The sequence below is a fragment of the Salmo salar genome, chromosome ssa16 (genome assembly GCF_905237065.1).
Source record: "Salmo salar chromosome ssa16, Ssal_v3.1, whole genome shotgun sequence".
In the NCBI taxonomy this organism is placed as follows: domain Eukaryota; kingdom Metazoa; phylum Chordata; class Actinopteri; order Salmoniformes; family Salmonidae; genus Salmo; species Salmo salar.
Genome location: NC_059457.1, coordinates 87121721 through 87193809, shown reverse-complemented (window position 1 = coordinate 87193809; position 72089 = coordinate 87121721). Strand labels below are relative to the sequence as shown.

The 72089-nt window shown below is 41.4% G+C and overlaps 3 protein-coding genes across 10 annotated transcripts; 1 reads left to right on the top strand and 2 right to left on the bottom strand.

The window, feature by feature from the left end:
• Nucleotides 1–19174: 19174 nt before the first annotated feature.
• Nucleotides 19175–42397, top strand: LOC106592060 (zinc finger protein OZF). Of its 7 annotated transcripts, XR_006759615.1 has the most exons (6): nt 19176–19757; nt 21440–21672; nt 30707–30955; nt 36761–36844; nt 39074–39142; nt 42061–42397. XR_006759615.1 is itself a non-coding variant. In XM_045696769.1 (5 exons), coding segments are annotated over exons 2-5 (432 nt in total). In that variant the 5' UTR covers nt 19177–19757; nt 21440–21575; the 3' UTR covers nt 39076–39483. The 7 variants fall into 7 exon arrangements, 5 of the variants coding, with proteins under 5 accessions (XP_045552724.1, XP_045552725.1, XP_045552722.1 ...); XM_045696769.1 differs by lacking the exon at nt 42061–42397 and having other exon boundaries at nt 19177–19757; nt 39074–39483; XR_006759614.1 differs by having other exon boundaries at nt 19178–19757; nt 36761–39142.
• Nucleotides 42398–46806: 4409 nt separating this feature from the next.
• LOC106592466 (zinc finger protein 239) lies at nt 46807–58902 on the bottom strand. Of its 2 annotated transcripts, none has more exons than XM_014183818.2 (3): nt 58852–58902; nt 52346–52563; nt 46807–48283 (listed from the first exon to the last, which is right to left on the bottom strand). In XM_014183818.2, the coding sequence occupies exons 2-3, from the start codon at nt 52400–52402 to the stop codon at nt 47267–47269; spliced, it is 1074 nt and encodes a 357-aa protein (XP_014039293.1). In that variant the 5' UTR covers nt 52403–52563; nt 58852–58902; the 3' UTR covers nt 46807–47266. The 2 variants fall into 2 exon arrangements, with proteins under 2 accessions (XP_014039293.1, XP_014039292.1); XM_014183817.2 differs by lacking the exon at nt 58852–58902 and adding an exon at nt 56924–57026 and having other exon boundaries at nt 46810–48283.
• A 7277-nt stretch (nt 58903–66179) lies between these two features.
• Nucleotides 66180–68711, bottom strand: LOC106592416 (gastrula zinc finger protein xLCGF3.1-like). The gene is made up of 2 exons (XM_014183754.2): nt 68696–68711; nt 66180–67876 (listed from the first exon to the last, which is right to left on the bottom strand). The coding sequence occupies exons 1-2, from the start codon at nt 68709–68711 to the stop codon at nt 66810–66812; spliced, it is 1083 nt and encodes a 360-aa protein (XP_014039229.2). The 3' UTR covers nt 66180–66809.
• Between the last annotated feature and the right edge of the window lie 3378 nt (nt 68712–72089).

Sequence of the window (72089 nt, the reverse complement as noted above, 5' to 3'; positions counted from 1 at the left end):
GAAGTCAGAAGATTACATACACCTTAGCCAAATACATTTAAACTCAGTTTTTCACAATTCCTGATATTTAATCCAAGTAAAAATTCCCAGTCTTAGGTCAGTTAGGATCACCACTTTATTTTAAGAAAGTAAAATGTCAGAATAATAGTAGAGTGATTTATTTCACCTTTTATTTCTTTCATCACATTCCCAGTGGGTCAGAAGTTTACATACACTCAATTAGTATTTGGTAGCACTGCCTTTAAATTGTTTAACTTGGGTCAAATGTTTCGGGTAGCCTTCCACAAGCTTCCCACAATAAGTTGGGTGAATTTTGGCCCATTCCTCCTGACAGAGCTGGTGTAACTGAGTCAGGTTTGTAGGCCTCCTTGCTTGCACACCCTTTTTCAGTTTTGCCCACACATTTTCTAAGTGATTGAGGTCAGGGCTTTGTGATGGCCTCTCCAATACCTTGACTTTGTTGTCCTTAAGCCATTTTGCCACAACTTTGGAAGTATGCTTGGGGTCATTGTCCATTTGGAAGACCCATTTGCAACCAAGCTTTAACTTCCTGACTGATGTCTTGAGATGTTGCTTCAATATATCCACATCATTTTCCTGCCTCATGATGTCATCTATTTTGTGAAGTGCACCAGTCCCTCCTGCAGCAAATCACCCCCACAACATGATGCTGCCACTGCCGTGCTTCATGGTTGGGATGGTGTTTTTTGGCTTGCAAGCCTCCCTTTTTCCTCCAAACATAATGATGGTCATTATTGACAAACAGTTCTATTTTTGTTTCATCAGACCAGAGGACATTTCTCCAAGAAGTACGATCTTTGTCCCCATGTGCAGTTGCAAACCGTAGTCTGGCTTTTTTTATGGCGGTTTGTTTTGGAGCAGTGGCTTCTTCCTTGCTGAGCAGCCTTTCAGGTTATGTCGATATGGGACTCGTTATAGATATAGATACTTTTGTACCTGTTTCCTCCAGCATCTTCACAAGGTCTTTTGCTATTGTTGTGGGATTGATTTACACTTTTCGCACTAAAGTACGTTCATCTCTAGGAGACAGAACGCGTCTGCTTCCTGAGCGGAATGGCGGCTGCGCGGTCCCATGGTGTTTATACTTGCGTACTATTGTTTGTACAGATAAACGTGGCTGAGTTCTTTTGATTTTCCCATGATGTCAAGCAAAGAGGCACTGAGTTTGAAGGTAGGCCTTGAATTACATCCACAGGTATGCCTCCAATTGATTCAAATGATGTCAATTAGCCTATCAGAATCTTCTAAAGCCATGACATAATTTTCTGGAATTTTCCAAGCCTTTTAAAGGCACAGTCAACTTAGTGTATGTAAACTTATGACCCACTGAAATTGTGATACAGTGAAATAATCTGTCTGTAAACAATTATTGGAAAAATGACTTGTCATGCACAAAGTAGGTGGCCTAACCGACTTGCCAAAACTATATTTTGTTAACAACAAATTTGTGGAGTGGTTGAAAAACGAGTTTTAATGACTCCAACCTAAGTGTATGTAAACTTCCGACTTCAACTGTATATCTCCCTCACTAACTTTAAGCATCAGCTGTCAGAGCAGCTTACCGATCACTGTACCTGTACACAGCCAATCTGTAAATAGCCCACCCAACTACCTCATTCCCATATTGTTATTTATTTTTGCTCTTTTGCACCCCAGTATCTCTACTTGCACATCATCATCTGCACATCTATCACTCCAGTGTTAATGCTAATTTGTAATTATTTCACTACTATGGCCTATTTATTGCATTACCTCCCTATACGTACTACATTTGCACACACTGTATATAGATTTTTCTATTGTGTTATTGACTGTACGTTTGTTTATCCCATGTGTAACTCTGTGTTGTTTGTGTCGCACTGCTTTGCTTTATCTTAACCAGGTCGCAGTTGTAAATGAGAACTTGTTATCAACTGGCCTACTTGATTAAATAATGGTGAAATAAATAAAATAAAATTGGATGCGATCCGCCAACCCAATACCGAAGAAGTGTTAGACTTTAGTAAAATATTTATATTTTCTTTTTTTAAAGTGTCCTTTCATTGTATATTATTAGATACAGATGAGAACATGATATCATGGTTTGTTATAGTTTTTAAGTTGATATTTTAACCTTAACCATTTTACTTGTAAATGTAATGGGATAGGGCCATCCCAAGGATCCCGGATTGCAAGTAAAGGGGAACGGGAAGTTCCGGGAATGCACGCACAGTTCTTCAGAATAAGGAGTGTCCGTTTCAAATGTATTACTACAGGTATATAACTAATAGCACGGTATATAACTAATAGCACTTTCTAATATCGAAAGAACATGTGAAAACATACTAGCTAAACAAATCTGAAAAGGAATTATCACGTTTGGTAAATATGTTGTGTTATTTGTGTTTTTAAATCCGAGTGAACGTGATAACTATTTTACAAGTTACATAGCTAGAGACTTTGGGTCTGTCGTGAATGTACATCATTTCCTCAAGGTTATGTCATAAATAATCAATTTATTTGAGTTCGTTTTGCATGTTATTGGTTTTGTGTAAAATGGTGGCGCCCACTCAGTCTGCGTCAACGGACTAAAGTGCAGGCAGTGACCGCAGTGACCAAGTTGGATATTCGACGGATATTCACGCTTTCAAACCACTTGAGCCACAGACTCCAAACAAGTGTCATGATGTTGGAAAAATTGCGCACAACATTGCACAGGTCTAATTTTCACGATTTGGACATTAATTCACTTTACAAAGCTAATAAACATGTCTAAATGTGAGCAGCATTTTGTATTCCTAGTTGAATTAGTTAAGGAGCGTAAACAAACTACAAACTTTTTTTTCTACTATAGAATTTCAATAGCTCCTTGGTCATGTGACCTACTGACTTCAAACAAGGTTCAGAATGTACACTCAGTGGGCCTACACGTTGCACACCCTTTAGTTTGTCCATTTTCATCTCTTATGTTTTTACATGACAGCCTCTTGGACCTAGACTTGGTGCTCTGGTACCACTTGCCGAGGGGTAGCAGAGAGAAAAGTCTATGACTAGGGTGGCTGGAGTCTTTGACCATTTTTAGAGCCTGCCTCTGACACTGCCTGGTATAGAGGTCCAGGATGGCAGGAAGCTTGGCCCCAGTGATGTACTGGGTCGTTGTTCGCACTACCTTCTAGAGTGCCTTGCGGTCGGAGACTGAGCAGTTGCCGACCAGGCAGTGATGTAACCAGTCAGGATGCTCTTGATGGTGCAGCTGTAGAACCTTTTGAGTATCTGAGGACCCATGCCAAATCTTTTCAGTCTCCTGGGGGGGAATAGGTTTTGTCGTGCCATCTTCACGACTGTCTTGGTGTGCTTGGACCATGTTAGTTTGTTGGTGATGTGGACACCAAGGAACTTGAAGCTCTCAACCTACTCCACTGCAGCCCTGTCGATGAGAATTGGGGGGTGCTCGGTCCTCTTTTGCCTGTAGTCCACAATCATCTCCTTTGTATTGATCACGTTAAGGGAGAGGTTGTTGTCCTGGCACAACATGGCCAGGTCTCTGACCTCCTCCCTAAAGGTTGTCTCGTCGTTGTCGGTGACCTACCACAGTTGTGTCATTGGCAAACTTAATGATGGTGTTGGAGTCGTGCCTGGCCGTGCAGTCATGAGTGAACAGGGAGTACAGGAGGGGACTAAGCAGGCACCCCTGAGGGGCCCCTGTGTTGAGGATCAGCGTGATGGATGTGTTGTTACCTACCCTTATCACCTGGGGGCGGCCCGTCAGGAAGTCCAGGATCCAGTTGCAAAGGGAGGTGTTTAGTCCCAGGGTCCTTAGCTTATTGATGAGCTTTGAGGGCACTTTGGTGTTGAATGGTGAGATGTGGTCAATTAATAGCATTCTCACGTAGGTGTTCCTTTTGTCCAGGTGGGAAAGGGCAGTGTGGAGTGCAATAGAGATTGCATCATCTGTTGGGGTGGTATGCAAATTGGAGTGGGTCTAGGGTTTCTGGGATGATGGTGTTGATGTGAGCCATCTGTAGTCTGTAATGGTTTGCAAGCCCTGCCACATCTGACGAGCGTCGGATCCGGTGTAGTACGATTCGATCTTAGTCCTGTATTGATGCATTGCCTGTTTGATGGTTCATCGGAGGGCACATCAGGATTTCTTAAAAACTTCCGGGTTAGTGTGAAAGCAGCAGCTCGAGCCTTCATTTAGCTCATTGCAGATGTTGCCTGTAATCCATGGCTTCTGTTTGGGGTATGTAAGTACGGTCACTGTGAGGACGACGTCGTCGATGCACTTATTGATGATGCCAATGACTGATGTGGTGTACTCCTCAATGCCATCGGAAGAATCCCGAAACATATTCCAGTCTGTGCTAGCAAAACAGTCCTGTAGCTTAGCATCTAAACATCACAAATCTGAGGTAAAAAGGATGTGTATTTCCATTAAATGTTATAGGGTGAAAATGCTAGCTTGTGTAAGGTAGTAATAGTAGCACAAAATGTACACATTGTGGAAATTAATGCAAAATAGAATAGTTCAATTACAAAATAATTCAACATGCCAATTTAAAATGATAGCATATGTTGCCCACTCAAACTATTGCAACAATGACATCTATTTCTCACTCATTTAACTATTGAGAGTTTAAAATGCTCTCAAACACAGTTTATGGAGGCTTTAGAGCACCTGGTTAGAGTCTGTGCAGCAGGATGAACCTTACTAACACAATAGGAGAGGTTGTGGTAGACGTGAGCTATCACATATTCCAGTCTGTGCTAGCAAAACAGTCCTGTAGCTTAGCATCTGATTCATCTGACCACTTTTTTTATTGATGTAGTCACTGGTGCTTCCTGCTTTCATTTTTGCTTTTAAGCAGGAATTAAGAGGATAGAATTATGGTCAGATTTGCCAAATAGAGGGCGAGGGAGAGCTTTGCTTGCATCTCTGTGTGTGGAGTAAAGGTGGTCCAGAGTTTATTTTCCTTTGGTTGCACATTTAACATGCTGATAGAAAACGTCACAGTATGTCCTTTTGAGTTTTGAATCAGAGTCTTTACCCGACAATCATGTTAGGATATATCAATTATCCTGTTAGAAGACTTGTTTCCGAGGTGATCAGGAGGATTATGATATGGAGTTACGTTGGGATGCCACCAGGCCGCTAGCAAAGCTGGGAGAAGAGTATTGGGACGAGGAGTATTGGGACAGGGACACAGGGAGGAGGAGGGAGAAGAGGGGTATTGGACGGGGCCACAGTGTCTCCCGACCCCACCTGTCTCAGTCTCCAGTATTTATGCTGCAATAGTTTATGTGTCGGGGGGCTAGGATCAGTCTGTTATATCTGGAGTATTTCTCCTGTCTTGTGTGAATTTAAGTATGCTATCTCTAATTCTCTCAGAGGACCTGAGTCCAAGGACCATGCCTCTTGACTACCTGTCCTGATGACTCCTTGCTGTCCCCCATCCACCTGGTCGTGCTGCTGCTCCAGTTTCAACTGTTCTGGATGCGGCTATGGAACCCTGACCTGTTCACCGGACGTGCTACCTTGTCCCTGACCTGCTGTTTTCAACTCTCTATACTCTGAATGATCAGCTATGAAAAGCCAACTGACATTTACTCCTGAGGTGCTGACCTGTTGCAGCCTCTACTAAAACTGTGATTTATTATTATTTGACCCTGCTGGTCGTCTATGAACATTTTAACATCTTGGCCATGTTCTGTAATAATCTCCACCCGGAACAGCCAGAAGAGGACTGGCCACCCCTCATAGCCTGGTTCCTATCTAGATTTCTTCCTAGGTTTCGGCCTTTCTAGGGAGTTTTTCCTAGCCACCATGCTTCTACAGTACACCTGCATTGTTTGCTGTTTGGGGTTTTAGGCTGGGTTTCTGTACAGCACTTTGTGACATCAGCTGATGTAAGAAGGGCTTTATCAATACATTGATTGATTATTGGGACAGGGCCACAGAAAGGTGGATTTCAGAGGAGGAGGGAGAAGAGGAGTATTGGGACAGGGCCACAGAAAGGTGGATTTCAGAGGAGGAGGGAGTGGAGGAGTGTCACAGTCTGTCCTTTTGAGTTTTGAATCAGTCTTTACCCGACAATCATGTTAGGATATATCAGTTATCCTGTTGGAGCTTTTGTAATGAATCCACTTCAGTGTTTCAGGTGACACACTTATGGTCATGTCACAGCAGAGTGCAGGAGGGAGATTCCAAGATGTGGGAAGTGTGCAGGAGGGCATCAGACAGGGGATCGTGTAGTTTCGGTGGATAAAGTTGTGTGTGTGTCAACCAATTCCACTGAGCAAATGTCAGGTCTTGTGAAAATTCTGTTCAAATTCCAGCGCCTGTTTACTGTGAGCACAGAGGCTGTACTCACTTTAAGTTAGTTTTAACCATGTCCAAGTAGGCTACTGTGACTATTTGATCATAATATAGGCCTACCAGAGTGGCATACTATCAAAAACAATGGAGAATATGCATCCCATAACATTTTAACATGGATATAGCTGTTCTATCATTCAGCCTACAGTAGCAGCCAATGAGTGGTATTCAATGTAGGCCTACATTTTATGAGACTTTGGGAACAAAAAAACATGTAGGGCTTGACATGAATCTGTTCATCCACTTGTCCTTCAGACAAGGTGACAAAAAAATGTCTTGTTTGATGCAAGAAACAACTTTCAAAAATAAATTCCTTATTATTCCCATACCATTATTACAGAATATCAGACAAATTATGCTACCCACTAGCTTATTCAAGACCTTCTCAAAATAAATAATTTCTCCAGACCAGGCCTCCACTCCATGGCCAATAGGTTTTACCATCCAATTCCTCTACTGAAAGTGAACTACACCACGTGGTTAACTTTTACTATTGATACCGACAGAATAAGAACAAGTCTTTGATATTAATTATTAGTCTGCAGCTAAGTAAATTATATCATCGAACGCGAAGACCAACGAAACATCCATTCTATGACGACATTAATGAATGTCGCTTTGAAAGATCCATTCTAACCGAGAGAGAGAGAGAGAGACAAAACTCTCCACAGAACGACGCTCCAACAAGGATCTCGACGACACATGAGCGTAAATATATATTGATTGCAATTGTTCCCGAATGAGCGAGCCTTCAATTGTCAATTGTTAATATTAATGAACTCTGTGTACCTTCTCAGCTGACCGTTTATGACCCATTGTCTAACAGACCAGCCATGCCTGTTAGCCATTAGCGCACATTACTATACCAATCCTTTGTGACGATAATTACTGTTTGTATGTTTTCTGTGAATTATTTAGTGTAGTAAATAAATGATTTTAAGACAATTGATGTATGGATGATTTTAGTAAAGACTGGGTTCGTGCAGATACAACAATTTACTACGTTTGGAATGAGACTGGACTCGAGGTAAAATACACCATTTAAACCAGAAGATAATCGGCCTATACTATAATAGAATATTATAATACAGGAAAGTTATATTAGGAAAATTATAGCTTTGTAATCTGAATATTCTCCTTGGTGCCCCGATCTCCTAGTTAATTACAATTAAACGATTAATCAGTTTAATCGCGTGATAATAATTACAGGGAGTTAATTGATAAACATGTCTTCAGTTTAATGGTACCCCAAAGACACAACATATATGGAGCCCCCGTGCGAGGAATCTAAGATAGAATTGGACTTTGCTGTGAAATTCTATATATCAATTGTGCAAACAGAATTGTACAAACAGCCTGCTATCTAAACAAAGTGATTGTGCATTTTCCATTGAGAGAAGCTATTTAGAGTAGCTCCGGTCTTGTGTCGATAGCAGTGAGGGATAAATTCCAGTTTTAGTCCGTTAGGCCAAACGGTACTATTTCTGTCGGTCAATATTAACTTCTAGAGTAAGGTTAGAAATTAGAAGTTAACTGTCCGGTAACCGAGCTGAATAATTTGCCTACCGCACTAAGACAGAGTGGGCAGACCGTATGCGTATCTGTATTTAAGTACCGTGTCGCTCCGGTCAGCATAAACGCTAGCAGAATATGCTGAATGGGGTTAAGGTGAGACGTCACTAGAAAACCCACCCTTCCATAGTGAAAGGATCCTATTTTGGTGCTTGGAAGGATAATCCTGAACCAAGTAGCAATAGCTTAGCATTACGGGTAAGCTAACAGAGAGGGAACATTTTACCCTCCACCGTACCACGTTTAAAATTCCTCCGTAGCGCGACGGAAGTCCGACCTTTGTACTTCCGTTTAATTTCAGCATTTTGCACCCTGGTGGTGAAGAATTGCCAGTACATCTCTAGGGGAAATTCAAACGTGGAGCACGGTAACATATCCAGACAATCGCAATTGACTGGATATGACGTCTCATTCAATTTAACTAACAAGTGAAATTGCCAGATTTACCTTTTCAAGTGGAGCTTTTAAATAATATCCAAAATTGATTGGGCGTCTACAATGAGACATGATTAACTTTTTCCAAACTTAACTTAGATGAAGCAATGCTCTCAGGTTAATTGAAAGTTAATTCCCAGATAGCCTATACAGGTTTGATATATCATAAATAGATTAATCAGTAAAATCTGCTTTAGCAAAGCACAGTCAGTAAAACCCCTTTACTGACGCTCAGCCCCAGGGAGGAGCGTACCCTAGTGGTGAAGGGTCCCAACATTTGACCTACGGTTTACACTTATGATATCCAATCAATGGAGATTGTATGGATTATCGTCTCATTCAATTTAATAAGTTAAATTGTCGAACATACCTTTCTAGGTTCTTCCAATTAAATGAGACAACTTAAACTTTGCATATTAACCTGGATGAAGCAACCTCTCAGGTAATTCAAGTTTAATACCCAGATAGCCTACCCAGGTAGGACTAATCATTGGCATTGATTAATTCAATTTGCTTTTGCAAATTCATTCACGTCCAACTTCCACAGTACTGTACAGTACTGATGGTTCATTAACGTCTATAAATAGATTAAAATCGTCTTTGCAGCTCCCCACACCCCACATTCCAAAATTTTGGAAAATTAGGAAAAACATTTTTTCCTTTGAAATGTTCTAATAATGTGCAAGCTATCAGAGGGGGTGGTTCCCACTCGCCCGCTAATTAGTGAACCTCCACCCGTAAATGGATTGATCTCTGACCTTAGCAGCGATAACAACCCTAATTATGCCATTAGTGGAAAAGCAGACAACAATGTTTTCCAAAATCAACCATCGGGCGCAGGCCTCGTAAAGGTTCTCTCCAGTCTAGCTCTGATGTCTTGCCATCCGAGATTTCCATCTGTCCAATACCGCAGTGCACAGCTGAAGCACGTGCAGGTAACGGTAGACATAAAGGGACAGGTGGAGAGAACCGGGAAACCAATGACCAATGCAGACAAGGGAAAAATTCTGCTAGCTATGGAACTGCGTTCGAAAACTGAACAATTAAATGTAATTGCAAAAACGTATGACAATGAACAAGCACAAGCTCTTCAACAAAATCGTTTTCTACAGGAACAAAATCATATGCTACAGGAACAACTTGATTTAGCCAAAACTAAATACAATGATGTCCACGCCAAACTAGATAAATCTGAAGAGTTATCTACAAACAGGAGCGCTCAACTTGACAACATGCATGCTGTTTTGTTGAATGTTACTCAAAATAACACGGTTCTCCTCAAAGCAATGCAGACCAAAGACGATTAGTTAATGAACACAATGACAAAGTTGGATGATAAATCAGCAGAACTTATTGAAGTCGCTGACCAAATGAATGATGAGAGAACTCAGGTGATGAGGATGGAAATATTGATTTCTAAGCAAGCAGAGGAAATCTCATCACTGAATCTCTCGCTCCGTACTCAAGACCTCTATCTGCAAACCATGACAGATAAGTTTGAGACCGAAAGGAGCAGGTGTGACACTCACGTGTCCAAAATCAGTACTCTAAGCGCTCAAGTGGACTCTGCAATGCAGCAGAATTCCACCCTTAGGTACCATCTGGAGGAAATCCAGAATGGTCACGCTCTACAGCGCGACTACCCATCCAAGCAACCGGAGCCCTGTACTCACAGGAGTGAAGACAATAGGTTTCAGACCTTGCCTCCCTCATGTGTCCCTCAGTCTTCTCCTCTTGGCCCTTCGGCACTGAGTAATATGGCGCCTCTTGGCCAACAACAACAAGGCTTGGCTTCTTCTCTTGGCCTTTCGGCCCCAATTTCTCCACAGGATGAAGCCAACCCTCTCCGCCCGCTTGGCGCGGAATACCTTGACAAACTCGTCAAGAATTTCCCCACCTTTGACCCCGTTCCAGGTCAGCCAAACGATACTGAGACGTTCCTAGCTGACATAGAGGACACGTTGGATGGCTACCCGAACGCTACGGGTTCTGACAGGGTTTACCTGTTGAAGCGAACGTCGAATAGACACGTGACGAGGTTCATTCGCCTACAACAGCAACACGTGCTAAATGACTATGCTAAACTTGCCACAGCTTTGATATTAGAATTCAGTGGTTCTGCGACTCGCAAACACGATAGCTCACTGGCTAACACCGTCAAACAAGCTCGGAACAAACACCCACAAGCTTACTATCATAGGCTTCGTTCAGCTTACTTTGGCCTACTCACAGAAACAGGAATGGAAGAGCTGTTACCATTCAAACAAATGTTTCTGTCGAACATGTATCCCGCCTTCATTACCTACTTGGGCCCTGCCGCCCACGTTGGCTTGCCTATCTTACAACTCAGAGAGCTTGCAAGCACAGCTTTTGAGGCATCAAAAGTTCACAACGCTAAGAGCCCTGACCATTCGGTTTTGAAGTTTGACCAGGAGCACTCACTCCAGTTAGAGGGTACATTATCAGGTATTGGAGCGTCGAGAGATGACGCACAACAACAGTTTCTACCACGAAACCATGATTCCAATAACCTCCGCGGTCGAAATAACTGTAAAGTACGTAGCCATCAACATGACTACCGCTACAATCGACCCGTTCGCTACGTTCCTGCACCCAACCCACAAAAAGTGTCAGAGCACAAGGGTAACAAAGGGTTGAAGGACGATCAAAACGTAGACCAATGTTCTCCAGAAGTCCCACTACGGGAAGAACTTAAGCGAGAACAATTTGAGAAAAGGGTAAAAGATAAGTCACAAGGACTAGACGGGGAATTACTGGACACCAGGTCCGCAGGAATTAACACCCATAGCAAGGCCGTTAAAGTTCAAATTTCTCCCGATCTCATTCAAGACCCTATCCAGGGCCCGCTTGATCAAGAAACAAGCCCCCGGGCTCTGTCTATAGACTCTGATACAAAAGTTGCGAAGATAAAGGTCAAACGCTTCGTTAAAGCCAAGCCCACTAAAAATTGGAAAAGTCAATCTGCTTCCATCTTGAACAGACATGGCACATCACGTCGTTGCGAACGACCACTCCACTTTGTGGGGAATATGTCCACTAACCACGAATCTAAACGGCCATACCTGGAAACAGTCCTGGAGGACTGCTTAGCTTGTCATGCGCTAATTGATTCGGGTGCGACAATATCACTCATCTCTCAAACATTGTTTGATGATCTCAAAAGGGCTTTGAAGCCAACTAAACGTTGGTTAAAAGTGGAACGATGCGACACTAAACTTCGAGGGGTCACTCAGACTACCTCGCCTCTCACATTGAGAGTCATGCTGAAACTACACTTTCAGGACGTATCGCTCGTTCACCCTGTGTATGTTACCAGCCTCGAAACTGTAACCCTGCTACTTGGAGCAGACTTGATGGATCGGTTACTCCCATTGATGGATTGGAAAACCAACCAGGTATGGTCACAGGCCGCAGTGCCTTCTCCACTGACCACACCGTCTTCCCCTAACGCTAGCTGCAATGCAGTCCTTCACGAGGGGTATCTGTCGAAAGCACCCCTTGGGAAAAAGACGTTTAGAAACCTCTTGGTACAGAATCCGATCCACGGAGATAGTACGATATCTCGACACATTCCATAAATTGACCATTCTTTTCATGATTTTGAGCCAGCTGTCTCTGTGAATAAGCAACTTCCCTCCTCCTTGCAGTCGTGCAATACGATAGTTGAGATGAACTTCTCTTGCCCTTTGGACACTTCCACAAGCACTGCGGCCGTCCCAGCAAGAAAAACATTGATGCGCAGAGTATACTCTGTTTCCGATGATACACCTTCCGCTTTGTTGGGGACTGTCACCCCTTACAATGACAGTAATGGCGTCAGTCCAGCAACTGACCCGATGACTCCCACTGGTGAAACACTTTGCGATATCACAGACCGATATCCTCGTCTCAGTTCGCAGGTAATGAAGAGGTTGCCACACGCGGACGCGGTGGTGACTGACATGCCTCGACAGCCACTGAGCGTTTTGAAGCACAAACACCAGGAGATTTGGTTGAAAGGTTACAGCCACTCTCATAAAAACGCGGCCGCTGACAACTCGTACGTAGGGTCCGATCTTCTCGTTTGCGCATCGGACACCAACACCACCCGCTGGTGGGGGGGTCCCGAGGCACAAAGGGGGGGAATAGTAGCCCAGACCCATGATGAGCCTCATCGAGGCCGGTGGGGGGGTCAAGACTACGGACAACACCGTACGAGGCCGCCAGAGCATAAATCAAATCTAGTTGTAAACTCTCCTATGAGAACAGTGAGGAGCAGACAGGCCCCTAGACGGGGATTATTTTAGAAGACATCTAAGATAGTACTGAGGTGTACCACACTGGTCGTAAAGGAAGTCCAGTGGACTTGTCCACCTCCAAAACAAATGGCATCAGTAATCATTCTTTGCCATGTGTAGGTTCAACTACAATACAACTAGTAAAATGCTCCAATCATGTGTTCCGGTAGATAATATTTCAGAATAAATCGGTAGGATAACTGGTCACCTTGAGTACCATTACCAATACTAGCAACAGTCAGTCCAGCTACAATCAGTAAGAAGGTTAGAGATTTAACCAATCAAATTACCATTGACAACAGCGACATAGGAGTCACTCAGAGTGCAACACGTGGAGGGGAATCTCCAGTGCACTCTTCCAATGGTTAACACACATGTCACTAATAAATAGCACCCTCCATTCAGGAGGAAAATTATTAGAAGTCATGAACCATGATCACACCACGTATGACTGGTCCAATACTTAAAGAGTACTTCCGTCGTGAGATTAGCTCCTCCGTGGATAACATAGCTATGAAATAGACTTCATACCTACCGCCACTACAATAGTGGAAGACACCGTGACTTTTAGAAAAACTACTACAGACTCCCTTGACACCAATTCTGACTGACCTCCAGGCATTGACCTGAAAATTACCTCATTCTGAACAAGTTGTAATCTGCCCGGATACTTGGTTTTCTTCCCTTGACATGCGCGCTTGTGTAAGCATAAGCGCACATGCACAACGGAACATCCAATTAGGATTTATGCTAGGACCACTTAAGGGCCAAAGCAATATACCAGCCTTAGTAAAGTTGAACATTTACTTCTAGACCTTTGACTCTACAGCACTCACCAGTTTTCTTCCCAGAAGTCCATAGGTCATACCTGTAGACTGCCCAAAACTAGTGCATTACAGCTGTAGACTTATCATATAGTTATCAACTTAGGATAGCGCCTAAGCAACACACCAAGTAGGAAAACCCTAGATATGGCATTAGAGACAATGCCATGATAATAATTTTGCCAGAACATTGGACGTATATAGAATACAGTCCAATTAGATGATTTTTTTTGTGTGAGAACTATATTTTGTATATTTTTGTTTTGATTATGCTTTCATTCCTTTTCGGTTCAGTTCCTTTGACACATAGGAAGTGATAGAGCCATAAACAAAGTCCCCATACAACCATCACTTAGTGCCACAACGCCGCTCATTGGGGAATGAATGTAATTATATATATTTCATGAGTGTGTGTGCGTTGTTAACATCTGCCTAAGTTACTGCCCAGATCTTCCAGTCTGGACGACGGGTCCAGAACGGCGACCCCAAATCCGGACACCCACTGCCTATCCTTGTGGCGGCATGCCCGCTGTCAGAGAGCCTACCAAGTTAAACCACCAGAGGGGGGGACCGCAACGGCGATCACCAACCAGGACATCCCCTGGCCCTTCCTGGGGTACTTTACAGCTTCCAGGGAACCTACCAAGGTACACCACTAGAGGAGACCGCAACGGCGATCACCAACCGGACATCAACTGCCCATCCTTGTGGTGGACGGCTCCGCTTTCAGAGAGCCTACCAAGTTCAACCACCAGAGAGGACTGCAACGATGATCTACCAATGGGACATCACGTGGTGATGGTTATGTTGATTTGTAACTTGCAGGATAAACAAGATCCAAACCACCGGGGGGGTATGTCATGACATTGGCCTCTTTTGGTACAGGGAGGACAGTTGACCCCCTCCCCTTTGTACCATTTCCCAACCTACCTTCCCCCCCACCCAGTCCCTGTGTGAAGGAGTGGTAAAATTCCAGGAGAGTCTCTGGCCACATGGCTCATAGAGAGACACAGGAAATTCTTCCAACTCACAGAATTGGGGAGCCAAGCGACATTTGTGTTCTGGAGAAGGTATGGAAGATTGGTGAAGAATCCAGCTACGAACTGGTCCGCTTGGTACAATTTTGTGATACTCAGAAGAGACAATATAGCCATATTACCATAAAACTGTTTATATAATAGCCTCAGCTTGAGACTTGCATCATAATGGTTGTATATAATGTATTAATAAGGATAAAGCTTTTATAATACATTGAGATGCTATGTACTGATGTTAATGTGATAGAATTGTATTTCTGTAACCAAGTCTAACTCAGTCATAGGCACGCCCCCAGGGACACATACAGGACCAGGCGTCATTTGACAAGCCTGTTCAAGGGTCACTATAAAACCCACCCTGATTTACATTTCTCCAGACCAGGCCTCCACTCCATGGCCAATAGGTTTTACCATCCAATTCCTCTACTGAAAGTGAACTACACCACGTGGTTAACTTTTACTATTGATACCGACAGAATAAGAACAAGTCTTTGATATTAATTATTAGTCTGCAGCTAAGTAAATTATATCATCGAACGCGAAGACCAACGAAACATCCATTCTATGACGACATTAATGAATGTCGCTTTGAAAGATCCATTCTAACCGAGAGAGAGAGAGAGAGAGACAAAACTCTCCACAGAACGACGCTCCAACAAGGATCTCGACGACACATGAGCGTAAATATATATTGATTGCAATTGTTCCCGAATGAGCGAGCCTTCAATTGTCAATTGTTAATATTAATGAACTCTGTGTACCTTCTCAGCTGACCGTTTATGACCCATTGTCTAACAGACCAGCCATGCCTGTTAGCCATTAGCGCACATTACTATACCAATCCTTTGTGACGATAATTACTGTTTGTATGTTTTCTGTTAATTACTTAGTGTAGTAAATAAATGATTTTAAGACAATTGATGTATGGATGATTTTAGTAAAGACTGGGTTCGTGCAGATACAACAATTTACGACGTTTGGAATGAGACTGGACTCGAGGTAAAATACACCATTTAAACCATAAGATAATCGGCCTATACTATAATAGAATATAATATTATAATACAGGAAAGTTATATTAGGAAAATTATAGCTTTGTAATCTGAATATTCTCCTTGGTGCCCCGATCTCCTAGTTAATTACAATTAAACGATTAATCAGTTTAATCGCGTGATAATAATTAGAGGGAGTTAATTGATAAACATGTCTTCAGTTTAATGGTACCCCAAAGACACGACAGTACATACGTGGCTACATGCAGCTCCTGCTTTGATTTCAAAACAACCGCATCAACTCACGACCCTTCATGCTGTAAACACAGTCCAGTTCAAACTAAATGGCACAGATCAATATATGGCATATATCTATTTGCATATAGGCCTACTGCAGCTCTGATTGGTTATGCCGCACCGGTCTGCGTTGAGTACGGGCTGAGTTGTGCATGTCAACGCAATAGAATCTTACTCTGATGCGTTCTGCCTACAACAAAGTATCTTGCATAGTTAGTTTTGCATACTAAGTCTTGCGTAGTTCATTTTATTTCGCTATGTTATATTGAAAGTGGCTATTGTGTTGATTCGATCAAAATTGCCACAGTAAAGGGAAAAGTTGATAGTGTTAAATAACAAGGAAAACTCTAGAAAGTTGAGTGAAGTTCAATCTCTGCCTCTCTCCGTGGGCTGATACTTCTGTGCTGCAGTCCTGGGGGAGCTGCGCGTCAGTCTCGGAGCTACTGCGTGCCCACGTGCAGTTTAGAGGGAACATTGGTGTCAACTGTAGGGGTGCCCATGTTGCTGGGGATTGGAAATGTCCGGTGCGAGGGAGGCAGGTTGAGATGTTCAGTCACATTGTGCAGCATTTGGTGGATGCCAGGTGCAGAGAGAGGCTCAGAGATATAGAATCAGTCATGATGTATCATATGCAAGGGCTGTAAGACAGATTGGTGGAACTACATTGCAGACTGATGGAGCTTCCATGGTTGGTCCCGTAGTAAGAGGACCTACTGTCAGACTGATGGAGCTTCCATGGTTGGTCCCGTAGTAAGAGGACCTACTGTCAGACTGATGGAGCTTCCATGGTTGGTCCTGTAGTAAGAGGACCTACTGTCAGACTGATGGAGCTTCCATGGTTGGTCCTGTAGTAAGAGGACCTACTGTCAGACTGATGGAGCTTCCATGGTTGGTCCTGTACTAAGTGGACCTAATGTCAAGGCTGGTGCTTCTGCTGGTCCCAACCTATTGCACATACAAAAGTGGGATTTGATGTTATTCCCTAAATACTACTCTCTCGCTTTATGTTTTAGCACAGCCCTATGTTCCCCTATAACTCTGTTTAAATATCCATAATTGTAATATATGTACGAGGGATCTTAGACCAACACTTACAAACCCTCCAGTGTATGAGTTTCATAGTATTTACTGGAACAGAAGCAGGCACACCCGGTGGCTCTCCAGGAACAGGGTTGGTGGCCAATGCCCTACATACCATGACAGGTCAGGAAAGCCTGATCCCTAGTATGGGCAGACCTACTATATTTAATAGCACAAATAGAGTATCTTGTTATTGTGGTGTTGATCTGGGCCTGAACTCAGAGCCCAGGGTCTTGGTTCATTGGCACAAATCCCTGAAAACCCCAATAAACACCTAGTAGATCTTATTGTGTAGATCTGGAAGTATTGGATAGGTGTAAACAATATGCTTGTAGCTCCATCTGGAACTCTGATAGGCCAGGTGGGATTAAGGAAATGTCCTGTTGTGTTGTTTTTTGTATTTGAAATTGGTATTGGTACACACTGTTGTTGGGTTACTAGCTACAGTAGCTAGGTCTCAAAACGAGCTTGCTGGAGCTCTGATCTTTACTCTGCAAGACACTACTTATCTCTGCAATATAGATACAGACAATTAGCTAGGTATACATGCAGGTAAATATAATACATATAACTATTTGCCTTGTTAACACATTAAATATGCACTATCTATCTCTATATATATCTATATATATCTATACATCTATCTATCCCCATTTCTGATGATCCATTGATGTCATCCATGATGTCTTACTAATACAATGTGTTACTATTTTATTTTATATCTATTTGTTAATTTTCTTATTTTTTAACTGCATTGTTGGGAAGGGTTGGTAAGTAAGCATTTCATGGTAAAGTATACGGTTGTTGTATAAGGCGCGTGTGACAAATACAATTTGATTTGATTTGACGGCCGTGTCGCAAGATAAATGCAAAAACTTAAGAAAAATCGTTAGAGCCAATGAGAGTAGAGGTACTGAGTTCGGTTTCACAAACACTTGTCCATATATGGTATTGCTTTGGCAGCCATATTGGATTTTCTATCGAGTGATGTCCCTGCAACCTGGAAACGTTATACCTCCTATCCGGGGTTGCCATGTCCGCAGTTTTCTTGTAGTCTACTTGGGAAACGATGTCGGGTGAAAATGAATTGGTTGCGGGTTTTTGGGCTACTTCGTAATTGCACCGCAGCCGCCATAGCATTTTACTTTAAAATATTTATTTCACTGTGACCTGCTGCTGACTATTAGGCAGTGAGGCAGTCTGTTGCTGAGCGAGTGAGTGGTGGGGAGTGGGAGGGCCAGAGGCCGATGTGTGTGTGGTTTGAGACTGAGCGCTGCAGCAGGCAGCTGAGTAACGTGAGCGATGCCTTGATAGCATCATCTGGATATGTGTGCAACAAAAGTTAAACATTCACCTTCTGCTACCATTTCTGTCAAACCGTTTACGCATACAGTTTCACTCACTCGTTCGATACGTTCAATGTATGCACCACACATAACGCACTACAACTGCCTCTGCAACGCAATGCTGCAAGGGAAACAAAGCGTTCCATTGGAAACGAATTGTACTTCTGGTGTACCAAAATGCAATTTCACTGTCGGTGTGATGGAGGCGTGAGAGGAGACAGAACGACACGCACGAAAACCATATAAAGCAAAGGGTTATAAGCATGCTCAGTTCATGGATCTCGAGCAGGACATTTTAAATAGAGGTTATGGAACTCCCTCGCGTGCTTCTGTTACGGAAAAGTCCACAATGAAACTGACATTAAATGTGGAGAATGATACATATGTTGGCCATTAAGTAGCCTATTAATTTGTATGCCTATGTAAGCTACTGTAGCCTACCATTTCATACAATAAACACTTCCGTTTATTGTTCTTGTAGTCTTGTGTTATTATGCAATTATTAATGACCATGTTTAGTTAATGAAATGGGAAGTTATCAATTGTGATCATGGTCACAGTTCTATCTATCAGCTGTTGCTAGAAGCATTAGATTGAAGGTAATAGTCAGTCAGATTAGGCTACAGGTAAATATATAAATTATTAATATATGAATCAGTGATTGAAATTCAAAACCCATCTAGTTTATTCCAGGAGGCTATTGGGCAACATAACCATTTCTTACGTAACAATCGCCTCGCTATTCATGTTAACTAAATGCTCTGTCAATTTGAACTAAGCAAGCTGCTAAATCATTCATCTTTTATCTTGCCTAGGCTACTGTAGGCTATCTGGCTATATACTACTTGCATCTAGCTAACCAAACCATGGCAAAGTTGAATTACAATCATAAACGCAGATTTTAGTCACTAGGCCTAGCCTATGCCTATTTGAAATGACAAGTCAATAGCCTAACATTCGTTTTTTAAAGTTCGTCCAAGTGTTTCTTGCACAGAGATTTCGAGATCCTCTGTCCAACTTTCATTCCTCAAACTCTTCTGTTGGATTGATCAATAGTTATGCACATGCACATAAGGGATTTATTTACAATCATAGCAGTTAAATCTATATCCAATGACTGAAAATGATCTGGCGAGTTTAATAAGAACGAATTGTTTTTTGTCTTGGGACATATTCAAATTCCTTTATTATTCATGTTAGCTTGCAATAATGATTATTTTGATGGAAAACCAAATGTAACTTCTTACGTCGATATTCCTTCTTAATTCGCTCCATAACGTTATGGAAAAGGCGATAACTATGGCAAAATGTGTCAACTCCTCTCTTGCGGCTGAAAAAAAAAATCGGCAAATTTTCAGGCCTTGTGGACGGGTTTTGATAATAGGGCTAGACATTTTTAATACACCTGGCAACCCTGATCGCATTCTTCAGAATAAAGAAACGCCATAACTGTGATGTCAAGAGGATAACTTTTGTGTCCGTTTCTCTTCATTACTAAAGGTATGTGATAGCAAGTTTAAACAGTCTAATATCGAAAGAACGTCATAACATGCAAGATAACAAATCCGTCCGGTATTATGAGTTATTGTTTGTGTCAAACCCAGTGAGTGAAAAACGTGATTAAAAACTATTTTACAAGTCACATAGACTTGGGGGACTTCTGAGTGAATGTACATCATTTCGACAAGGTCATTTCATAAAGAATCAATTTGCGATTTTTTTGTTCATTTTACATGTTATTGGTTTTGTGTAATATGAAGGTCCTGAGCTGGTAAAATGGCGGCGTCCACTCTGTCTGCGGAGGAGCCCCTCGACTTCTTTTGGATGTCTATTTTGGGTGTCTTTTTTGGTGCGGTCCGGCGGGCTGGATTTCAACATCCACGGACCGGCCCAATCTTATCCAATTATAGACGTTTATGTTTTACAATTTCAGCCAACCCTTGGCTTGGCCCAAACATTTGACCGGACCGAATTCATGCAGCTTTAAGGAGAGGGGTCCAGCTGCAACGTCATCTCTCAGAGCAGTCGGCCCTGTGCGGGTCTCTGTGCTGCCTGCCGATAGGTCGTCTATCGGTGCAGTGCATCTCTCAGGAAAAGTGGGGGTTTCGAAAGGTGCCACTCAATACTTCGTTTGGGTTATCAGACTTTAGTCATGATCTGCAGAAATGACAGTAAGGAATTTCAGATATGCAACAAAAAAAAACTCACTGAACTGTATCTTTGAACTTTACCTACCTAACCATAGTTAAGTTGTTCGTAAATGTAAATGCTAGCTAACGTTAGCTACCTTATAACAAGCATTTATTTTACTATGTATTATTTGTTATTGAATATTTTAACCCCCACTTCTCCTGATATTGATCCTTTGGAAACCCCCTTCTTCTCCTTTGTATCATTCCTTTGGAAACCCCCACTTGTCCTTATATAGTTCATTTGGAAACGCCCCCTTCTCCATATATAGTTCCTTTGGAAACGCCCACTTATCCTGAGAGATGCACTGCACTGAGATGACATATCAGTAGGTGGCAGGCAGCATAGAGACTCTGAGAGATGATGTCACAGCTGGACCCTACTGGCTTTAGGGTTTGTTTGTAAATTCACTCTAGAGTGCGCTCTGGGCGTTGGTAAATTCAGAGGATTGTCAGATTGTCTGCATTTCGCTCAGTGCAGGCAGTAATGGGGCAGCAGTAGAGACTGACAATTTCACGGTCACACTACAGTTTTGAAGCTGAATGTAATGATTATCAGTTTTCTACATGTGCACTAATATTCAGACACATTCAGTTGTTTCCGTCTTTATAAATGTTACTATCGTGTGAACGGGAAATACAATACATTTTTGTAAGTGTTAATACGTCAGAGACATGGTTGTTCAGGAAAATAGTTCATAATACTGCCTTAAACAAACTGCAACCTAAATGGTTTTGAGTCATTTATGGATTTATGTGAATTGAGGAAATCTACTATAGGTTAAGAGTACTTACGTTGTGTCATTTAAAGTGGGCACTTTGGGTCTAATGGGAATGAACGTTGAGTTGTCAGTGCTTAGCTACCTGATCTATTGAAATTAGATCATTGAATTTGAAAAATATAATATATTTTTAGAGAATAAAGAAAGCGCCAGAACTGTCAAGGCAATAACCTTTGTGTCCGTTTGTCTTTATTACTACTGGCTGACTCAGATTAAGTCTGAGACCGGTAACATCAACAGTGAGGACAAACCCAGCCTGCCTCTCTCCTTCCACACTGAGTCCAAACCTACAGTCACTGGGTCCTGATTGTGACAGTGGAGCCCAGTTTGCACTGCAGGATCCAGAGATGGCATCAGTGAAGCTGGAAGACTGCAGTCAAACACTGGAGCTGAATGTCAACATTAAAGATGAAGAGGAGGAGATTGGTAAATCTCTTAATCATGGTAAGAGCATGCTCTTTCTTTTCTGTAATTCTGACATCACACATCCCTGCCAAATTCCAGACTGCACAGCAGTGGTTGTTTTGTACATTTTTACACTTACATTTTAGTCATTTAGCAGACGCTGTTATCCAGAGCTGTCACGTCCTGGCCAGTATAAGGTTAATTGTTTTTGTAGTTTGGTCAGGACGTGGCAGAGGGTATTTGTTTTATGTGGTTCGGGGTGGTGTGTTTGTGTAAAGGGTGTTTGATTTAGTATTTCCGGGTTTTTGGTTGATGGTCTATGTGTTTGTATTCTATGGTTAGTCTGGTGTGTGTGTTTCTATGTTTGGTTAATTGGGGTTGGGACTCAGAACTAGCATACCCCCCGCAAACTTCCGGCGAATTCACTAAGAATTTACTAAATTACTCACGATAAACGTTCACAAAAAGCATAACAATTATTTTAAGAATTATAGATACAGAACTCCTCTATGCCCTCGATATGTCCGATTTTAAAATAGCTTTTTGGTGAAAGCACATTTTGCAATATTCTAAGTACATAGCCCAGGCATCACAGGGCTAGCTATTTAGACACCCGGCAAGTTTAGCACTCACCAATATCAGGTTTACTATTATAAAAGTTTGATTACCTTTTGTTGTCTTCGTCAGAATGCACTCCCAGGGACTGCTACTTCAATAACAAATGTTGGTTTGGTCCAAAATAATCCATCGTTATATCCGAATAGCGGCGTTTTGTTCGTGCGTCCCAGACACTATCTGAAATGGTAAATCAGGGTCGCGCGCATGGCGCAATTCGTGACAACAAAAATCTAAATATTCCATTACCGTACTTCGAAGTATGTCAACCGCTGTTTAAAATCCATTTTTATGCCATTTTTCTCATAAAAAAGCGATAATATTCCGACCGGGAATCTCCTTTTAGCTAAACAGAGGAAAGTAAACAAAGCTTTCGGTCGACGCGGGCACGAGCCTGAGTCTCACAGTACTGTAACCAGCCACTACCCAAACGCGCTACTTTTTTTCAGCCAGAGCCTGCAAAGCCACGATTCAGCTTTTTACCGCCTTCTGAGACCCTATGGCAGCCGTAGGAAGTGTCACGGGACAGCTAAGATCCTCACTCTTCAATAAACAGAGACAAGAAGAACGACACCTTGTCAGACAGGCCACTTCCTGCCTGAAACCTTGTCAGGTTTTTGCCTGCCAAATGAGTTCTGTTATACTCACAGACACCATTCAAACAGTTTTAGAAACTTTAGGGTGTTTTCTATCCATATGTAATAAGTATATGCATATTCTAGTTACTGGGTAGGAGTGGTAACCAGATTAAATCGGGTACGTTTTTTATCCAGCCGTGAAAATACTGCCCCCTAGCCATAACAGGTTAAATAAAGGTGAAATAAAATAAATAAATAAAAGTTCCCTTGCAACAATTTAGCTTTTGCAACGAGACCATTAAATATATTTAAGACAATGGTAGAAGAGAGTGTAGTTCTGTTCAGTTTGGACTTCAGTTTATCGCTAACCTTATCGCAGGGACTTTGAAGCACTAACTTACATCATCTGCATGCTGCTCTTGGAATAAATTGATGATAGCAAAGATTCCATCTTTGACGAGGCCACAAATGGAATAGGTACTAGCTAGCTTAATAGTTAATATTTGCGCGCTAGCTCTGCATATTCAGCTAGTGTGTGTGCGCGATTGACTGGATTAACCTCACTTCAGTTACGTTCATTGAGTGCCTTTCAGACAGTAGATACGACCCCTCTGTTACCTTGCCAACTAAGGAACTGGCAGTGGATCAAACCATTGTGAGGCAAAGGGTGGGGGGGTCGCAATCTTTTGAAACTTAAAAACGCGCTATTAAGTGTCTATAATCAGCACAATTGCTTTCATTGCGTATTATTAATATTACTTAAATTACATAGTTATGTTTCAGTGATATATTGGGGGGGACAAATCATATTTTTCCAAGGATGGGGGGGTCGTGTCCCCCCGTCCCCCCCGGGATTTCCGCCCCTGGTCTCAGTTGTTGAATCTTGTTATGTTCATACAAATATTTACACATGTTAAGTTTGCTGAAAATAAACGCAGTTGACAGTGAGAGGACGTTTCTATTTTTGCTGGGTTTACATTGTTCCTCAAAGAAGTTATCAGCAAAGTCAGTGCTAGTGGGAAAAGACGTGTAATTGTTTGGGGGAGGATAAGACTGTCTTATTTAAGAAGCTCTTTGAAGAGGTAGGGTTTCAGACGGTGCTACTGGAAACGGCATATATAGATGACATTTGTCTAAAGATTCTCTAAACATTTTATCCATTCGACGGGTGGATTTTTATTTAGCTAAACTTTCTTTATTGTGACAAATTATGATGGAAAGTGTTTTCAAATAAATGATTGACGAATGTCGCTGTGTAACTATAAATCTCCACCACATATTTAATTTTAAATGCCTACTGCTTACATTTTTTTTCAGCTATAACAATAATGTTTCTTTGCAGGACAAGGATTGTCCTGACTTTCAAGAATGCCTGAATTGCTTCACCTTACTTTTCTGGCAAGTTTCACACTCCAATTATTTCAGATCTACAGGACTGCAAGTTTCACCATGGCACTGACTGTGGCAATTTTGTATTTAACTGAAGCGAAGGATATACTGCTCTTCCTGGACCAGGCCCAAATCACCGTCATTCGTAAGAAGAGAAGACTCTGCTACAGAGGTCGGCGAGCTGGATGCCTGGGGAAACTGCGTCCACGAGTGGATAATTGGCCTCTACCCTCCGTTCTTCTGGCAAACATGCAATCACTGGAGAATAAACTGGATGAGCTCCGTTTGACACCATTCTATCAACGGGATATACAGTACCAGTCAAAAGTTTGGGGCCTCCTGGGTGGTGCAGTGGTCTAAGGCACTACACTGCAGTGCTAGCTGTGCCACTAGATATTCTGGGTTCAAGTCCAGGCTCAGTCGCAGGACGGTGCACAATTGGCGGTGCACAATAGGCCCAGCATCGTCCGGGTTAGGGGAGGGTTTGGTTGGCAGGGATGTCCTTGTCCCATCACGCACTAGCGACTCCTGTGGCGGGCCGGGCACAGTGCACGCTGACAGTGTTTCCTCCGACACATTGGTGCAGCTGGCTTCCAGGGTTAAGTGGGCATTGTGTCAAGAAGCAGTGCGGCTTGGTTGGGTTGTGTTTCGGGATAGACGGCTCTAGACATTCGCCTCTACCGAGTTCGTACGGGAGTGGCAAAGTTGAGACAAGACTGTAACTAGCAATTGGATACCAGGAAATTGGGGAGAAAACAGCGTAAAAAGGAGAGGTTTCGACGTTTTAGAACACCTACTCATTCAAGTTTTTTTCTTTATTTTTACTATTTTCTACATTGTAGAATAAAAGTGAAAACATAAACTATGAAATAACACATATGGAATCATGTAGCAACCAAAAGTTACTACAACCAAAGTGTAAAACAAATCAAAATATATTTGAGATTCTTCAAAGTAGCCAACCTTTGCCTTGATGACTGCCAAGAGTGTGCAAAGCTTTCTCTCAACCAGCTTCATGAGTGTCACGTTGGTATAAAGGGATCAGGAGACAGGCGCAGGAATGTGTAATAGGGTTTTTTATTTATCCAAATTACTGCGTGCCATGTAAAGGCACGGAGACGAAGACCAAACAAACACATATACAAAACACAGGGTTGAGACCCAAACAAAAGAGTGAGGAGTACCTCGAATGAATAGACGGTGCGAGACCCATAACATACACGCACAATGATACCACACGGGACGAGACCCGTAATCATCTGCACAATACAAGTGGCACGAAAGCCAAAACAACAAGGCACAACGGACATTGGAACAATAATCGACAAGACAATGGTGAACAAAGGGCACACTTATACAATTACTCATCGGGGAGAATATGGGAACCACGTGAGCGTAATGACACAGTTCAGTTCCTAGAGGCCAGTGACGTAGACCTCCGAAACTGGTGCACGGAATGAGCAACAGTACCGGAGGGATCCGTGACAATGAGGTAGTCACCTGGAATGCATTTCAATTAACAGGTGTGCCTTCTTAAAAGTGAATTTGTGGAATTTCTTTCCTTCTTAATGTGTTTGAGCCAATCAGTTGTGTTGTGACAAAGTAGGGGTGGTATACAGAAGATAGCCCTATTTGGTAAAAGACCAAGTCCATATTATGGCAAGAACAGCTCAAATAAGCAAAGAGAAACGACAGTCCATCATTACTTTAAGACATGGTCAGTCATTCTGGAAAATTTCAAGAACTTAAAGTTTCTTCAAACTGTCTCTCATGAGGACCGCCACAGGAAAGGAAGACCTAGAGTTACCTCTGCTGCAGAGGATAAGTTCATCAGAGTTACCAGCCTAAGAAATTGCTGCCCAAATAAATGCTCCACAAAGTTCAAGTAACAGACACATCTCAACATCAACTGTTCAGAGGAGACTTCGTGAATCAGGCCTTCATGGTCGAATTGCTGCAAAGAAGCCACTACTAAAGGACACCAATAAGAAGAAGAGACTTGCTTGGGCCAAGAAACACAAGCAATGGACATTAGACCGGTGGAAATCTGTCCTTTGGTCTGATGAGTCCAAATTTGAGAGTTTTAGGTTCCAACCGCCGTGTCTTTGTGAGACGCAGAGTAGATGAATAGATGATCTCCGCATGAAGCATGGAGGAGGAGGTGTGACGGTGCGTTGCTGGTGACACTGTCAGTGATTTTATTTAGAATTCAAGGCACACCTAACCAGCATGGCTACCACAGCATTCTGCAGAGATTTGGAAAATAGGTGTGCCCAAACTTTTGACTGTACTGTAAAAAAAATGTATATTCTATGTTTCACTGGGTTGTGGCTTAACAAGGACATGGATAATATTTTTCGTAGCTGTCTATTTACCACCACAAAGCGGTGAGCTGTATAAGGCCATAAGCAAACAAGAAAATGCTCACTCCTAGTGGCCGGAAACTTTAATGCAGGAAAGCTGAAATCCATTTTGTCCTATTTCTACCAGCATGTCACAGATGCAAAAAAAAAACGAATCTAGATCACCTTTACTCCACACACAGAGACACGTACAATGCTCTCCCTCACCCTCCATTTGGCAAATCTGACCATAATTCTATCCTCCTGATTCCTGCTTAAAGCAAAAACTCAAACAGGACGTACCAGTGACGCACTCAATACGGAAGAGGTCCAACGTAGCGGATGCTAAGCTACAGGACTGTTCTGCTAGCACAGACTGGAATATGTTCCGGCATTGAGTAGTATACCACATCAGTCACCGGCTTCACTAATAAGTGCATCAACGACATCGTCCCCACAGTGACCGTACGTACATATCCCAACCAGAAGCCGTGGATTACAGGCAACATCTGCACTGAGCTAAAGGCTGGAGCTGCTGCTTCAAGGAGCAGGACACTAATCCGGACGCTTATAAGAAATCCCGCTACGCCCTATGATGAACCATCAAGCAGGCAAAGCGTCAATACAGGACTGAGATCAAATCCTACTACACCAGCTCTGACAGTCGTCAGGTTGTGGCAGGGCTTACAAACTATCACAGATTACAAACGGAAACCTAGCAGCGAGCTGCCCAGTGACGCGAGCCTACCAGTTGAGCTAAATGCCTTTTATGCACGCTTCGAGGCAAGCAACACCGAATCATGCATGAGAGCACCAGCTGTTCCAGCCGATGTGAGTAAGACCTTAACATTCACAGGGCTGCAGGGCCAGACGGATTACCAGGACGCGTATTCAGATCATGTGCTGACCAGCTGGAAAGTGTCTTCACTGACATTTTCAACCTCTCCCTAACCCAATCTGTAATACTTAGATGTTTCAAGCAGACCACCAAGGTAACCTGCCTAAATGACTACTGACCCGTAGCACTCACATCTGTAGCCATGAAATGCTTTGCAAGGCTGGTTATGGCTTACATCAACACTATCATCCTAGGACCCACTCTAAATAGCATACCGCCCCAACAGATCCACAGACAACACAATCTGTATTGCACTCCACACTACCCTTTCCCACCTTGACAAAAGGAACACATACGTGAGAATGCTGATCATTGACTACAGCTCAGCGTTCAACAACATAGTGGCCACTAAGCGTATCACTAAGCTAAGGACCCTGGAACTGAACACCTCCCTCTGCAACTGGATCCTGGACTTCCTGACGGCCCGCCCCCAGGTGGTGAGGGTAGGCAATAACAACTCCGCCATGCTGACCCCTCTGGGATCCATGCTTAGTCCCCTCCTGTACTCCCTGTTCAACCAAGACTGCGTGGCCATTAAGTTTGCCGACAACACGACAGTGGAATGCCTGATCACCGACGATGATAAGACAGCTTGTAGGGAAGATGTTAGAGACCTGGCAGTGTGGTGCAAGACAAAGGAGCTGATCGTGGACTACAGGAAAAAGAGGGCCGAGCACACCTCCATTCACATCGATGGGGCTGTAGTAGAGAAGGTCGAGAGCTTCAAGTTCCTCAGTATCAACATCACCTTTCATGGTCTAGGCACACCAATAGTCGTGAGGAGGGCACAACAACGCCTATTCCCCTTCAGGAGGGTTAAAAGATTTGGCATGAGTCCTCAGATCCTCAAAATGTTCTACAGCTGCACCATCGAGAGCATCCTGACTGATTGCATCACTGCTTGGTATGGCAACTGCTTGGCATCCGACTTCAAGGCGCTACAGAGGGTAGTGCGTATGGCCCAGTACCGCACTGGGGCCGAGCTCCCTGCCATCCAGGACCTCTATACCAGGCGGTGTCAGAGGAAGGCCCTAAAAATTGTAAAAGACTCCAGCCACCAAAGTCATAGACTGTTCTCTCTGCTCCCGCACGGCAAGCGGTACCGGAGCACCAAGTCTGAGACCAAAACGCTCCTTAACCTCTCTTGGGTAGGGGGCAGTATTTTCACAGCCGGACGAAAAACGTACCCAGATTAAACGGCCTACTACTCGGTCCCAGGAACTAGAATATGCATAGTATTAGTAGATTTGGATAGAAAACACTCGGAAGTTTCTAAAACTGTTTGAATGATGTCTGTGAGTATAACAGAACTCATATGGCAGGCAAAAACCTGAGAAAAATCTAACCAGGAAGTGGGAAATCTGGTGCTTGTAGTCCTTTCAAGTCATTGCCTATCGAACACACAGTGACTTAGGGTTCATTTTGCACTTCCTAAGGCTTCCACTAGATGTCAACAGTCTTTAGAAAGTTGTTTGAGGCGTCTATGGTGAACAGAGAGCGAACAGAGGAAGTTGGAAGTTGTTGACTCAGGAAAGCACATGAGTTCATTGGCGCGCCCTCACGTGAGGGGTAGCTGTGTTCCAAAACGTTTTTCAAGACACTGGAATCGTCCGGTTGGAATATTATTGAAGTTCTAAGTTAAAAAGGCCCTAAAGATTGATGCTATACAACTTTTGACATGTTTGAACGAACGTAAATATAACTTTTTTTGACTTTGTCGTGACATTATGGCCGAGCTTCCTACACTTGGAGTAGCTTACTGAACGCGCAAACAACAAGGAGCTATTTGGACATAAATTATGGACTTTATTGAACAAAACAACATGTATTGTGGACCTGGGATTCCTGGAAGTGCCTTCTAATGAAGATCATCAAAGGTAAGTGAATATTTCTAATGCTATTTATGATTTTAGATGACTCCAAAATGGCGGGTATCTGTATTGCTTGATGTCTTTTTCTGAGCACAGCACAAGCTTTTTTGAAATCTGTCACAGCGGTTGTATAAAGGAGGTGTTCATCTATAATTCTTTGAATAACAGTTTAATATGTTATCAACGTTTATGATGAGTATTTTTGTAAATTGTTGTGCTGATTCACCGGCAGTATTGGAGGCAAAATATTTTCTGAACATCATGCGACAATGTAATATGCTGTTTTTGGATATAAATATGAACTTGATCGAACAAAAAATGCATGTATTGTGTAACATGATGTCCTAGGAGTGTCATCTGATGAAAATCGTCAAAGGTTAGTGCATAATTTTAGCTGGTTTTCTGGTTTTTGTGACGCCTGTCCTTGCTAGGAAAATGGCTGTGTGGTTTTTCTTGTTTAGGCTCTGTACTAACATAATCTAACTTTATGCTTTCGCCGTAAAGCCTTTTTGAAATCGCACAATGTGGTTACATTAAGGAGACGTGTATCTTTAAAATTGTGTAAAATAGTCATATGTTTGAGAACTTTGAATTATGACATTTTGTGGTTTTGTGGTTTTGAATTTGGCGCTCTGATTTTTCACTGGCTGTTGAATAGTTTGAACCGTGGGTGGGATGGTCGTGTCCCACCTCCCCAAGAGAGGTTAACAGTTTCTACCCCCAAGCCATAAGACTACTGAACAGGTAATCAAATGGCTACCTGGACTATTTGCATTGACCCCCTTATTTTATTCTTATCTATTATTATGTTTTGCACTGACTCAGGCTCGATGTACACTCACTCGACTCTAACCACACACACCACTAAAACACACAAAACACACACATATTGACGTGACACACAAATACATTCACATTCCTTCACGCTCTGAATACTTATGTAAATATGGTATTTCTGTTTTTTATTTTTAATACATTTGCAAGAATGTCTAAAAACCTGTTTTCGCTTTGTCATTATGGGGTATTGTGATGTCATGGGGTATTGTGTGTAGATTGATGAGGAAAATAATACATTTTATCCATTTTAGAGTAAAGCTGTAACGTAACAAAATATGGAAAAAGTCAAGGGGTCTGAGTACTTTCGAAATGCACTGTATGTGAATTCAGGAAATCTACTATATAGGTTAAGTGCACTTACGTTGTTCAATTTAAAGTATGCACTTTGTGTCTAATGGGAATGAATTTTTGTCAATGCTTAGCTACTTGATCTATTGAAATTAGATAATTGAACAGGAAAAAACATAATATTTTACAGAATAAGAAAGTGCCAGAACTGTCAAGACAATCATTTTTTGTGTCCGTTTGTCTTTATTACTTCAGGCCGACTCAGGTCAAGTCTGAGGCCGGTAACATCAACAGTGAGGACAAACCCAGCCTGCCTCTCTCCTTCCACACTGAGTCCAAACCTACAGTCACTGGGTCCAGATTGTGACAGTGGAGCCCAGTTTGCACTGCAGGATCCAGAGATGGCATCAGTGAAGCTGGAAGACTGCAGTCAAACACAGGAGCTGAATGTCAACATTAAAGATGAAGAAGAGGAGGAGGAGATTGGTAAATCTGTTAATCATGGTAAAAGCAGGTTCAATCTATTCTGTCATTCTGACATCACACATCCTTGCCAAATGCCAGACTGCACAGCCATGGTTGTTTTGTAAATTTTTACACTTACATTTGAGTCATTTAGCTCGGGTTGGGATGTAGGATTTGAGCATAGCCTGAACGTAGGGAGGGGCAGTTCCCTTTGTTTCTCTGTTGGCAAGTACCATGGTCATGTAGTGGATGCGAGCTTCGACTGGAAGCCAGTGGAATGTACGGAGGAGCAGGGTGTGACATGGGGGAACTTGGAAAGATTGAACACCAGACAGGCTGCAGTGTTCTGGATAAGTTGCTAGACAAAGTGACTAGGCGTAATAGTGCCTGAAATAATGTGATTTGTCTCGTATGAGACATGCTGTTGCTAGGCCTATGGGGCGGCAGGTAGCCTAGTGGTTAGAGCATTGAACTTGTAACCGAAAGGTTGCAAGATCGAATCCCCGAGCTGACAAGGTAAAAATCTGTCGTTCTGCCCCTGAACAAGGCAGTTAACCCACTGTTCCTAGGCCGTCATTGAAAATAAGAATTTGTTCTTCACTGACTTGCCTAGTTAAATAAAGGTATAAAAAAATGTTAAATAATATTAAAATGAGCTGAGGCTCACTAGAGTTAACAATTATTTGTGGGAACTGCGAACTACTTAACCTAAACATCCCCCAAAACTACATGGATGGGAAGCATGTGTGATAAAACCTGTACTCAGAAGCCGACTGTCTAACTCATGAAACTTTGAGATCAGGCACTGTTGCAGCATGACCATAGAAACTGTAGGACCACCCGTGAAAAGGCACTTGAGTAAAAGTATTATGAAAAAGTGAGCGCTAACCAAGGACAGATGGCAGAGGGTTAAATAATGAACATAATTAGGGAAATCAAAAACAGTTGTACACAATAAGACAAAACCAAACGAACAGTGAAACATCGATCTGTGGTAACTAGTAAGCCGGCGACGTCGACCGCCGAACGCCGCCCGAACAAGGAGAGGGGCCGACTTCGGCGGGAGTGGTGACACCGTCATTGTAAATAAGAATTTGTTCTTAACTGAGTTGCCTAGTTAAATAAAGAAAAAAAAGAAAAGGATGGTATTGGAGCGAGAGCTGCATGCGTAGCCTATTGTGTGGCAAACAGGTGCTGTGAGATTACAATATTATATTTCTGACCGTTTGGAACAGTTGTAAACGACACTAAATAAATAATGTGTTCTAACGGAAAATGATTGTAAAGCCTTTATTACAGCATAGCACACATTAAAACCTTTATTACAGCATAGCACACATTACAACCTTTATTACAGCATAGCACACATTAAAACCTTTATTACAGCATAGCACACATTAAAACCTTTATTACAGCATAGCACACATTAAAACCTTTATTACAGCATAGCACACAGTAAAACCTTTATTACAGCATAGCACACAGTAAAACCTTTATTACAGCATAGCGCACATTAAAACCTTTTACAGAATAGCACAAAAAACTGCTCAAATTGGGAAATTGCTTTATCTGACATGTTGCAATTGCGTGAGGCTTGGTGCTCACAGAATCAATAGGCTATCAAACAAACTCAAACAGGCAACAGAAGCAGGATCTATCTTCTTTCTGTAGATACAGTGCATTCGGAAAGTATTCAGACCCCTTGACATTTTCCACATATGGTTAACGTACATCCTTATTCTAAAGTTGATAAAATAGTTTCCCCCCCCCCACTTTTCTCATGTAATGACAATGCGAAAACAGATTTTTAGAAATGTTTGCAAATGTATTCGAATAAAAAAAACTGAAGGACACCTAAGTGGCCAGCAGTCTAAGGCACTGCATCACAGTACTTGAGGCGTCACTACAGACCCGGGTTCGAACCAAGGCTGTGTCACAACCGGCCGTGACCGGGAGCCCCATAGAGCGGCGCACAATTGGCCCAGCGTCGCCCGGGGTAGGGGAGGGTTTTGCCTCTCATGAGCCCTTTGGGGGAGTTGCAACGATGAGAGAAGATCATAGTTAGTTATGATGAAATTGGGAAGACATTTTTTTTTTTTATAAAACACTGAAATACTGCATTTACATAAGTATTCAGACCATTACTCAGTTCTTTGTTGAAGCACCTTTGGCAGTGATTACAGACACGAGTCTTCTTGGGTATGACGCTACAAGCTTGGCACACCTATATTTGGGGAGTTTCTCCCATTCTTCTCTACAGATTCCCTCAAGATCTGTCAGGTTGTTTGGGGAGCGTCGCTGCACAGCTATTTTCAGGTCTCTCCATTGGTGTTCAATCAGGTTCAAGTCTGGGCTCTGGCTGGGCCACTCAAGGACATTCAGAGACTTGTCTCGAAGCCACTCCTGCATTATCTTGGCTGTGTGCTTAGGGTCGTTGTCTTGTTGGAAGCTAAATCTTTGCCACAGTCTGAAGTCCTGAGCGCTCTGGAGAAGGTTTTCATCAAGGATCTCTCTGTACTTTGCTCCGTTCATCTTTCCCTCGATCCTGACTAGTGTCCCTGCCGCTGAAAAACATCCCCACAGGATGATGTTGCCACCATGCTTCACTGTACGGATGGTGCCATGTTTCCTCCAGAAGTGACGCTTGGCATTCAGGCCAAAGAGTTCAACCTTAGTTTCTTCAGACCAGATAATCTTGTTTCTCATGGTCTGAGTCCTTAGGTGCCTTTTGGCAATCTCCAAGCGGGCTGTCATGTGCCTTTTACTGAAGAGTGGCTTCTGTCTGGCCACTCTACCATAAAGGCCTGATTGGTGGACTGCTGCAGAGATTGTTGTCCTTCTGGAAGGTACTCCCATCTCCACAGAGGAACTCTAGAGCTCTGTCAGAGTGACCATCGGGTTCTTAGTCACCTCCCTGACCAAAGCCCTTCTCCCCCGATTGCTCAGTTTGGCCGGACGGCTATCTACAAGAAGAGTCTTGGTGGTTCCAAACTTCTTAAACTTCTTAGGGCTAGGCCCCTTTTTTCTCAATTTCCACCTGAATAACGTGCCCAAAGTAAACTGCCTGTTGCTCAGGCCCTGATGCCAGGATATGCATATAATTGGTACCATTGGAAAGAGAACACTTTGAAGTTTGTGAAAATGTAAAAATAATGTAGGAGAAAATCCAAAGAAAAACCAACGGGAATGTTTTGTTTTTGAGAGGCTATCCTCTAAGAATGGCAAGTATAAGGTCATATTGAACATTAGCTCCCTGGATGCAATTCCTATGGCTTCCACGGGTGTCAGCAGTCTATGTTCAAGGTTTCAGGCTTGTAACTTCAAAAACGAATAAGAAACATCAGTTTTAAAACAGGGACACAGTCTTAGAAATTTGTGTTTGCGCGCCATGAAGACAGGACGCACCTGCTAAAGTCGGTTTCCTATTGAACATACTTCTTTCCGTAAGAAATATTATAGTTTGATTACATTTTAGGGTATCTGAGGAGTAAATATAAACGTATTTTGACTTGTTGAAACAAAGTTTAGGGGTAGATTTTCGGATTCCTTTCTCTGCATGTTGAACGAGTGGATTACTCAAATCGATTGCGCCAACTAAACTGACTTTTTGGGAAATAAAGAAGGATTTTTTTCTAACAAAACAACACTACATGTTATAGCTGGGACCCTTTGGATGACAAATCAGAGGAAGATTTTCAAAAAGGTAAGTGAGTATTTAATCGCTATTTGTGAATTTATGAAACCTGTGCCGGTGGAAAAATATTTTGATGTGGGGCGCCGTCCTCAAACAATCGCATGGCATGTTTTCGCTGTAATAGCTACTGTAAATCGGACAGTGCAGTTAGATTAACATGAATTTAAGCTTTCACCCGATATAAGACACTTATATTTACGTAAATGTTTAATATCCATAATTTTTATGATTATTTATTTGAATTGCGTGCCCTCCAGTTTCACCGGAAGTTGTCCCACTAGCGGGACGCCAAGGGACCTTAAATGCTGCAGACATGTTTTAGTGACCTTCTCCAGATCTGTGCCTCGACACAATCCTGTCTCCGAGCTCTACGGACAATTCCTTTGACCTCATGGCTTGTTTTTTAGTTTTTTTTTAAAAAATTTGAAGGTGTGCTTAATGTTTCATACACTCAGTAAATATGGATGATTTCTAAAACCAGGCACATTTAACAGTTAGGCTATTGATTACAGACCTATTTAAGTTGGTTTCCACACTCTTCAAAAATATTGTTTCAGAATCACAGACAGTGACCGCTATCTAACGTGAGAGAAAGCGCATGTTATAAAATAATGTAATTTTTATTAGTGTTGCACCATTGTTCTTACATAATATAACCATATACAATTTCAGTAGCACATGTCTTAGTGATGGACTGTGCCATCCCTATGGCCTCTGCAATGGATTAGTCCACCGAGACAGGAGCCAATCAGACGGGTGTCTTGTGTGCCATGAAAAAATGAATCTATTTGCGACTGTTCGACTGCTACTATACACATCATGTATGGTTCACACTCTCCTTCGTCCCCTGGAACTTTCCAGTGCTTGTAGCACTCTATGCCATATGGCCTCAAATTGTACTGTTCTGTTTTTCTCATTACACCCTTTCAATATTTTAAATATTACATTTGATTCATCCACTGTCGAGGAGATGGAGGATTCTTTTCAAAACCATTAACGAGAAAAGTATGGTCTACCCCATTGGGTAGCTCACTGCACCCCCATATACCATGTCTTGAAATATGCAGATAGACGGATTCAAAGTAAATTTACATTGTAAAACTTCTGCCAACTTTCTAAATGTATTGCACTACAAGAAGGCATGGATTATTGAGTCATCGTTAGTTTTACACTTAAGACATGGGGAGCAGCCTTTGGTGGGCCTGGGAGGGCATTGGCCCACCCACTTGGAAGCTAGGGCCAAAAAAATCTTAATGAGTTTTTCCCCACAAAAGGGCTGTATTACAGACCGAAATACTCCTCAGTTTCATTAGCTGTCCGGGTGGCTGGTCTCAGACGATCCCACATGTGAAGAAGCCGGATGTGGAGGTCCTGGGCTGGCGTGGTTACATGTGGTCTGCGGTTGTGAGGCCGATTGGACATACGGGCCAAATTCTCTAAAATGATGTTCGAGGTGGCTTATGATAGAGAAATCAACATTAAATTCTCTGGCAACAGCTCTGGTGGACATTCCTGCAGTCAGCATGCCAATTGCACGCTCCCTCAAAACTCGAAACGTCTGTGGTGATGTTGTGACAAAACTGCACATTTTAGTGGCATTTTGTCCCCAGCAGAAGGTGCACCTGTGTAATGATCATGTTGTTTAATCAGCTTCTTGATATGTCACGCCTGTCAGGTGGATGGATTATTTTGTCAATGGAGAAATGCTCACTAACAGGGATGTAAACATTTTTGAGAAATAAGCTTTTTGTGAGTATGAAACATTACTGAGATCTTTTATTTCAGCTCATGAAACCTTTCGACCAACACTTTACATGTTGCATTTATATAGACCATAAGCCTGACTGTTACCCACTTTTAGAATAGATGTATTCCCCGTTTGTATTGTACAGCCTACTGATGAGTTCATATGTTACCGGTACAGCCAGAAGAGGACTGGCCACCCCTCAGAGCCTGGTTCCTCCTTTCTAGGGAGTTTTTCCAAGCCAATGTGCTTCAACATCTGCATTGCTTGCTCTTTGGGGTTTTAAGCTGGATATATTTTAAAGCACTTTGTGAAAACTGCAGATGTAAAAAGGGCTTCATAATATAAATTTGAATGACATGTATATCACACCAACTGACTTGTTCTTCTGATGTTCTTCACACAGGAGACCATGTTGAGACATTCTCTACATCCAGAGAGCAACAGCAGGAAGATCACAGAGCTAAGAGGTCTCACCACTGCCCAAATTGTGAGGAGATTTTCCCATTTCTATCAAATCTAAAAATACACCTAAAAATACACACAGACCAGAATCTGTATTCCTGCACAGATTGTGAGAAGAGATTCACAACATCACAGGCTCTGACAGCTCATCAGAAAGTGCACACTGGAGAGAAGCCATACTTCTGCTTTGTCTGTGGGGAAAGTTTCTCTCAACAGGGCCACTTAAAAACACACCATCGAATACACACAGGAGAGAAGCCATACTCCTGCTTTGACTGTGGGGAGAGTTTCTCTCAACAGGGCCACCTAAAAACCCACCAACGAATACACACAGGAGAGAAGCCATACTCCTGCTCTGACTGTGGAAAGAGTTTCTCTCAACTGGGCAGCTTAAAAACACACCAACGTATACACACAGGAGAGAAGCCTTACTCCTGCTCTTACTGTGGGGAGTGTTTCTCTCAACTGGGCAACTTAAAAACACACGAACGTATACACACAGGAGAGAAGCCTTTCTCCTGCACTGACTGTGGGAAGAGCTTCACAACATCACAAGCTCTGACAGTTCATCAGAGAGTGCACACTGGAGAGAAGCCTTACTACTGCTCTGAATGTGGAAAGAGTTTCTCCCAATTGGATATGTTAAAATGTCACCAACGAATACATACAGGAGAGAAGCCTTACTCCTGCTCTGACTGTGGAAAAAGTTTCTCTCAACTGGGCAACTTAGAAGCACACCAACGTATACACACAGGAGAGAAGCCTTACTCCTGCTCTGACTGTGGGAAGTGCTTCACAACATCAGCTGAGCTAAAAGTTCATAAAAGATCACACACAGGAGAGAAGCCTTACACCTGTTCAGACTGTGGAAAGAGTTTCTCCCGATTGGATATGTTAAAATGTCATCAGCGAATACATACAGGAGAGAAGCCTTATTCCTGCTCTGACTGTGGAAAAAGTTTCTCCCAACTGGGCAACTTAGAAGCACACCAACGTATACACACAGGAGAGAAGCCTTACTCCTGCTCTGACTGCGGGAAGAGTTTCTCCCGATTGGATACCTTAAAACGCCACAAATGTACACATAAAGGACAGAAGCCCCATCAGTTCTCTCAGACCAGCTAAGAATTAAAGTCACTCCATCACTTAAATATGCCCTATGTAGAAATCACTCCACCATTTCCTGGATGTTAAAATTGCAATAGTTCTAATAGCCTAAAACAAGCAGTCATTGTACCATCTAAACCGCTGAGAAATATATTTTCCATAACCAAAATATTGTATTTTGAGCTGTTGTACAAAAACGGAAGTAAAAAAACGCAAAAAACAAAACTTCAGAACAGGAAAGCATAGAAATAGTGCACATAGAATAGATCTACTGCTTCTTAGACCGAAAGAAGCCTCACTCCTTGTCTGACTGGAAAATGCTTCACAGCACTGGGTGATCTAAAAGTTAATCAGCGAACACACACTGGGGAAAAGCCTGTGTGTACTGCACTGCCTGTGGGAATATTTTATCTCTATTGGACACCTTAGCTAGGCTTGGGCTTTATCCAGATTGTCATACCTTCATACCGACCTTGTGCCATACTGGAATATTAGGTAATACTGGCACTGAACACAAGGGGTGCTATTTTCAAACCCCACAATGCCTCTGAAGGTTAGCGATGCTAACAAATCCCATAGAGAATGCTAACGAGGTCTCTGACCGAAACGTTTTTTTCAGAACAGACATCCCAGCTCAAAGTTATACAAGCAGCAAATAAATGGTACTCACAGTTCACTGCACGCAAAAAAAATATATGTATATTAGACAGCATCCAGGAGTAGTTAGCTAACTAACTACTATATTAGCAAACCAAATGCACAACTGCAGAGCATTTAGCACATTTTAGACTGTTAACTTAAAGGGATATTCCTCATCTCCAGCACCACCCCAACATCAACATGTGAATATTGCGTGTATCTGTAGTAAAAAAAGATTGAGGAAGATAAGTGTTTCTAATGACATCATCGGTGGGCATCGTGTGATTTTTGACCAATTTATGAGGAGGCATTGCCTACTAATTGGTTGATGATGTCATTTTCACATGTTGATGTTTGGTTGGTGCTTCATTTCCCTTTAATAGAGTTATAAGATATTATATATTTATTTGTCACATATATGTACCGACAGATGTAGCCTATTGAATACCATTATAGAATATGCATTAAATGCATCCTCCAATTGTAAAGTCTGTCTGTGCCCATACAGGAGACAGTGTTGAGAGCAGCATGAAGATCACAGAGCAGAGGTCTCATCACTGCCAGTTCTCTCAGAACAGTTAAGATTAGAGTCATAAAATAAGTTGTAACAGTAAATTTAATCAAATGAAGAAAGCGTAGAACACTCTATTGTAATCCTATTGTTTCTCACTGTGAGCGAACTGTGCAGAGGAAAGAGAGCGTTATAAAATGTTAACCTCTTTACTTTACTGATCACTGTGCACCTTGTCTGTTTTGGTGTGTTTTGTTAGCTTCTAGTGTAAAGATATTGAGATGACCTTGGATTTTCATTTAGTGTTAAGTGTGAGGCTTTTCATTTTAAAAACAAACAGTTTATAGTTTAACAGTTGATGGGGTGGTACTGCTTCCCTCTCAGCCTGGTCTGACTCTGTCTGTGGGGAGAGTTTCAACTGGGCAACTTTAAAAACACACCAACTGAATACACACAGGAGAAAAGCCTTACTCCTGCTCTGTGGATGGGTGGGCGTATAACACGAACATCTAGCAACCCAAAGGTTGCAATGTTTGAATCTCATCACAGATGACTTTAGCATTTTAGCTAATAAGCAACTTTGCAACGACTTACTACTTTTTAGCTACTACTTAGCATGTTATCTAACCCTTCCCCCCAAAAAGTTTTACCCCTAACCCTAAACTTAACCCAAAGCATAGGCACCTAGCTAGTATTAGCAACAATAAATTGTAATTCGTAACATATTGAACATTTGTAACATATTGTACAAATTCCAATTCATAACATATCATACAAATTGTAATTTATACGTCCTACAATTTGTATTCTACATTACATGACCAAAAGTATGTGGACACCTGTTCATCGAACATCTCATTCCAAAAACATGGGTATTAATATGGAGTTGGTCCCCCCTTTGCTGCTATAACAGCCTCTTCCGGGAAGGCTTTCCACCAGATGTTGGAACATTGCTGTGGGCACTTGCTTTCATTCAGGTTGTCCATCTGCAGTTTTCTGTGGGAATGAGTTAGTAGACACAACATGTATCAGATAGAGATGATGTGACGATCAGTTTTCTGTGGGAATGAGTTAGTAGATACAACATGTATCAGATAGAGATGATGTGACGATCAGTTTTCTGTGGGAATGAGTTAGTAGACACAACATGTATCAGATAGAGATGATGTGACGATCAGTTTTCTGTGGGAATGAGTTAGTAGACACAACATGTATCAGAAAGAGATGGTGTGATGATCAGTTTTCTGTGGGAATGAGTTAGTAGACACAACATGTATCAGATAGAGATGATGTGATGATCAGTGTTCTGTGGGAATGAGTTAGTAGACACAACATGTATCAGATAGAGATGATGTGATGATCAGTTTTCTGTGGGAATGAGTTAGTAGACACAACATGTATCAGATAGAGATGATGTGATGATCAGTTTTCTGTGGGAATGAGTTAGTAGACACAACATGTATCAGATAGAGATGATGTGATGATCAGTGTTCTGTGGGAATGAGTTAGTAGACACAACATGTATCAGATAGAGATGATGTGATGATCAGTTTTCTGTGGGAATGAGTTAGTAGACACAACATGTATCAGAAAGAGATGGTGTGATGATCAGTTTTCTGTGGGAATGAGTTAGTAGACACAACATGTATCAGATAGAGATGATCAGTTTTCACCACTAGTTTGGGGGGATTATTTTTGCTATTAAACAACTGTTTAATGATACACAGGTTATGAAACAACTACATGTGTTTATTAAGTTATCTTTTAAAAGCAGATTTGTTTTAGTCATTGATAATTAATGTGTTTGGATAACTGCATAAGTTAAGTTAATTGATCTGCCAATTAAAAATAAAGTTACATGAATTTGAACTGGTCAAACTCTTCTCTTTTATAGTTAGTTCTTCATATTAGATCTGACAGTATGAATGGTTCTTATGGTTGTATTCAGTTCTTCATATTAGATCTGACAGTATGAATGGTTCTTATGGTTGTATTCAGTTCTTCATATTAGATCTGACAGTATGAATGGTTCTTATGGTTGTATTCAGTTCTTCATATTAGATCTGACAGTATGAATGGTTCTTATGGTTGTATTCAGTTCTTCATATTAGATCTGACAGTATGAATGGTTCTTATGGTTGTATTCAGTTCTTCATATTAGATCTGACAGTATGAATGGTTCTTATGGTTGTATTCAGTTCTTCATATTAGATCTGACAGTATGAATGGTTCTTATGGTTGTATTCAGTTCTTCATATTAGATCTGACAGTATGAATGGTTCTTATGGTTGTATTCAGTTCTTCATATTAGATCTGACAGTATGAATGGTTCTTATGGTTGTATTCAGTTCTTCATATTAGATCTGACAGTATGAATGGTTCTTATGGTTGTATTCAGTTCTTCATATTAGATCTGACAGTATGAATGGTTCTTATGGTTGTATTCAGTTCTTCATATTAGATCTGACAGTATGAATGGTTCTTATGGGCTGAGTGCCTGTAGTGTTTTGGTATGACTACAGTCAGGAGTTTTCTCTGACCCTGTGATGTCACCAGGACAGAACCACATGTCTCTATCACACTCCAGCCCAGAAGGTGGTGGTGATGCACCTTTAACGTTGGTCTGAACACCACCAATAAACACCAAACAAGAAGAACGCATGCTCAGTGATCATGCCGCAAAGCAATCGAGAGCAATGGTAATGGTCTTTTTTGAAGGCACTAAAAGAAGGTCTGTGGTAAACACAGGCTTAGGAGATCTTATACGTTTTGTTCTATGAGTTCATCTTCATCAGCTAACATCATTTTTTTTGCATTTTGATGAATTTATGTATAAAATAAAGCACATAAAAGCTTCATAATTCCTAAAGGTCATGTTAAATGACTGATATCTCGTAGAACAAAACGTGTAACATCTCCTAAGCCTGTGTTAACCTCAGACTTTATTTTCTGGATTCATCCCAAACCATATTCTTTCTCCATAGGGATGGCTCAACTCCTTTCCAGTCTTTAGGACCACATGCTGGTGAGTTCTATGAAAGATCACACAGCGAGTGCACACAATCAAACATTTGTAAGTACTTTTAATTCAACAAAATTATGAATACACTCGGTTTCATTGCACACAATATCATTTTAATTAACTGTTATTTAATAAGAAACATATGTAAGTCCTTTATAATACAAAACATCTATTTGTGTGCATTGTAGCAAATACTGGTGGCTAGCAAATTGGCTTGTCCCCATGGTGATGTGTAAAGGTGTAGTGACATGTTTTGAGAAAATAAACATGTAAATGATTTTGAATGCCATGAATTAAACGAAAACATTGTATTTTCTGTATAGATAACCTAAAAAACAAAGGTTGACCAGCACAAATTCATGTACAATGTTTATTTTTCATTAGCAGATCAATACAGTTATCCAAATGCATTAATTATCAATGACTAAAATAATGAATCTAGTTTTAAAAGACAATTTAATAAACCGGTAGTCGTTTCATAGCCTGTGTATCATTAAACAAAAGTCATTATGTAGTAAAAAAAGAATCCACCCAAACTAATGGTGAAAACTGATCATCACATCATCTCTATCTGATACATGTTGTGTCTACTAACTCATTCCCACAGAAAACTGATCATCACACCATCTCTATCTGATACATGTTGTATCTACTAACTCATTCCCACAGAAAACTGATCATCACATCATCTCTATCTGATACATGTTGTGTCTACTAACTCATTCCCACAGAAAACTGATCATCACATCATCTCTATCTGATACATGTTGTGTCTACTAACTCATTCGCACAGAAAACTGATCATCACATCATCTCTATCTGATACATGTTGTGTCTACTAACTCATTCCCACAGAAAACTGATCATCACATCATCTCTATCTGATACATGTTGTGTCTACTAACTCATTCCCACAGAAAACTGATCATCACATCATCTCTATCTGATACATGTTGTGTCTACTAACTCATTCCCACAGAAAACTGATCATCACATCATCTCTATCTGATACATGTGTCTACTAACTCATTCCCACAGAAAACTGATCATCACATCATCTCTATCGGATACATGTTGTATCTACTAACTAATTCCCACAGAAAACTGATCATCTCTATCTGATACATGTTGTGTCTACTAACTCATTCCCACAGAAAACTGATCATCACAATCTGATACATGTTGTGTCTACTAACTCATTCCCACAGAAAACTGATCATCACATCATCTCTATCTGTGTAAGGGCTGTCTTCAGGAATGGACCAAAATGCAGCGGAGTTAGTATTCATCTTTCAATTTAATTAGAAAGAACACTATAACAAACAAAACAAGGAAACTGACAGCCAACAGTCCTGTCAGGTGCAAACACACTAAACAAGAAACAATTACCCACAAAACCCAAAGGAAAAACATGCTCCTTATGTGTGACTCCCAATCAGCAGCAACGAGCTTCAGCTGTGCCTGATTGGGAGCCACACACATGGCCCAAAACAAAGAAATACCAAAACATAGAAAAAGGAACATAGAACGCCCACCCAATGTAACACCCTGGCCTAACCAAAATAAATAACAAAAAACCCCTCTCTATGGCCAGGGCGTTACAATCTGATACATGTTGTGTCTACTAACTCATTCCCACAGAAAACTGATCATCACATCATCTCTATCTGATACATGTAGTATCTACTAACTAATTCCCACAGAAAACTGATCATCACATCATCTCTATCTGATACATGTTGTGTCTACTAACTAATTCCCACAGAAAACTGATCATCACATCATCTCTATCTGATACATGTGTCTACTAACTCATTCCCACAGAAAACTGATCATCACATCATCTCTATCTGATACATGTTGTATATACTAACTCATTCCCACAGAAAACTGATCATCACATCATCTCTATCTGATACATGTTGTCTACTAACTCATTCCCACAGAAAACTGATCATCACATCATCTCTATCTGATACATGTGTCTACTAGCTCTTTCCCACAGAGAACTGCAGAGGGAGAAATTGGTGTCAGAGCAAAACGTACTATATGTTACAAAAACCATACCACTCAATTTAGTATGATACGTATAGTATGAATTACAATTCGTACAATATGTAACGAATTTGCGATACGTATGATATTTTACAAATTCCAATTTGTTGTTGCGAACATTAATTAACATGCTAAGTACACTATATATACACACAAAATAGTGGATTTGGCTACTTCAGCCACACCCGTTGCTGACAGGTGTATAAAACCAAACACATGGTCATGAAATCTCCATAGACAAACATTGGAAGTAGAATGGCCTTACTGAAGAGCTCAGTGACTTTCAATGTGGCACCGTCATAGGATGCCACCTTTCCAACAAGTCAGTTCGTCAAATTTCTTCCTTGCTAGAGCTGCCCTGTTCAACTGTAGGTGCTGTTATTGTGAAGTGGAAAGGTCTAGGAGCAAGAATGGCTCAGCCGTGAAGTGGTAAGCCACACAAGCTCAAAGAACGGGACCGCCGAGTGCTGAAGCACGTAGCACGTAAAAATCGCCTGTCCTATCGAGTTCCAAACTGCTTCTGGAAGCAACAGCAGCAGAAGAACTGTTCGTCGGGAGCTTCATGAAATGGGTTTCCATGGCCGAGTTGCCGCACACAAGACTAAGATCACCATGCGCAATGCCAAGCATTGGCTGGAGTGGTGTAAAGCTCACCGCTATTAGACTCTGAAGCAGTGGAAACGTGTTCTCTGGAGTGATGAATCATGCTTCATCATCTGGCAGTCCGACAGAAAAATCTGGGTTTGGTGGATGCCAGGCGAACACTACCTGCCCCAATGCATAGTGCCAACTGTAAAGTTTGGTGGAGGAGGAATAATGGTCTGGGGCTGTTTTTCATGGTTCGGGCTCCTTAGTTCTTCTTCTGTGCTGCCAACTTTGTGGCACCAGTTTGGGGAAGGCCCTTTACTGTTTCAGTATGACAATGCCCCTGAGCACAAATAGACGTTCATACCGAAATGGATTGTCGAAAACGGTTTGAAAGAACTTGACTGGCATGCACAAAGCCCTGACCTCAACCCCATCGAACATCTTTGGGATGAATTGGAATATCGACTGTGAGCCAGGCCTAATCGCCCAACATCAGTGCTCAACCTCACTAATGCTCTTGTGGCTGAATGGAAACACGTCCCCGTAGCAATGTTACAACATCTAGTGGAAAGCCTTCCCAGAAGAGTGGGGGCTGTTGTAGCAGCAAAAGGGGGACCAAGTCCATATTAATGCCCATGATTTTGGAATTAGATGTTCAACGAGCAGGTGCCCACATACTTTTGGTCATGTAGTGTAGTTGAAAAGGTGCTTATTAGCTAAAATGCAAAAGTTGTCCGTCATAAGATTCGAACATGAAATGGTTGGGTTGCTAGACATTCATGTTATATGCTGACCCATGTATCCACCCGACCAACCACCCTCCTTTTGTTTTTGCCTTAACGTCTATGGGCTAGGTGGGACGTTGCGTCCCACCCTAGTCAACAGCCAGTGGAATCACGTGGCGCGAAATACAAATACCTCAAAAATGCTATTACTTCAATTTCTCAAACATATGACTATTTTACACCATTTTAAAGACAAGACTCTCGTTAATCTAACCACATTGTTCGATTTCAAAAAGGCTTTACAGCGAAAGCAAAACATTAGATTATGTCAGGAGAGTACCCTGCCAAAAATAATCACACAGCCATTTTCAAAGCAAGCATATGTCACAAAAACCCAAACCACAGCTAAATGCAGCACTAACCTTTGATGATCTTCATCAGATGACACTCCTAGGACATTATGTTATACAATACATGCATGTTTTGTTCAATCAAGTTCATATTTATATCAAAAACCAGCTTTTTACATTAGCATGTGATGTTCAGAACTAGCATACCCACCGAAAACTTCCGGTGAATTTACTAAATTACTCATGATAAACGTTGACAAAATACATCTTATTTTAAGAATTATAGATACAGAACTCCTTTATGCAAACGCTGTCAGATTTTAAAATAGCTTTTCGGCGAAAGCACATTTTGCAATATTCTGAGTACATAGCTCGGCCATCACGGCTAGCTATTTTGACACCCACCAAGTTTGGGGCTCACTAAACTCAGAATTACTATTAGAAAAATTGGATTACCTTTGCTGTTCTTCGTCAGAATGCACTCCCAGGACTTCTACTTAAACAACAAATGTTGTTTTGGTTTCAAATAATCCATAGTTACATCCAAATACCTCCGTTTTGTTTGTGCGTTCAGGTCACTATCCGAAGGGTAACGTGCGAGCGCATTTCGTGACAAAAAGATTCAAAATATTCCAATACCGTACTTAGAAGCATGTCAAACGCTGTTTAAAATATACATTTTTATGCTATTTTTCTCGTAAAATAGCGATAATATTCCAACCGGGCAACGTTGTATTCATTCAAAGGCTGAAAGAAAAAAAATTGAGAAGTCTCGTGAACACGCATCTCAGTCTCACTGTCCCCAGGCTGACCACTCACAAACAGAGCTGTTGTACTTTGCCCAGAGACAGCAGACGCCCCATTCCACTTTCTGGCGGCTTTAGAGAGCCAATGGAAGCCTTAGAAAGTGTCAAGTTACAGCACAGATATTGTATTTTCGATAGAGATGCAACAGAAGGACAACAAATTGTCAGACAGGGCAATTCCTGTATGGAATCTTCTCAGGTTTTGGCCTGCCATATGAGTTCTGTTATACTCAAAGACACCATTCAAACAGTTTTAGAAACTTTAGAGTGTTTTCTATCCAAATCTACTAATTATATGCATATTATCGTTTCTGGGCAAGAGTAGTAACAAGTTTAAATCGGGTACGCTTTTTGTCCGACTGCCCCCTAGCCCCAACGGGTTAAAGGGAAATTACTAAAATGTTTGAACTTCATATTCATCATCTCCAGCACCACCCCACCATCAACACATGTGCAAATGGCGCATTAAAAAAAGAATAGAATTTCCAAAGACATCATTCTATAACGCACTCTTTCCTCTTCACAGTTCCCTCACAATGAGAAACAATATGATTACAATAGTGTTACTCTTTCTTAATGTTATCGAATTCACTGTTACCACTTCTTTTATGAGATGAGGATTAATTGATGGAGTGACTTTAATCTTAGCTGGTCTGAGAGAAGTGATGTGAATTCTCTCCTTTATGTATACATCGATGTGTTTTTAAGGTAGCCAATCGGGTGAAACTCTTCACACAGTCAGAGCAGAAGTAAGGCTTCTCTCCTGTGTGTCTTCTTTGATTAACTTTTAGCTCAGTTGATGTTGTGAAGCACTTCCCACAGTCAGAGCAGGAGTAAGGCTTCTCTCCTTTATGTATACGTTGGTGTGTTTTTAAGTTGCTCTGATTTGAAAAACTCTTCCCACAGTCAGAGCACGCGTAAGGCTTCTCTCCTGTGTGTATACGTTGGTGTGACGTTAAGCCGCTCTGTTGAAAGAAATTCATCCCACAGTCAGAGCAGTAGTAAGGCTTCTCTCCTGTGTGTATTCGCTGGTGACATTTTAAGTGGCCCTGTTGAGAGAAACTCTTCCCACAGTCAGAGCAGCAGTAAGGCTTCTCTCCTGTGTGTGTTCTCCGATGAACTCTCAGCTCAACTGATCTTGTGAAACATTTTCCACAGTCAGAGCAGTAGTAATGCTTCTCTCCTGTATGTATAAGTTGGTGTGACTTTAAGCTGCTCTGTTGAGAGAAAATCGCCCCACAGTCAGAGCAGGAGTAAGGCTTCTCTCCTGTGTGCACATGTTGGTGTTTTTTTAAGCTGCTTGATGAGGTGAAACTCATCCCACAGTCAGAGCAGGAGTAAGGCTTCTCTCCTGTATGCATACGTTGGTGTGTTTTTAAGCTGCTCTGTTGAGAGAAACTCTCCCCACAGTCAGAGCAGGAGTAAGGCTTCTCTCCTGTATGTATACGTTGGTGTGTTTTTAAGTTGCTCTGATGAGAGAAACTCTCCCCACAGTCAGAGCAGGAGTAAGGTTTTTCTCTAGTGTGCACTCGCCGATGAACTGTCAGAGCCTGTGATGACAGTTCATCGGCGAGTGCAATGTGGGCATTGGTGAGACCTCTTAGCTCTGTGATCTTCCTGCTGTTGCTCTCTGGATGTAGAGAATGTCTCAACACGGTGTCCTGTGTGAACAACATCAGAAGAACCAGTCAGTTGGTGTGATATACATATGACTTCACAACAGTAGGCTGTACAATACAGGGAATAAAGCTATTAGGGCTGTCCCGACCCAAAAAATAATCCTGGTCGACCGAGTCGTCTTTTTTTTATTTCGACCAATCGTTCCCTAGTCAAAATGTTTTCATTTTAAAATGTTGGTTTTTCCATATATATGTGTTGAAATTAAATCAACTATATGGAGGCTACTGAGCTTGTCTGACGCTTTAAGCACTGCGATTAAAAATGAAGACACGTAAAATCCTCAAGAGGAAGCTAGAGATCAATATCGCCTAACTAGAAGTAAAAACATCTGTTCCGACTCTCCTCCTCCCGCTGCTGCTGGCCTTCTGTTATGCTCCTGACGTTGCCGGTTGGCAACCTTTTCCATTTGGAGTGGCAGGTTATCGTACCATTTCTACTTATCTGCGTGCCAGTTATGATTTTCATCTGCACATTTTCATGGAACAGTTTCATTTCATTTATAATAAAGTCTTCATATCTCAAATCAATGTCATGTGGTTAATCAAAATTCTATAAAAATGATTCAAATCTAAAAGTAACTAATATTGCCAAAACTAGCTTACATAAAGCCAACAAATAAAAATATTGCAGTCTGCAGGTAGATAATATCCTGATGAAAATAGATATCCTATAAATCAAATTGGCTACACATGGCCTGTCTGCAAGAAACTTGAAACATTCTATCAACTATTAATTTGGTCTGGCCTGTGCTAGCAAACTTGCAACATTGTATAAAATATTTAGGGCCCTCATAGTTTCCTGTGCCAGCGAGCTCCAGACAGACAGAAACAGCTGTAGGCTATTTGCACAAGGGATAAGACGTTTCCACCAGATCAATGCATTACATTTTTTCCCCTTTCATTCTGAGTGGTTATCAAAAGGTAGAGAACAGGATTTTTTTGTAGAAACAGACTTCGCTCACTTGCTGTTTGAGCTGAACATTTTTTATCTGAGAAACTCCACAGTGACGGTGAGTTAAGACAATCAGAAATAGTATCAGATCCCCAAATGGGCAAATTTATAGGCCTACATTTGCAAGCAGGGCAGGTAGCCTATAGGCCTACTTCTATGTGTAATCAGGTCAGCTAGCCTATAGGCCTAATTCTAAGTGTAATCAGGGCCAGGTAGCCTATAGGCCTACTTCTATGTGTAATCAGGGCCAGCTAGCCTATATGCCTACTTCTATGTGTAATCAGGGCCAGGTAGTCTATAGACCTACTTCTATGTGTAATCAGGGCCAGGTAGCCTATAGACCTACTTCTATGTGTAATCAGGGCCAGGTAGCCTATCGGCCTACTTCTATGTGTAATCAGGGCCAGCTAGCCTATATGCCTGCTTCTATGTGTAATCAGGGCCAGGTAGCCTATAGGCCTGCTTCTATGTGTAATCAGGGCCAGGTAGACTATAGGCCTACTTCTATGTGTAATCAGGGCCAGGTAGCCTATATGCCTACTTCTATGAGTAATCAGGGCCAGGTAGTCTATAGACCTACTTCTATGTGTAATCAGGGCCAGGTAGCCTATAGGCCTACTTCTATGTGTAATCAGGGCCAGGTAGCCTATAGGCCTGCTTCTATGTGTAATCAGGGCCAGGTAGCCTATAGGCCTACTTCTATGTGTAATCAGGGCCAGGTAGACTATAGGCCTACTTCTATGTGTAATCAGGGCCAGGTAGCCTATAGGCCTACTTCTATGTGTAATCAGGCCAGGTAGCCTATAGGCCTACTTCTATGTGTAATCAGGCCAGGTAGACTATAGGCCTACTTCTATGTGTAATCAGGGCCAGGTAGCCTATAGGCCTACTTCTATGTGTAATCAGGCCAGGTAGACTATAGGCCTACTTCTATGCATAATCAAGTGTGTGTCCTTACTCAACATTGACAGGAGCACTCTCAACAAAAGACAAATAATAAATTGTAAACTCGTAAATGGAATGAAATAAACCAAAACTTTTTTCTCACAAGCATAGCCAAGGTTGTACGCTCTGCAAACAATGTCCACTCCTACAATGACAAGACTGTAATAATATATTGAATGCATTACCGTAATCAAACAAACATTGTAGATTAGAAATTATGGGAATTAAAAGGTAGGCTAAATGTACTACTGTTGAGCCATGCCCTCCGCAATGCACGAGTCCATTCAGACAGGCGTGAATCAGACAGATGTCTCATGTGTCATACATTTTTTTATATACACAGTATCAATCAAAAGTTTGGACACACCTACTCATTCAAGAGTTTTTCTTTATTTTTACTATTTTCTACATTGTATAATAATAGCGAAGACATCAAAAGTATGAAATAACACATACAGAATCATGTATTAACCAAATAAAGTGAAATCAAAATATATTTTATATTTGAGATTCTTCAAAGTAGCCACCCTTTGCCTTGATGACAGCTTTGCACAGTCTTGGCATACTCTCAACCAGCTTCATGAGGTAGTCACCTGGAATGCATTTAAATTAACAGGTGTACCTGTCTTCCAGCTTCACCTCAGATGGCAGACCAAACAAATGCTTCACAGAGTTCAACAGACACATCTCAACATCAACTTTTCTGAGGAGACTGCGTGAATCAGGCCTTCATGGTTGAATTGCTGCAAAGAAACCACTACTAAAGGACATCAATAAGAAGAAGAGACTTGCTTGGCCCAAGAAACACGAGCAATGGAAATTAGACCAGTGGAAATCTGTCCTATGGTCTGAGGAGTCCAAATATGAGATTTTTGGTTCTAACCTCTGTCTTTGTGAGACGCAGACTAGGTGAAGGGATGATCTCCGCATGTGTGGTTCCCACCGAGAAGCATGGAGGAGGAGCTGTGATGGTGCTTTGCTGGTGACAGTCATTGATTTATTTAGAATTCAAGTCACAATTAACCAGCATGGCTACCAGAGCACTCTGCAGCGATACGCCATCCCATCTGGTTTGCGCTAAGTGGGATTCTCATTTGTTTTTCAACAGGCAAATGACCCAAAACACATTTCCAGGAGTGATGGAGTGCTGCATCAGATGACCTGACCTCCACAATCACCTGACTTCTACCCAACCCAATGGTTCGGGATGAGTTGGACCGCAGAGTGAAGGAAAAGCATCCAAGAAGTGCTCAGCATATGTGGGAACTCCTTCAAGACTGTTGCAAAAGCATTCCATGTGAAGCTGGTTGAGAGAATGCCATGAATGTGCAAAGCAAAGGGTGGCTACATTGAAGAATATAAAATCTAAAAAATATTTTCATTTGTGTGTCCAAACTTTTGACTGGTACTGTATATAAGCAATGTATATATTTGCCGCTGCTCGATTAAAAAAAGCTTAGCCTGTTGGTCTACTATCTATCGACCAAACAATCGACCAGTCAACTAAATGGGGTTGGCCCTAAAAGCTGTTCAACAGTTGAGGGCAAAAAGGGGTGAATATTATGAGTCAAATCATCCTCCACTCACTATCACAAGGGTTAGAAACTACAGACTCATTTCATATCATCCTCCACTCACTATCACAAGGGTTACTAACTACACAGACTCATTTCATATCATCCTCCACTCACTATCACAAGGGTTAGTAACTACACAGACTCATTTCATATCATCCTCCTCTCACTATCACAAAGGTTAGAAACTACAGACTCATTTCATATCATCCTCCTCTCACTATCACAAGGGTTAGTAACTACACAGACTCATTTCATATCATCCTCCTCTCACTATCACAAGGGTTAGTAACTACACAGACTCATTTCATATCATCCTCCTCTCACCATCACAAGGGTTAGTAACTACACAGACATTTCATATCATCCTCCACTCAATATCACAAGGGTTAGTAACTACACAGACATTTCATATCATCCTCCACTCACTATCACAAGGGTTAGAAACTAAACAGACTCATTTCATAGAACTTGTTCAAGGATGTGTTATGTCAGATTTACAGAATTAAACCTATCAATAACTTATGGAGGTCTAATTTATGAAGATAACTTAGAGATAGAACCTGCTCTTACCATCATAAACAGATTCCCCAATCTTCTCCTCCTCTTCTTCATCTTTAATGATGACATTCAGCTCCAGTGTTTGACTGCAGTCTTCCAGCTTCACTGATGACATCTCTGGATCCTGCAGTGCAAACTGGGCTCCACTGTCACAATCAGGACCCAGTAACTGTAGATTGGGTTTGTCCTCACTTTTGATGTTACCGGCCTCAGATATAATCGGAGTTGGCCTGTAGTAATGAAGAGAAAATGGCCCCCAAAAAGTTATTGTCTTCACAGTTCTGGTACTTTCTTTATTCTCAAAAAATTATATTAGATCAGGTAGCTAAACATTGAAAACAAACAATTTATTCATTTCACATTAGACAAAGTGCACACTTTAAATTACAGTGCACATAACCTATAGTATATTTCCTAAATTCACATAAATGCATAAATTAGTCAAAAACCATTTAGTACAAGGTTGCAGTATGTTTTAGGCAGCATTATGTACTATTTTCCTGAATAGCCTTGTCTTCACTGAACTATTTAACTCCAATTGTATTTCCCGTTCACACCATAGTAACATTTATAGATAAGATGGAAACAACTGAATGTGTCTGAATATTAGTACACATGTAGAAAACTGATAATCATTACGTTCTGCTTCAAAACAGTAGTGCAACCTTGAAATTGTCTCTCTCATGCACCTGCACTGCTTGAGCAGAAGTCCGTTGACACCACAGAGTTAGCGCCACCTGCAGTGCTGGAGTCCTGAACCAATTAGTGTCATTCAGTTATTGGCCACTAGATGGCGATGTTAAATATTTACAAACCATAGCACCTAATTTGAAGAAGACAAGGCACTAATAATTGGCTGATTACTCCTAACCGTTAAGAATCCCCACCCATTTGACTACTTTAAAATGGTGGAAACCCTCAATGACAATGTCCATGGTAAAATGGGTTACATAGAGGTTGAGTCTTCTATCCATCTCTATGCTTGCCGCAGATACAGGCCGGTCCTGGCTGAAATACCGCCCTCCTCCTATGAACTACAATAGTCCTAGTAAGCAAAAAAAATTCTAAAATACTTATTTTTCCAAACGTTGAAGTTAGATTCATTTTAGGTTATGAATGAAAGTTGAAAAGTTATATCTGCACGTTTAAAATAAGTATTTTCTGGACGTTGAAATCAGTTAATTGAAAGTTGAAAAGACGTCTTGAGTACACAACATTAGAGTAAAGTAGGGTACAATACAGTACATTATACTCTACTATACTCAGGGCTGAGCAATATATATAGAATTAATTCAAAGGTATGTTTTTGCGCAACATTCCAAATGCCTGTATTTACTTTCATTTCTGTGAGTGTTTATGTCCGCTTGTTGTCAAATTGTATTTTTGGTCTTGTCTCCTTCGCTCCTCTGTGCCGTGTGCACCTTCCCATTTACACCAGAGATCTGTATATAATGACAAGATGCACGTCTTCACCCTAACAATGGGAGTCGATGTCCCAAAGGCAGGAAGGCAGGCAACAAGCTTAGGTCCAAAACAAGCCCATAGAAACATATTGGGCTTATTCTGGACAGAATTTAGCGAGAGTGAAACCTCTTGCTTCTCTATGACTTACACACACCAAGCCCCTCCCCCTGACTTTCATGTCAACAAAGTTGACAAGCGGTTTAAAATAGCTATTTACATTTGTGGTTTGGTCCAAAAGAATGGTTCATATGGACACCAAAACACACTGAGACATTATTTTACTATAATAGAGAAGTTACCTTTTTTTATCAATACCCTTTTTATGTCTCAACTACTCAGATTGAGAGCAGAGCTACACTACTAAAACGGGAGTATCAATGAACATTGATGCTAGAAAATGAATGATCAGTTTGTCTCGCACGGTATTGGTACCGCTAGCAGTATTTTAGTCAAAGCCCATCATACCAGATGTCCAGTCTGTGTACCGCTAGCAGTATTTTAGTCAAAGACCATCATACCAGATGTCCAGTCTGTGTACCGCTAGCTGTATTTTAGCCAAAGCCCATCATACCAGATGTCCAGTCTGTGTACCGCTAGCAGTATTTTAGTCAAAGACCATCATACCAGATGTCCAGTCTGTGTACCGCTAGCTGTATTTTAGCCAAAGGCCATTATACTAGCTGTCTAGTGTGTTTATTATTATTATACCTTTTGGGGGGTGGTAGATCAGCTTTAATATTGCAGATAGATTGTGGCTTCCATCAATGTAATTGTCTGCATCATTTCCAATAACCCATAAAAAAACATAAATATACCCAGCACCAGTCAAAAGTTTGGGCACATCTACTCATTCAAGGGGTTTTCTTTATTTTACTATTTTCTACATTGTACAATAATAGTGAAGACATCAAAACTATGTAGTAACCAAAAATAAGTGTTAAACAAATCAAAATATATATTATATTTGAAATTCTTCAAAGACACCATTTGCCTTGATGACAGCATTGCACACTCCTCGGCAAACTTAATGATGGTGTTGGAGTCATGCCTGGCCATGTAGTCATGAGGGAACGGGGAGTACAGGAGGGGACTGAGCACGCACCCCTGACGGGCCCCCGTGTTGAGGATCAGCGTGGCAGATGTGTTGTTACCTACCCTTACCACCTTGGGGCAGCCCTTCAGGAAGTCCAGGATCCAGTTGCAGAGGGAGGTGTTTAGTCTCAGTGTCCTTAGCTTAGTGATGAGCTTTGAGGGCACAATGGTGTTGAACGCTGATCTGTAGTCAATTAATAGCATTCTCACGTAGGTGTTCCTTATGTCCAGGTGGGAAAGGGCAGTGTGGAGTGCAAAAGAGATTGCATCATCTGTGGATCTGTTGGGGCGGTATGCAAATTGTTGTGTGTCTAGGGTTTCTGGGGTAATGGTGTTGATGTGAACCATGACCAGCCTTTCAAAGCACTTCATGGCTACAGACGAGAGTGCTACGGGTTGGTAGTCATTCATGCAGGTTACCTTAGTGTTCTTGGGGACAGGAACTATGGTGGTCTGCTTGAAACATGTAGGTATTGCAGACTCAGTCAGGGACAGGCTGAAAATGTCAGTGAAGACACTTTCCAGTCGGTCAGTGCATGCTCTGTGTACATGTCCTGGTAATCTGTCTGGCCCTGCGGCCTTGTGAATGTTGACCTGTTAAAAGGTCTTAACTCACATCGGCTACGGAGAGCGTGGTCACAGTTGTCTGGAACAGCTGATGCTCTCATGCATGCTTTAGTGTTGCTTACCTCGAAGTGAGCATAGAAGTAATTTAGCTCGTCTGGTAGGCTCATGTCACTGGGCAGCTCGCGGCTGTGCTTCCTTTTGTAGTCTGTAATAGTTTGTGAGCCCTGCCTCATCCTTGTAAGCAGGAATCATGAGGATAGAATTATGGTCAGAGTTGCCAAATAGAGGGCGAGGGAGAGCTTTGTACACGTCTCTGTGTGTGGAGTAAAGGTGATCTACATTCGTTTTTTTTCGCATCCGTGACATGCTGGTAGAAATGGGACAGAACGGATTTCAGCTTTCCTGCATTAAAGTTTCCGGCCACTAGGAGTGCTGCCTTTGGATGAGCATGTTATGGCCTTATACAGCTCATTGAGTGCAGCCTTACTGTCAGCATTGATTTGTGGTGGTAAAAAGACAACAACGGAAAAATAGACGAAAACTCTTGGTAAATAGTGTGGTCTACAGCTTATCATGAGATACTCTACCTCAGATACCACCCCTTGTCTTACAAAAGGCAGCTGTTCCATCTCGCCGATGCAGCGCAAACCCTGCCAGCTGTATGCTATCTGTGTCATCGTTCAGCCACGACTCGGTGAAACATTAGACATTACAGTTTATTTGTGATCGAAGCTCGTCTATTTTGTCATCCAATGATTGTACGTTGGCTAAAAGGACTGAGGGTAGAGGCAGATTACCCACAAATAATGCAAAAAAAACAACAATAGCACAATTGGTTAAAAAACCATAAAACGGCAGCCATCTACTCCGGCACCATTCTTCTCCATTTTAAATTAAGTAACAACATTCTAACCATGTTTAGTGTTGCCTAGTACAAATTTGAAATGATTACACTATTTTGTATCTGTTTATTACTTTCAATTAGGGAATTTTATGTTGAGGGAGAACCGCAAATTCTACTATTGTGGCTAATCGTTATTGTAGCTATCTTCACATAGGTAGGGACAAGCAGGTACTAGGGCTGAGTCCAGCAGGAGGACGGAGACGTTGGCCACATTCAGATAGAAATGAATTATGTAGAACAAACATGCCTCTGATTCTAAGGGATCATGTCAGTTCTATTCAGGGAATTTCTATCTGCAACTTTCCACAAAGTTTTTGTACTGTACATCCCCAGGCGAACCCCACTGAGTTACGTATGAACCTGGAAAGCCTCACAAATTAACGTGTGGTGGAACCCGCTCCGTGTGCTTGTAAAATATTTTTTATCACGTTCTTCACTCACTCGGTTTGACAGACAAATTACACAAAACCTTTTCCAAACGTGATAATATCTTGAAGGATGTGTTAACTAATAGGTTGTGACGTTCTTTCGATATTAGACAGTTTAAACGTGCTATTACATACCTGTAGAAATAAAGCGAAACGCACAACACCGTTCTGTCGTTTTCTTTATTCCGAAGAATGGTGGCAGGCTACCCGGAACTTCCTGTTTCTCACTACCGTAGTGCAACAGCGACATGTATTGGACTGATGGACTAACTACTGCTGAAGCATGTCAAATATAAAAGTGAACTTGATTAGCAAGACAAATAAACCTTGGTTTAAAAAAACTAAAGGGTGTCTGTTTTAATGTGTAAGTTTTTCAAACATTACATGTTATACATTATATGCATTGTAGATGGTCTCTGTGGAAGGCCACAGAGATAATGCCAGTTTAATAATGTTTACATATCCTGCATTACTCATCTCATATGTATATACTGTATTCTATACTATCTATTGCATCTTAGCCTATGCCGCTCTGACATTGCTCAACCATATATTCATATATATTCTTATTCCATTCCTTTACTTAGATTTGTGTGTATTAGGTATTTGTTGGGGAATTGTTAGATATTACTTGCTAGATATTGCTGCACAGTCGGAACTAGAAGCACAAGCATTTCGATACAATCGCAATAACATCTGTTAACCATGTGTACGTGATCAATAACATTTTATTTGGAAGATCAAGAACCTCATCCACCCGAGCCACGGCCTGTTCACCCTGCTACCATCTAGGAAGCGGAGACAGTACAGGTGCATCAAAGCTTGGACAGAGAGAATGAAACCACTTCTATCTCCAAGCCATAAGACTGTTAAACAGTCATCACTGTTTTGATTTTGAGAATATTGGTGACTAGCAACTTGGCTTGTCCCAATGTAGAGGTGTCATGACATGTATTGTGTAGATAAATACAGATATATTTATTTGAATGTTATGGATTAAACAAAAGCATTATATTTACTGTTAAGAACCCCAAAACTACAATGATTCAGTAGATAAATAAAGTTACAGTACTCTAGCAGGTCTCACAGCTGCTTATGCTGATAAAACATGTTAGAAAACAGGTCAGATTTAGCTTTGTGATGCTCATTTCAACTTCCTGTCTTGTTTAGCTTCAGAAAAACAGCAAATATGTCACTTGAAACATCGTTCTTTGGTCATTTATAATACAAAAGAGAAGAGTTTGACCAGTACAAATATACAAACTTTATTTTTCATTGGCAGATAAATTAAGCAGGTTTCAATTAAGTTATCCAAACCTATTCATCATTAATGACTAAAATAACTCATCCATTTTAAAATACAATTTAATAAACAAAAAGTATCCACCCAAATTAATGGTGAAAACTGATCTTCACACTATTTCTATCTGATACATGTTGTGTCTACCAGCTCATTCCCACAGAAAACTGCAGAGGGAAGCAGTACCACCCAATCAACCAACCTCATGGAGGATATTCAATCATAAGGGCAAATCCAAGGTAATCTCAATATCTTTACAGAATAAGCTAACAAAACACACCAAATCTGACCAGGTGCACACTGATCAGTAAAGTAAAGAGGCTAACATTCTATAATGCTCCCTTTCCTCTGCACAGTTCTCACAATGAGAAACAATAGGATTACAATAGTGCTCTACGATTTCTTGATAATTAAGTGATGGAATGATTTTAATCTTAGGTAGTCAAAGAACAGATGAGGAATCTCACATTTATGTATGTTGGTGTCTTTTTAAGTGGCCATGTTGAGAGAAACTCTTCCAACAGTCAGAGCAGGAGTAAAGCTTCTCTCCTGTGTGTATATGTTGGAGTGTTCTTAAATTGCTCTGATGAGAGAAAATATTCCCACAGTCAGAACAGGCTTCTCTCCAGTGTTGAATGATGAACTGTCAGATCCCTTGATATTTTGCAGCTCTTCCCACAGTCAAAGCAGGGATAAAGATTCTACATTGTCTGTATTTTTAGGTGTATTTTTAGCTTTGATAGAAATGGGAAAATCTCCTCACAATGTGGGCAGTGGTGAGACCTCTTAGCTCTGTGATCTTCCTGCTGTTGCTCTCTGGATGTAGAGAATGTCTCAACACGGTCTCCTGTGTGAACAACATCAGAAGAACCAGTCAGTTGGTGTGATATACATGTCAATCAAATTTATTTTATAAAGCCCTTTTTACATCTGCAGTTGTCACAAAATTCTTTACAGATACCCTAACCTAACATATAAGGTGTAAAAGAAACACCTAAATGAGGTTGACAGAAACCAGAAGCTTCCAGGTTTCAGGCTTTGGCTTCCTCTCTGCCTTCTTCCTGAAAAACGGATGCTCCCAGTGTTTGTTGACTCCGCTGAGGGTGCAGGTACCGAGACTAAAACCCCAAAGGGCAAGCAATGCAGAAGCACAGTGGCTTGTAAAAACTCCTTAGAAGGAACCTAGGAAAAACCTAGAGGGGAACCAGGCTCCGAGCAGTGGCCACTCCTCTTCTGGCTGTACTAGGTGACAAATGACTTGATATACAGTGCCTTCGGGAAGTATTCAGACCCCTTGACTTTTTCCACATTTTGTTGTTACAGCCTTATTCTAAAATAGATTAAATCGTCCCCCCCTTATCAATCTACAGTCAAGGCCAAAAGTTTTGAGAATGACACAAATATTAATTTTCACTAAATCTGCTGTCTCAGTGTCTAGATATTTTTCTCAGATGTTACTATGGAATATTGAAGTATAATTACAAGCATTTCACAAGTGTCAAAGGCTTTTATTGACAATTACATGAAGTTGATGCAAAGAGTCAATATTTGCAGTGTTGACCCTTCTTTTTCAAGACCTCTGCAATCCGCCCTGGCATGCTGTCAATTAACTTCTGGGCCACATCCTGACTGATGGCAGCCCATTCTTATAGTGCCATCGGAAAGTATTCATACCCCTTGACTTTTTCCACATTTTGTTACGTTACAGCCTTATTCTAAAATAGATTAAATAGTCCCCCCCCCCCATCAATCTACACACAATACCCAGGTTTTTAGAAATTGCAATTATTTATTTATTTTTTACCCGGAAAGATCACATTTTCAGACCCTTTACTCAGTACTTTGCTGAAGCACCTTTGCCAGCGATTACAGCATCGAGTTCTCTTGGGTATGACACTATGTACACATGTATTTGGGGAGTTTTTCTCCCATTCTTCTCTGCAGATCCTCTCAAGCTCTGTCAGGTTGAAAGGGGAACGTTGCTACAAAGCTATTTTCAGGTCTCTTCAGAGATGTTTGATCGGGTTCAAGTCCAGGCTCTGGCTGGGCCACTCAAGGACATTACAAAACATGTCCCGAAACTACTCCTGCGTTGTCTTGGCTGTGGCAGAGTGACCATCAGGCTCTTGCTCACCTCCCTGACCAAGGCCCTTCTCTCCTGCTTGCTCAGTTTGCCCGGGCTGCCAGCTCGAGCGAGCGTCTTGATGGTTCCAAACTTCTTCCATTTAAGAATGATGAAGGCCACTGTGTTCTTGGGGACCTTCAATGCTGCAAACATTTTTGGTACCCTTCCCCAGATCTGTGCCTCCACACAATCCTCTCTCTGAGCTCTACGGACAATTCCTTTGACCTCATGGCTTGGTTTTTGCTCTGACATGCACTGTCAGCTGTGGGACCTTATATAGACAGGTGTGTGCCTTTCCAAATCATATCCAATCATATGAATTTACCACAGGTGGACTCCAATCAAGTTGTAGAAACATCTCAAAGATGATCAATGGAAACAGGATGCACCAGAGCTCAATTTCGAGTCTCATAGCAAAGGGTCTGAATATTTATGTAAATATGGTATTGATGATACATTTTTTTTTTTAAAGAATTCTAAAAACCTGTTTTCACTTTGGCATTATGTTATACATTATATTGTGTGTAGATTGTTGAGGAAAACGTTTTATTTAATCAATTTTAGAATAAGGCTGTAACGTAACAAAATGTGGGAAGAAACCAAGGGGTCTGAATACTTTCCGAATGCACTGTAGCTAATTTAGAAAAACGGGATTGTCTTTTTCTCCGCTTTTTAACATTACAAATAACAATGGAAATCAACAACTCTGTGTCTGTTGTCATATGTTTCTTTCTAGTAAGCCTTTCCCATCCTGGAGTCTGAGACCTTGTGGAAATCATTGGTAGAGAAGAATGTATGACAATTTAGACACTACGTTACCCTACAGTAGTTATCATCATCATGCTTTGCATAGTTTAAGACTGTAGCTAGCTAGGCCTTGATAACTAGTTATTGTGTTATCCAGCTAGCTATAAAATTGCATGCTAACACGAAAGATTTGTATAACTAACCCAAGATAGACCCCACCCTGTTGTTTCCAATGGGGGACTTTTATTATGAAGTCAAACCGTAAATAGACTGTTGTGGATAATCGTTATTGTGGCTAGCTTCACACAAAAGTGAGCCCAGCTAGCTAGCGAGTAGCGACCACAACATAGCTATTTGCCAGCTTTATGTTAGGTAATTTAGCTACAGTGGCTAGTAAAGGTTAGAAAACTATCTAGCGTGCTAGCTAATCCAAACAAAACTCAACATACTACATGGTAAATCTATTCTGTACAATGTGCTATGGTAACTTGTTAGCTAGCTAGCATAGTTGGTAGGCCTAGCATTAACGCCAGCTTCCGTTAGCTAGCTAGCCTTCCGTTAGCTAGCTAGCCTTCCGTTAGCTAGCTAGCCTTCCATTAGCTAGATAGCGAACAGTTGCCAAATGCTAGCTAGCTTGTTAACGTCCTATGCTAAACCCTCCAGCACTATTCATGTATTCACTAAAGGGTAATCTATCATATCCAGATTTTTCACGCTGACCTTCTCGACCCCTGTTCTAAAGAAAATCATGTACTTTTTACTCAATACATTTTCCCTGACACCCAAAATTACTCATTACAGTTCGAATGCTTAGCAGGACAAGAAAATGGTCCAATTCACAGTTACCAAGAGAACAACCCTGATCATCCCTACCTCCTATTTTTTAAATTGTGCCATCTGGTTTGCTTAATATAAGGAATCTGAAATGATTAATGCATTGACTTTTGCAACTTAAGTATATTTAAAACCAAAAACTTTTTGACTTTTACTCAATGAGCATTTTACTGGGTGACTTTCTATTAAGGTATCTTTACTTTTACTCAAGTATGACAACTGGGTACTTTTTCCACCACTGGCTATTGGTTCACTGTAATTACAAGTAAGTACCCCCCAAGATAGGCTTCATTATAACTGGTCAAATCCAGTGTAACACCTAGTATTATATTGTACTTGTGCAGATATTAAATATACTCTGTGGTGTACTAGTGTATTTGTTATGTCACTTCCACAAGCTTTAAATTGAGGGCCAGGTTGTCAGGGTGGGTAATGTACTGTATAGGTACACATTAATTACTCCTAAAGATACACTTCACTTTAACTAGCTAAATCCGTGTAAGAAGTAGAATTTAGCCAAACATTACATGTGCTTTGAACGTTTCTTATTCCTCATCTGGAATGAGACTTGTATTATATTTGTTTTCGTAAACTCAACCAAGTTAACCCAGATCATCCGCTTTATTTTGGGGGCTAGTGCAAGCAACAGCGTTGACTGTAGATATATTTTGAACAGTGCACATTAATGTTTAAGTTATTAAATGTTTTATTTTACCAGGGAAGTTGACTGAGAACACATTCTCATTTACAGCAACAACCTGGGGAATAGTTACAGGGGAGAGGAGGGGGGATGAATGAGCCTGGAAGCTGGCGATGATTAGGTGGGGATGATTAGGTGGCCATGATGGTATGAGGGTCAGATTGGGAATTTAGCCAGGACCCCGGGGTTAACACCCCTACTCTTACAATAAGTAAGAGAAAGGTAGCACAATCTTCCTCTCTGGTTCCATTCCCTAATAGTAAGTGGGTCATTGTTGATTGTTGGTGGTAATGCTGTCCCTGGACATTGGTACCATATAAAACACTTTAAAATGACAATACTTTTTTTCTCTTCATTTTATTTAACTGTTATTTAATAAGAAACATATGTAAGTCCTTTATAATACAAAACATCTATTTGTGTGCATTGTAGCAATTACTGGTGGCTAGCAAATTGGCTTGTCCCCATGGTGATGTGTAAAGGTGTAGTGACATGTTTTGATTAGATAGACATGTAAATTATTTTGAATGCCATGAATTAAACAAAAACATGTATTTTCTGTATAGATAACCCAAAAAACAAAGGTTGACCAGCACAAATTAATGTACAATGTTTATTTTTCATTAGCAGATCAATTAAGTTCATTACAGTTATCCAAATGCATTAATGATCAATGACTAAAATAATGAATCTATCTAGTTTTAAAAGACAATTTAATAAACACGTAGTAGTTTCATAGCCTGTGTATCATTAAACAAAAGTCATTATGTAGTAAAAAAAGAACTGACACCACCTCTATCTGATACATGTTGTATCTACTAACTCATTCCCACAGAAAACTGATCATCACACCATCTCTATCTGATACATGTTGTATCTACTAACTCATTCCCACAGAAAACTGATCATCACACCATCTCTATCTGATACATGTTGTATCTACTAACTCATTCCCACAGAAAACTGATCATCACATCATCTCTATCTGATACATGTTGTGTCTACTAACTCATTCCCACAGAAAACTGATCATCACACCATCTCTATCTGATACATGTTGTGTCTACTAACTCATTCCCATAGAAAACTGATCATCACATCATCTCTATCTGATACATGTTGTGTCTACTAACTCATTCCCACAGAAAACTGATCATCACATCATCTCTATCTGATACATGTTGTGTCTACTAACTCATTCCCACAGAAAACTGATCATCACATCATCTCTATCTGATACATGTTGTGTCTACTAACTCATTCCCACAGAAAACTGATCATCACATCATCTCTATCTGACACATGTTGTGTCTACTAACTCATTCCCACAGAAAACTGATCATGACACCATCTCTATCTGATACATGTTGTGTCTACTAACTCATTCCCACAGAAAACTGATCATCACACCATCTCTATCTGATACATGTTGTGTCTACTAGCTCATTCCCACAGAGAACTGCAGAGGGACAACTTGGTGTCAGAGCAAAATGTATTGTATGTAAAAAATAAATTTAAAAATAAAATAAAAACACAGCGCACAATTTAGTATTTTACGGTATGTTATGTTACATTGGCCTATAACTGTAATACGATTTGTAGGATGTATAGTATGTTACGAATTAGATTTCGTACAATATGTTACGAATTTGCTATACGTATGATATTTTACGTATTCCAATTTGTTGTTGCTAACATTAACATGCTATATATACAAAAGTATGAGGACACCCCTTCAAAATAGTGGATTTGTCTATTTCAACCACACCCTTTGCTGACAGGAGTATCAAATCGAGCACACAGCCATGCATTCTCCATAGACAAACATTGGCAGTAGAATGGCCTTGCTGAAGAGCTTAGTGACTTTCAATGTGGCACCGTCAGTTCATAAAATTTCTGCCCTGCTTGAGCTGCCCTGTTCAACTGTAAGTGCTGATATTGTGAAGTGGAAATGTCTAAGAGCAACGGCTCAGCTGTGAAGTGGTAAGCCACACAAGCTCAAAACACAGGACCGCAGAGTGCTGAAGAAGCATGTAAAAATTGTCTGTCCTCATTTGCAACACTCACTATCAAGTTCCAAACAGCTGCTGGAAGCAACGTCAACAAGAACTGTTCATTGGGAGCTTCATAAAATGGGTTTGCAGCACATGGCCAAGCAGCAGCACACATGCCTAAGATCACCATGCACAATGCCAAGTGTTGGCTGGAGTGGTGTAAAGCTCACCGCCATTGGACTGACGCAGTGGAAACGTTCTCTGGAGTGATGAATCGCGATTCATCATCTAGCAGTCTGACGGACGAATCATCTGGGTTTGGTGGATGACAGGAGAACGCTACCTGCCCCAATGCATAGTGCCAACTGTAAAGTTTGGTGGAGGACGACTAATGGTCTGGGGCTGTTATTCATGGTACGGACTAGTCCCATTAGTTCCAGTGAAGGGAAATCTTAACGCTACAGCATACAATGACATTATAGATGATCCTGTGCTGCCAACTTTGTGGCAACAGTTTGGGGAACGCCCTTTCCGGTTTCAGCGTGACAATGCCCCCGAGCACAAATAGACGTCCATACACAAATGGTTTGTCGAGATCAGTGCGGAAGAACTTGACTGGCCTGCACAGAGCCCTGACCTTAACCCCATCGAACACCTTTGGGATGAATTGAAACGTTGACTGCGAGCCAGACATAATTGGCCAACATCAGTGCCCGACCTCACTAATGCTCGTGGCTGAATGGAAAAAGTCCCCACAGCAATGTTCCAACATCTAGCGGAAAGCCTTCCCAGATGAGGAGTCCTTTATTGCAGCAAAAGGGGAACCAAGTCCATATTAATGCCCATGATTTTGGAATTAGATGTTTGACGAGCAGGTGCCCACATACACTACCGTTCAAAAGTTCGGGGTCAATAAGAAATGTCCTTGTTTTTGAAAGAAAAGCAATTTTTTAGTCCATTAAAATAACATCAAATTGATCAGAAATACAGTGCAGTCTCAACGTCAACAGTGAAGAAGCGACTCCGGGATGCTGGCCATCTAGGCAGAGTTCCTCTGTCCAGTGTCTGTGTTCCTTTGCCCATCTTAATCTTTTATTTTTATTGGCCAGTCTGAGATTTGGCTTTTTCTTTGTAACTCTGCCTAGAAGGCCAGCATCCCGGAGTCACCTCTTCACTGTTGACGTTGAGACTGGTGTTTTGCAGGTACTATTTAATGAAGCTGCCAGTTGAGGACTTGAGAGGCATCCGTTTCTCAAACTAGACACTAATGTACTTGTCATCTTGCTCAGTTGTGCACCGGGGCCTCCCACTCCTCTTTCTATTCTGGTTAGGCCAGTTTGCTCTGTTCTGTGAAGGGAGTAGTACACAACATTGTACAAGATTTTTCGTTCCTTGGCAATTTCTCACATGGAATAGCCTTCATTTCTCAGAACAAGAATAGACTGACGAGTTTCAGAAGAAAGTTATTTGTTTCTAGCCATTTTGAGCCTGTAATCGAACCAACAAATGCTGATGCTCCCGATACTCAACTAGTCTAAAGGCCAGTTTTATTGCTTCTTTAATCAGAACAGCCGTTTTCAGCTGTGCTAACATAATTGCAAAAGGGTTTTCTATTGATCAATTAGCCTTTTTAAATGATAAACTTGCATTCGCTAACACAACGTGCCATTGGAACACAGGAGTGATGGTTGCTGATAATGGGCCTCTGTACACCTATGTAGATTTTCCATTTAAAAAAAATCAGCTGTTTCTAGCTACAATAGTAATTTATAACATTAACAATGTCTACACTGCATTTCTGATCAATTTGATGTTATTTTAAATGGACAAAAAAAAATGATTTTCTTTCAAAAACAAGGACATTTCTAAGTGACCCCAAACTTTTGAACGGTAGTGTACTTTTGGTCACTATTAGCTAAAATGCTAAAGTTGTCCGTGATGAGATTGACACGCAACCGTTGGATTGCTAGACTTTCATGTTATATGCTGACTCATCCATCCACCCACCAACCAACCCCCATCCTATTGTTTTTGCCTTAGAGGGACATTTTCAAATGTTTCTACCTCACATTCATCATCTCCAGCACCACCCCAACATCAACACATGTGAGAATGGCGCGTTTCTATGTTTTGTAGCAAAAAAAAGATGGAGAAAGATGATTTCCAATGTCATCATTCTATAACGCTCCCTTTCCTCTGCACAGTTCTCTCACAGTGAGAAACAAAAGGATTACGAAAGTGTTCTAAACTGTCTTCATTTGATCCAATTCACTGTTACCACTTTTATGAGATGAAAATTAATTGATGGAGTGACTTTAATCTTAGTTGGTCTGAGAGAAGTGATGAGGCTTTTCTCCTTTATGTATACATTGATGTGTTTTTAAGGTAGCCAATCGGGAGAAACTCCTCCCACAGTCAGAGCAGTAGTAAGGCTTCTCTCCTGTGTGTGTTCTCTGATGAGATTTTAGCTCAGTTGATGTTGTGAAGCATTTTCCACAGTCAGAACAGGAATAAGGCTTCTCTCCTTTATGTATACGCTGGTGTATTTTTAAGTTGCCCTGTTGGGAGAAACTCTTCCCACAGACAGAGCAGGAGTAAGGCTTATCTCCTGTATGTATTCGCTGGTGACATTTTAATATATCCAATCGGGTGAAACTCTTCCCACAGTCAGAGCAGGAGTAAGGCTTCTCTCCTGTGTGTATTCGTTGGTGACATTTTAAGTGGACCTGTTGAGAGAAACTCTTCCCACAGTCAGAGCAGCAGTAAGGCTTCTCTCCTGTGTGTGTTCTCTGATGAACTCTTAACTCAGCTGATGTTGTGAAGCATTTTCCGCAGTCAGAGCAGAAGTAATGCTTCTCTCCTGTATGTATATGTTGGTGGGTTTGTAAGTGGCTCTGTTGAGAGAAACTCGCCCCACAGTCAGAGCAGAAGTAAGGCTTCTCCCCGGTGTGTATTTTTAGGTGTGTTTTTAAGTTACTTGATACGGAGAAACTCTTCCCACAGTCAGAGCATGAGTAAGGCTTCTCTCCTGTGTGTATACGTTGGTGTGTTTTTAAGTTACTCTGTTGAGAGAAACTCTCCCCACAGTCAGAGCAGGAGTAAGGTTTTTCTCCAGTGTGGACTCGCAGATGAACTGTCAGAGCCTGTGATGTTGTGAAACTCTTCCCACAGTCAGTGCAGTAATACAGATTATCTCCTGTGTGTATTTTTAGGTGTATTTCTAGTTTTGATAGAATTGGGAAAATCTCCTCACAATGTGGGCAGTGGTGAGACCTCTTAGCTCTGTGATCTTCCTGCTGTTGCTCTCTGGATGTAGAGAATGTCTCAACATGGTCTCCTGTGTGAACAACATCAGAAGAACCAGTCAGTTGGTGTGATATACATATGACTTCATATCAGTAGGCTGTTCAATACAGGGAATAAAGCTATTAGGACTGTCCCGACAAAAACAATATTCCTGATCGACCGAGAGTGTTGTTTTCTTTCAACCAAATGATTTAATTTTAAAAACGTGTATTTTTCCATATATATGTGTTGAAATAAAATCAACTATATGGAGGCTGAGCTTGTCTGATGCTTTAAGCGCTGCGATTAAAAATGAAGACAAATTACTCAAGAGGGATCCAGAGATCAATAAAGCCTAACCGGAAGAAAAAAATATGTTCCCATATGTTCCCGACTCTCCTCCTCCCGCTGCTGCGTTATGATTTTCGTGGAAGAGTTTCATTTCATTTATAATAAAGTCTTCATATCTCAAATCAATGTCATGTGGTTAATCAAAATTATATCTCAATTAAAATGATACAAATCTAAAAGTAACTTCCATTGCCATTGTCAAAACTAGCTTACATAAAGCCAACAAATAAAAACATTGCGGTCTGCAGGTAGAACATATCCTGATGAAAATAGATATCCTATAAATCAAATTGGCTACACATGGCCTGTCTGCAAGAAACTTGAAACATTCTATCAACTATTAATTTGGTCTGGCCTGTGCTAGCAAACTTGCAACATTGTATAAAATATTTTGGGCCCTCAGTTTCTCGTGTCAGCGAGCTCCAGACAGACACAGCTGTAGGCTATTTTGCGCAAAGGATAAGAAGTAATCAGGTAGGCCTGTTTTATGACGTTTCCACTGGATCAGAGCATGACAGTTTTGGTGGTTATCAAAAGGGAGAGAGATGGAAAGAGTTTTCAAATAGGCTACGTTGAGGAACTGTCATTCTTAATGGATGTAGAAACAGACTTTGTTTACTTGCTGTTTGAGGTGAAGTCATTTTTTATTTGAGAAACTCCACAGTGACGGTGAGTTAAGACAATCAGAAATAGTATCAGATCCCCAAATGGGAACATTTATAGGCCTACATTTGCAAGCAGGGCAGGTAGCCTATAGGCCTACTTATATGTGTAATCAGGGCCAGCTAGCCTATCGGCCTACTTCTATGTGTAATCAGGGCCAGCTAGCCTATATGCCTACTTCTATGTGTAATCAGGGCCAGCTAGCCTATATGCCTACTTCTATGTGTAATCAGGCCAGCTAGCCTATATGCCTACTTCTATGTGTAATCAGGCCAGCTAGCCTATAGGCCTACCTATGTGTAATCAGTGCCAGCTAGCCTATAGGCCTACTTCTATGTGTAATCAGGGCCAGCTAGCCTATATGCCTACTTCTATGTGTAATCAGGCCAGCTAGCCTATATGCCTACTTCTATGTGTAATCAGGCCAGCTAGCCTATAGGCCTACCTCTGTGTAATCAGTGCCAGCTAGACTATAGGCCTACTTCTATGTGTAATCAGGGCCAGCTAGCCTATATGCCTACTTATATGTGTAATCAGGGCCAGCTAGCCTATAGGCCTACTACTATGTGTAATCAGGGCCAGCTAGCCTATAGGCCTACTTCTATGTGTAATCAGGGCCAGCTAGCCTATAGGCCTACTTCTATGAGTAATCAGGCCAGGTAGACTATAGGCCTACTTCTATGTGTAATCAGGCCAGCTAGCCTATAGGCTTACTTCTATGTGTAATCAGGCCAGGTAGACTATAGGCCTACTTCTATGAGTAATCAGGCCAGCTAGCCTATAGGCCTACTTCTATGTGTAATCAGGGACAGGTAGACTATAGGCCTACTTCTATGTGTAATCAGGCCAGCTAGCCTACAGGCCTACTTCTATGTGTAATCAGGCCAGGTAGACTATAGGCCTACTTCTATGTGTAATCAGGCCAGGTAGACTATAGGCCTACTTCTATGTGTAATCAGGCCAGGTAGACTATAGGCCTATTTCTATGTGTAATCAGGCCAGGTAGACTATAGGCCTAATTCTATGTGTAATCAGGGCCAGGTAGACTATAGACCTACTTCTATGTGTAATCAGGCCAGCTAGCCTATAGGCCTACTTCTATGTGTAATCAGGCCAGGTAGACTATAGGCCTACTTCTATGTGTAATCAGGCCAGGTAGACTATAGGCCTACTTCTATGTGTAATCAGGCCAGCTAGCCTATAGGCCTACTTCTATGTGTAATCAGGGCCAGGTAGCCTATATGCCTACTTCTATGTGTAATCAGGGCCAGGTAGACTATAGGCCTACTTCTATGTGTAATCAGGGCCAGGTAGCCTATAGGCCTACTTCTATGAGTAATCAGGCCAGCTAGCCTATAGGCCTACTTCTATGTGTAATCAGGCCAGGTAGACTATAGGCCTACTTCTATGTGTAATCAGGGCCAGGTAGCCTATAGGCCTACTTCTATGAGTAATCAGGCCAGGTAGCCTATAGGTCTACTTCTATGTGTAATCAGGCCAGGTAGACTATAGGCCTACTTCTATGTGTAATCAGGGCCAGGTAGCCTATAGGCCTACTTCTATGTGTAATCAGGCCAGGTAGCCTATAGGCCTACTTCTATGAGTAATCAGGGCCAGGTAGCCTATAGGCCTACTTCTATGTGTAATCAGGGCCAGGTAGACTATAGGCCTACTTCTATGTGTAATCAGGGCCAGGTAGCCTATAGGCCTACTTCTATGAGTAATCAGGCCAGGTAGCCTATAGGCCTACTTCTATGTGTAATCAGGGCCAGGTAGACTATATGCCTACTTCTATGTGTAATCAGGGCCAGGAAGCCTATAGGCCTACTTCTATGTGTAATCAGGCCAGGTAGACTATAGGCCTACTTCTATGTGTAATCAGGCCAGGTAGCCTATAGGCCTACTTCTATGTGTAATCAGGCCAGGTAGCCTATAGACCTACTTCTATGTGTAATCAGGGCCAGGTAGACTATAGGCCTACTTCTATGTGTAATCAGGGCCAGGTAGCCTATAGGCCTACTTCTATGTGTAATCAAGCCAGGTAGACTATAGGCCTACTTCTATGTGTAATCAAGCCAGGTAGCCTATAGGCCTACTTCTATGAGTAATCAGGCCAGGTAGCCTATAGGACTACTTCTATGTGTAATCAGGCCAGGTAGACTATAGGCCTACTTCTATGCATAATCAGGTGTGTGTCTTTACTCAACATTGACAGGAGCACTCTCAACAAAAGACAAATAATAAATTGTAAACTCGTAAATGGAATGAAATAAACCAAAACTTTTTTCTCACAAGCATAGCCAAGGTTGTACGCTCTGCAAACAATGTCCACTCCTACAATGACAAGACTGTAATAATATATTGAATGCATTACCGTAATCAAACAAACATTGTAGATTAGAAATGATGGGAATTAACAGTAGGCTAAATGTACTACTGGTGATACTGGTGTGCCATCCCCTCCGCAATGGACTAGTCCACTCAGACAGGCAACGGACTAGTCCACTCAGACAGGCAACGGACTAGTCCACTCAGACAGGCAACGGACTAGTCCACTCAGACAGGCAACGGACTAGTCCACTCAGACAGGCAACGGACTAGTCCACTCAGACAGGCAACGGACTAGTCCAGTCAGACAGGCAACGGACTAGTCCACTCAGACAGGCAACGGACTAGTCCACTCAGACAGGCAACGGACTAGTCCACTCAGACAGGCAACGGACTAGTCCACTCAGACAGGCAACGGACTAGTCCACTCAGACAGGCAACGGACTAGTCCACTCAGACAGACGTGAATCAGACAGGTGTCTTGTGTGCCATAACATTTTTTATATGAACAGTACCAGTCAAAAGTTTGGACACACCTACTCATTCAAGGGTTTTCTTTAATTTTACTATTTTCTACATTGTAGAATAATAGTGAAGACATCACAACTATGAAATAACACATATGGAATCATGTAGTAACCAAAAAGGTTTTAAACAAATCAAAGATAATTTTATATTTGAGATTGTTCAAAGTAGACACCCTTTGCCTTGATGACAGCGCAGCACCCTCTTGGCATTCTCTCAACCAGCTTCATGAGGTAGTCACCTGGAATGCATTTCAATTTTAATTTGTGGAATTTCTTATCTTCTTAATGTGTTTGAGCCAATCAGTTGTGTGTGACATGGTAGGGGTAGTATACAGAAGATAGCCCTATTTGGTAAAAGACCTAGTCCATACTATGACAATAACTGCTCAAATAAGCAAAGAGAAACGACAGTCCATCGTTACCTTAATACACGAAGGTCAGTCAATC

What these genes read in the sequence shown, in the direction of transcription:
- LOC106592060 (XM_045696766.1), top strand. Translation starts at nt 21,576, where the DNA reads ATGGCATCAGTGAAGCTGGAAGACTGCAGTCAAACACTGGAGCTGAAT. An exon ending in TGGTAAATCTCTTAATCATG is followed by an intron (nt 21,673 to 30,706) that starts GTAAGAGCATGC and finishes TTATTACTTCAG; the next exon opens with GCCGACTCAGGTCAAGTCTG. An exon ending in TGGTAAATCTGTTAATCATG is followed by an intron (nt 30,956 to 36,760) that starts GTAAAAGCAGGT and finishes TTCTTCACACAG; the next exon opens with GAGACCATGTTGAGACATTC.
- LOC106592466 (XM_014183818.2), bottom strand. Translation starts at nt 52,402, where the DNA reads ATGTCATCATTAAAGATGAAGAAGAGGAGGAGAAGATTGGGGAATCTG. An exon ending in TGGGGAATCTGTTTATGATG is followed by an intron (nt 48,284 to 52,345) that starts GTAAGAGCAGGT and finishes TTGTTCACACAG; the next exon opens with GACACCGTGTTGAGACATTC.